The following is a 72,089-nucleotide window of genomic DNA, read 5'->3' as shown; positions in this document are numbered from 1 at the left end:
CTCTTGGGTGACGAACGGGAATGCTTCCTCTTCCGGGAGCTTTTCCTCTACCAAATGCCGGAGCAGGTACAGGCTGCCCTAGCCAGATCCGACATTACAGACTGCGCCGAGCTTGCGGCTGAAGCCGATAAGATTTTCACTGTAACCCAGCAGTGCTGCATGGCCACGAGGCACCCATCCCCCACAGATGCGGTTCCAGCCCCTCCTGTAGCGGGCTGGTGCTCCTACCGCGCCCGTTTTGGCGCGAAAGCACAACGCTGCCGCTCCCCCTGCAGTTTTTCGCCCAAATAAAAAACAAAGCTCCTGCAGCTTTCCTGGCGAAGGAGGACCGGGTCTAACGCGCGCTCTGCGGTTGCGATGGCCGCCGGATCTACGGGGAAACTTCTTTATATCACCGATTCCCTATCGGGTCGACGTTTCCTTTGTGACACCGGGGCGCAGTGTAGCATTCTACCTGCGTCGAAGCTCGATATGCAGGCTGGGAACCACGGTTTTTCCCTCGTAGCAGCTAATGGTGCAGCAATTCGAAGTTTCCGAAAGCGACGGGTCCAAGTCTGTTTCGGCGGTCAGCGCTTCTGTTGGGAATTCGTCACGGCCACAGTCTCACAGGCCATCCTAGGGGCGGATTTTCTGTGTGCCAACAGCCTCCTTGTCGATGTCCGGCACCACCGGTTGATCAACGCGGCCACCTTCCACTCGATTCCGTGCTACCACGGTACCACCATGACACGCTCTATTGCCTGCGCTTTCCCTCCTCCGGATGACTTCACTCGGCTCCTCGGAGAGTTTCCGGAGCTGACAAGGCCCACTTTCTCCTCCTCGGCCACGAAGCATGGTGTTGAACATCATATCACCACTACTGGCTCCCCGGTTTATGCACGGGCTAGAAGGCTCGAACCCGGCAAGCTCGCGGCTGCAAAAGCGAAGTTCGACACGATGGAGCGGCTTGGGATCGTTCGCCGATCCAATAGTCCCTGGTCTTCGCCTCTTCACATTGTTCCGAAACCAGGCGGCGGCTGGCGGCCGGGCATGCGGTGATTACCAACGCCTGAACGATGCCACCACTCCTGATCGGTACCCGATTCCGCATATTCAGGATTTCTCGGCCCATTTGGCGGGAAATTCTATCTTTTCTAAAGTCGACCTCGTCCGGAGGTATCACCAGGTTCCCGTGCACCCACAAGACGTCCCGAAAACCGCAGTCATCACCCCTTTCGGCCTCTTTGAGTTCCTGCGGATGCCGTTTGGCTTGAAGAACGCGGCACAGGCGTTCCAGCGCTTAATGGACTCCATGCTCCGAGACCTAAGCTTCATCTTCGTCTACCTTGACGACATTCTCATCGCCAGTGCTAGCAAGGAAGAGCACACCTCCCATTTGCGTACCCTCTTTACGCGCCTCAGCCAGCACGGTTTAATCATCAACCCAGCCAAGTGCCAGTTCGGCCTGCAGCAGATCGATTTCTTGGGGCACCGCATAACATCGGACGGCGCTGTCCCCTTAATGACGAAGGTGGAAGCGGTTACCTCTTTCCCACGCCCGTCAACCGTCAAGGCCCTGCAAGAGTTCCTGGGGATGGTCAACTTCTATCACCGTTTTGTCCCTAAGGCGGCTCAGCTTATGCAACCCTTGTACGGGGCCCTCAAGGGCAAGTCCGGTAAGGATCCAATCAGCTGGACAGCCGAGATGGACCAGGCGTTCGTCAACACCAAGAGCGCTTTGGCCAACACAACCATGCTGGCGCACCCACTTCCAGGTGCCACCATCGCCCTTACCACGGACGCATCAGACTACGCCATCGGCGCAGTGCAAGTGCAGTGGGTCAACGGCACGTGGCAACCGCTGGTGTTTTTCAGCCGTCAACTACGGAAAAATGAAAAAAAATACAGCACCTTCGATCGGGAGTTACTGGCCCTTTTCCTAGCCATTCGCCATTTCCGGTTCTTATTGGAAGGACGTCCCTTCATGGCTTTTGTCGACCACAAGCCTCTAACGTTCACCATGGCCAAGACCGCCGAACTGTGGTCCGCTCGTCAACAACGTCACTTGACGTTTATTTCCGAATTTACCACAGACATTCAACATGTGTCTGGTAAGGACAACCTGGTGGCGGATTGCCTCTCCCGTGCGACGGTCCACGCGGTTCACCTGGGGATCGACTACGCCCTCATGGCTGCAGATCAGGCCTCGGACTCTGAGGTCCAATCATACAGAACCGTCCCCTCTAGTTTCCAAGCGACCAACGTCACTTTCCAGGCCACAGGCGCCACGCTCCTTTGCGACGTCTCCATGGGCATTACCCGACCTATCGTGCCGGTCGCCTGGCGCCGGAAGGTGTTTGATGCCATACACGGGTTGTCGCACCCTGGGATGAAGGCTTCACAATGGCTTATGTCGGTGAAGTTCGTCTGGAAAGGTATGCACCTCGATGTCCGTGACTGGGCTAATACCAGCGTAGTCTGCCAGAAGGCCAAGGTCCAGCGTCATGTTAAAGCTCCAGTGGCTATGTTCGCTGTTCCGGAGCGTTGTTTCGACCACGTGCATGTGGACCTTGTCGGGCCGCTTCCGCCTTCTCAGGGTTATACTCATCTCCTCACCATGGTGGACCGCACCACTAGGTGGCCAGAGGCAATTCCTTTGGTTTCCACCACTTCGGCAGACATCGCTAGAGCTTTCATCTCCTGTTGGGTTGCCCGTTTCGGGGTACCGGCAGACATCTCTTCCGACCGTGGGCCACAATTTTCCTCGGAGCTTTGGAACGCTGTAGCTCAGGGGCTCGGCACCAAACTTCATCGCACCACCGCCTATCATCCACAGGTGAACGGCCTTTGCGAGCGATTCCACAGGTCGCTTAAAGCCGCCCTTCGGGCCAGTCTTCAAGGTGCAGGATGGGTGGACAGACTTCCATGGGTCCTTTTGGGTCTTCGTACGGCGCCCAAAGAAGACCTGCAATCGTCCTCAGCTGAACTCGTCTATGGCCAGCCTCTCCGAGTACCAGGAGATTTCCTCCCTTCTCCCACAGAGCCATGGTCCACCTCCCAACAACTCGTTAGCCACCAGGAAGCGGCCAGATGCTTCGCTCCGGTGCCTACATCAAATCACGGCTTACAGAACTCCCACGTGCCAGCGGAACTGAAGAATGCGGAGTATGTATTCATCCGCCACGACGCTCACCAGGATCTGCTCAAGCCCCCTTACACTGGTCCTTTCCACGTCATCGAACCAGGATACAAATCCTTTTCAGTCGACATCGGAGGAAAGCCAGATCACATTTTGGTGGACCGATTGAAGCCGGCTCACCTGGACCTGGCCCGCCCAGTCGTTGTCGCTCAACCGCCGAAATGTGGCCGACTGCCCGCAGCCGCCGTGCCAGATCAACCAAAGCCGCCCCCCAACTCGACCACGCTCGCCGCGCCTGCTCAACCACAATCGCCTGCCAGCTCGACCACCGGTCATCAACTTCCTCTGCCAGGTTATCGAAGTCGATCAGACAGACTTGTCAGACCTCCCCCTCGTCTCACTTTTTCTGTTAAAGACGATTCTGGGGGGGCGCATGTGGCGGAGCCACCAAAGGACTCAGAGCGGTTGTACATAATTCCTTTAACAGCAATGTAGTTACTGCCTGTGTCTGTACCTTTAATTACACTGTTTAACTGTACTATGTCTAGTTACCTTTACAGCGCGGTTTCAACGTGATGACGTCATGCCGTTAGTCATGTGATTCCCCAATGGCGGGAAGAACGTGATAATGTCATGACGTCAGCTTTCAGACCAGAGGATTAGTCCTCGTGGAGCCTTCAATCAGAACAGACCTGTATTCGATGTATTCCAGCAGTTTCCAGTTTAAACCTGTTTTGTTCCATTAAAGTTTGTTATTTTGATTGCCTGAGTTGAACTCAGTCTTTTCGTTAGGAACCTCCATTCCTACAATATAATACTTAAGTAGTTAAAAGCAAAAAATGTTAAGAACTCTCACATTAGTACAATTTTAAGTCAGGGCTGGGCAGGAAGCTCAGTCTGTGCTACAAGTATGTTATAAAGTAAATCACACTGCCATTTCTAATTAAAATCACTTCTTTCGGTGGGAGCAAAGCCTTTGAGAAAGTTCCACATAAAATGATAAAATTAAACTAAATTCTGTGGGGATTCAGGGCAAACGGTGGGAATGGATAAGAAGCTGGTTGAAGGGCAGAAAACAGGTCCTCCTCACTAGGTGAGTTATGTGAGAGTAGAGGCAGCGGGTGCTGAGTGTGTGGCCCAGGGATCTGTATTAGCACCACCACTGTGTCTAATTATCAAATACCTGGATTCAGAAACCTGGTGCAAAGTGGTCACATTAGGAGCTGGGCAGCCAATTCCTCCCACTTAACTTGTGGCTAATGTGTTCATTTTATTTGGAGACTAATTTTTTTTAACCGGCATTGATATCTTATATATATAAATCGGTACATCTGTCCTTCTGTCATCGCGTGTGCGTCTGGCGGGCTATGCGCTCGAAAGTTACAGGGCGTACCTACGCGCGCGTTACCTCCAAAGAAAGCTTACGCTTCCGAGACGGTTTTAAGCGTATTTACGTTTCGGCCGGGCTAAAATCGCGCCCACGGTATCCCAAAAACCTTCAACATTCCGCTCATTAGCATCTCATTATCCGCTCATTAGCGACAGAGTGACCTCGAGGTCGACCAATCGTACGGCGGCTTGCTGCCGCGTGCGGCCGGGCCCTCCTACGGTCGAGTGACGATTGACCAATCCTACGCTTTGGTGACCTGACGGTCGACCAATCGGTGCGTGTGTGGGCGGGCCTTATCGTTCTGAACCGAGGTGAGTCGCCGCCATCTTGCTTCCATTCTTTTTCCTGCTTTCTGCGTCTTTCTTTTCAAATATACATTTCCACCAAAATAAAATTGAATTTATTAAATTGTTTTTAAAAAAATCACTCATTTGTAAATATTTTCTCTAACCTGAACATTCTTTTTCCTACCTTTCCCTGTTTTTTTCTTAGGCCTGAAAGCCTGCGCCTTTCTTGCCCAGCCACGCCCGAGCTAGGTGATTGGGCTTCTGCTAAGCTCCTCACCACCCCCCCCGTGTCACGTTACCCAGGGCAACGGCGTCAGCCACGAGGGTCAGGGTGCGCGCGCAGCAGGAGCAGGTGAGACGCGGCGTCTCTGTTCCGCGCTCGGCTCGGGCGGGGGGGGCGGGGCTCTCGACAGTGCTCTCGGCCTTGGTGAGTGTTCCGCGCTCGGCTCGGGCGGGGGGGCGTGGCTCTCGACAGTGCTCTCGGCCTTGGTGAGTGTTCCGCGCTCGGCTCGGCTCGGGCGGGGGGGGGGCGGGGCTCTCGACAGTGCTCTCGGCCTTGGTGAGTGTTCCGCGCTCGGCTCGGGCGGGTGGGGGGCGGGGCTCTCGACAGTGCTCTCGGCCTCGGTGAGTGTTCCGCGCTCGGCTCGGGCGGGGCTCGGGGCTCGGACAGCGGGGCGGCTGGGGCTTGGAGAGCAGGGCTCTCGAGAGTGCGGGGCGGGGGCTCCGAGAGCGGCCCCTTCCCCCCCGCCGCCCCCCCTCCCCCTCCCCCCGCCTCCCCCTTCGCCCCCGCCCCCCCTTCCGCCGCCTCCCCTTCCCCCCCGCCCCCCCCTTCCCCCCTCCCTTCCCCCCCCGCCCTTCCCCCCCCGCCCTCCCTCCCTTCCCCCCACCCACCCTCCATTCCCCCCACCCGCTCTCTCTCTTCCCCCCAGTCGCTCTCTCTCTTCCCCCCAGTCGCTCTCTCTCTCTCTTCCAACAACAACATGCCCTCGAAAAAGCCTCGGCACCGCCGGGCACTTCAACTGGTCTATATATATAAATCGGTCCTTCTGTCTGTCCTTCTGTCTGTCTGTCATTCTGTCTGTCATCGCGTGTGCGTGTCGGGCTATGCGCTCGAAAGTTACAGGGCGTACCTACGCGTGCGTTACGTCGAAAGAAAGCTTACCTTTCCAAAACGGTTTTAAGCGTATTTACGTTTCGGCCGGGCTAAAATCGCGCCCGCGGTATCCAAAAAACCTTAACATTTCGCTTATTAGCATCTCATTATCCGCTCATTAGCGACAGAGTGACCTCGAGGTCGACCAATCGTACGCCGGGTTGCTGGCGTGTGCCGCCGACCAATCGGTGCGTGTGTGGGCGGGCCTTATCGTTCTGAACCGAGGTGAGTAGCCGCCATCTTGCTTCCATTCTTTTTCCTGCTTTCTGCGTCTTTCTTTTCAAATATACATTTCCAGCAAAAAAAAAGTTGCTTTTAAAACACAAATTGTTTTTTAAAAAAGTTAATTAATTTGTAAATCTTTTGTCTAACCTCTATAATTCTCCTACCTTTCACCGTTTTTCCAGGCCCGGGGCCTAGGCTTCTCCAACTGCCAGCAGTGCAACTCTAGACCCAGGCTCCCGGCCTAGACAGAGACAAACACTGGCAGAGGGCAGAGGGTGTGCTGCCTCAGCTCCATTCCCGGGGTCAGTAGGTGGGGAGGCTTCATAAGCAACTGGGGTAAGGTTGCAAGCCCCAAATAATAATCTGAAGATCCTGTGTTTGCAGCTGAGGAAATTTCTTCTGCAGACAGCCCCCGGTTAATGGCAGCCATGTTTGTCAAGGAGGGCAAAAAGTTTCAGTGCGATGCCATTTTGATTCAGTGTGTAACAGAGTGCATGCGCGGCCATCTTAGTACAGGAACATAGAGTGGGTGGGGCTTCTGTGCTCCAAATCTGTGTCTGTGACAGACAATCGACTGTGTAGCTGTGCAAGGTCTGTAGCTATAGCAACAGCTTTAGCTACAGAGCTTCAGGGCCACACCTGTGTTTACAAGCTGTTGCTAAGCAACAGTGTTTGTTGTTAAATACAGAGATAAGAATCTCTGTATCTCTCAACATTAACTCTGAAGAGTGGGTGCCGGATAGCACAAAGTTTCCTGTACTTTAAGTTTATCTCCCCCCTCCCTTTCCACCCCCACACCCACTCCCCCCCAGCCCCCTCCCCCCCACACCCACTTCCCCCCCAGCCCCCACCCCCCTCCAGCACCCCTTCCCCCCCTCCTCCCCCTCCCTCCCCTCCCCCCTCCCTCCCCTTCCCCCTCCTCCTTCCCCCCCTCTCTTCCCCCCCTCTTCCCCCAGTCGCTCTCTCTCTTCCCCCCAGTCGCTCTCTCTCTTCCCCCAGTCGCTCTCTCTCTCTTCCCCCCCAGTCGCTCACTCGCTCTCTCTCTCTTCCAACAACAACATGCCCTCGAAAAAGCCTCGGCACCGCCGGGCACTCCAGCTAGTCTATATATGTAAATTGGTCGATCTGTCTGTCCTTCTGTCTGTCCGTCTGTCTGTCCGTCTGTCTGTCATCGCGTGTGCGTCTGTCGGGCTATGCGCTCGAAAGTTACAGGGCGTACCTACGCGCGCGTTACCGCCAAAGAAAGCTTACGCTTCCGAGATGGTTTTAAGCGTATTTACGTTTCGGCCGGGCTAAAATCGCGCCCGCGGTATCCGAAAAACCTTAACATTCCGCTCATTAGCATCTCATTATCCGCTCATTAGCAACAGAGTGACCTCGAGCTCGACCAATCGTACGCCGGGTTGCTGGCGTGTGCCGCCGGGCCAATCGGTGCGTGTGTGGGCGGGCCTTATCGTTCTGAACCGAGGTGAGTAGCTGCCATCTTGCTTCCATTCTTTTTCCTGCTTTCTGCGTCTTTCTTTTCAAATATACATTTCCAGCAAAATAAAATTGAATTTATTAAATTGTTTTAAAATAAATCACTCATTTGTAAATACTTTATCTAACCTGAAGGTTCTTTTTCCTACCTTTCCCCGTTTTTTTCTTAGGCCTGAAAGCCTGGGCCTTTCTTGCCCAGCCAGGCCCGAGCTAGGTAATTGGGCTGCTGCTAATCTCCTCACGCCCCCCCCCCCCCCCCGGTGTCACGTTACCCGGGGCAACGGCGTCAGCCACGAGGGTCAGGGTGCGCGCGCAGCAGGAGCAGGTGAGACGCGGCGTCTCTGTTGCTCGGCTCGGGCGGGGTGCGGGGCTCTCGAGAGTGCGGATCTCGGCCTTGATGAGTGGGGCTCTCGGGAGTGCGGGGCGGGGCGGCTGGGGCTTGGAGAGCGGGGCTCTCGGCCGGGGGGGGCGGGGCTCTCGGGAGTGCGGGGCGGGGCGGCTGGGGCTTCGAGAGCGGGGCTCTCGGGAGTGCGGGGCGGCGCGGCAGGGTTACCCCGGCAACCGGTCGTGGCCGTCTCTCAGCCTCAAGCCCTCCCTTCCTCCCTCTCCCCCCCTCCTTCCCCTTTTCCCCCCCGCCTCCCTTCCCCCCCCACCCGCCCTCTCTTCCCCCCAGTCTCTCTCTCTCTTCCCCCCAGTCTCTCTCTCTCTACCCCCCAGTCGCTCTCTCTCTTCCCCCCCAGTCGCGCTCTCTCTCTCTCTCTCTCCCAACAACATGCCCTCGAAAAAGCCTCGGCACTGCCGGGCACTTCAGCTAGTATCATATATATAGAATGAAATGTTAATGAACAGGAAGGGAACTTGAATTTGAATTGACAATAAAGACATGTAGCCTGGCCCAGCCTCCTGCTGCAGAGCAGCCTCACTCCTCACCACCAACAGCCTGACGTTATTTTGTTCAGCAGTTTACAGCAAAAGGTGGAGGTGGAGAAGTTGCTGTGCAGCAGGGTGAGATCGGGACAAGGATCTAATCGCCTCCCGCTGTGAGTAGCCTGAGATACAATCACCCTCTGTGTAATGTCTGACCTCTTCAGCAGGCCCAGCGTTTGGGACCAAGATTAACAGATCCCAAGTGCCAGATTAATTGCGATTATTCTTTTTAATCGCTTAACAATCCTATCTCTTATATATAAAAAAGAACTTGTATATTCATCAACAGTGAACATCATGGGCAAATTTGCTAGTACATTATGTACAAATAAAAATATTTGAAACATCCTCAATTGTAGGTTGCTGTCCGGATTCATTGGATGGAGCAGTGACGGAGGAGGGAATTTCCTTGGTTTAGTGCTTATAATCTCTTGAGAAAGAACATGGGTCCCACTTTCTCCTCTGATCGAGTGTCTGTGCTGCCCACTATCTCGGGAGTTTCCCACTCGGTTCCTTCTCCGTATCAATGGCCTCCCCTGATCATCTACATTCCTTGGATTACTCTACATTCCCTTTCTTCAGATTGCACATCCAGTGTGTATAAATTCCAGGCTTCTCTCCGAGTACAATCATACAATCGGACAGCACAGAAGGAGGCCATTCGGCCCATCGTGCCTGTGGCAGCTCTTTGAAAGAGCTCTCCAATTAGTCCCACTCCCCCTGCTCTTTCCCCACAGTCCTGCAAATTTCTCATTTTTTAAGTATTTCTCTAATTCCCTTTTGAAAGTTACTATTGAATCTACTTCCACTGCCCTTTCAGGCAGCGCATTCCAGATCACAACAACTCGCTGCGTAAAAAAGAGTCATTTTCCCCCTGGGTTTTTTGCCAATCCTTTAAACCTATGTCCTCTGGTTACTGACCCTCCTGCCACTGGAAACAGTTTCTCTTTAATTACTCTATTGTAACCCGTCATCATATTAAAGACCTCTATTAAATCTCCAATTAACCTTCTCTGCTCCAAGGATATCAATCCCCGTTTCTCCACATAACTGAAGTCCCTCATCCCTAGTACTATTCTAGTAAATCTCTCCTCCAAGGCCTTGACATCCTTTCTGAAGTGTGGTGCCCAGAATTGGCTGAGGCCGGACCAGTGATTTATAAAGGTTTAGCATAACTTCCTTGCTTTTGTACTCTATACCTCTATTTATAAAGCCTAGAATCCCATGTGCTTTTTTACCAGCCTTCTCAATTTGTCCCGCCACCTTCAAGGATTTGTGTACATACACCGCTAGCAACGTCCCCTCTAAGCTGTGCGGCCAGGTCCCGCGCAGCCTGGGACCGGCTTTTCCAATGTGAAACTTTGAATGGGCCACACAGCCCGTTAAAGGGACCAAAATCAAATTAGGGGGAACATTGACCCCCCAGGTCTCTGTTCCTGCAACCCTTTAAAACTGTACCATTTTGTTTATATTGCGTCTCATTTTTTCTTCCAAATTCCATCACTTCACACTTCTCTGCATTAAATTCCATCTGCATGTCTACGTCCTCCCAACATTTGCTACTATCTGCCTCACTGTTTACATTTCCAAGCTTTGTGTCATCTGCAAACTTTGACATTATACCCAAGTCCAGGTCATTAATATATATATCAAAAACAGCAGTGGTCGCAATACCTTCCCCTGGGGAACACCACTGTATACTGCCCTCCACTCTGATAAACAACCACCACTCTCTGCTTTCTCTCCTTGTCAATTTTGTATCCACGCTGCCACTGGACTCATTTAGTACCTCAGCCATGCCTTCTGCTTCCACAAGATTTTTTTGTCCCTATTCGGCCCCACCTTTCCTTTCACTCTTTATACATTTATAAAATACTTTAGTGTTCCCTTTTATGTTACCCACTAATGTTTTCTCATAATCTCTCTCTGCCCTTATTTCCTTTTTCAGTTCTACTCTGCATTTTGTGTATACTAACAAGAAATAGGAGCAGGAGTCGGCCATACGGCCCCGCGAACCTGCTCCGCCATTCAATAAGATCATGGCTGATCATCGGCCTCAACTCCACTTTCCCGCCCGATCCCCATATCCCTTGATTCCTCCAGAATCCCAAAATCTATCGATCTCAGCCTTGAATATGCTCAACGACTGAGCCTCCACAGCAGAGGTAGAGAATTCTAAAGATTCACAACCTTGAGTGAAGAAATTTCTCATCTCAGTCCTAAATGGCCGACCCCTTATTGTGAGAATATGACCCCTAGTTCTGTCCTCTCAACATCTACCCTGTCAAGCCCTTTAAGAATTTTATATGTTTCAATGAGATCACCTTATGCTTCTAAACTCCAGAGAGTATCGGCCCATTCTACACAATCTCTCCTCATACAACAACCCTCTCATCCCAGGAATCAATCTAGTGAAGCTTCAGTGCACCTGCTCTAAGGCAAGTATATCCTTCCTTAGGTAAGATCAAAACACAGTACTCCAGGTGTGGTCTCACCAGGGCCCTATTTAATTGCAGCAAGATTTCTTTACTCTTATACTCAAATCCCCTTGCAATAAAGGCTAACATACCATTTGCTTCCCTAATTGCTTGCATGTTAACTTTGTGATTCATGTACAAGGACACCCAAATCCCTCTGAATATTAACATTTACTAGTCACTCACCTTTTAAAAATGATTCTGCTTTTCCATTCTTCCTACCAAAGTGGATAATTTCACATTTGCCACATTATACTCCATCGGCCAGCTTCTTGCCCACTTACTTAACCTGTCTATATCCCTTTGCAGCCTCCTCACAGCTTACTTTCCCACCATGCTTTGTATCGTCAGCAAACATATATTACACTTGGCCCCCTCATCTAGGTCATTGATCTAGATTGTAAATAGCTGAGGCCCAAGCTCTGATCCTTGCAGTACCCCACCAGTTACAGCCTGCCAATCCAAAAATGACCTGTTTATTCCTACTGTTTTAAGTCCGTTAGCCAATCCTTGATCTATGCTAATATTACCCCCCAATCCCACGAGCCCTAATTTTGTATAACCTCGTGTGGCATCTTACTGAATGCTTTTTGAAAATCCAAATATACAACATCCACTGGTTCATCCTTATCTACCCTGCTAGAGGGGGCGGGCTCCCAGCAGTGAGGTCACCTGACCATACAGGGCATGCTCGCTGCGGTACAAAGCCGAGGTTACCCAGCCATACAGGGTGGGCTGGATGGGCCAAACGGCCTCCTTCCGTGCTGTAACCATTCCAGTTAAACCCTCAGAAAACACTATTTCCTTTTCATAATACTGTTGACTCTACCTAATCATATGATTTTCTAAGTTCCTCCTTTCTTGAATAGCAGGGTTACATTTGCTACCTTTCAATCCATGGGGGACCATTCTAGAATATCAAAACCAATGCATCCACTATCTTTGCATCCACCTCTGTTAAAACCTTAGGATGTAGGCCATCAGGTCCAGCGGCTTGTCAGTTTTTTGCCCCATTAATTTCTCCAGTACTTTTTCTTTTACTAATATTACTTTAAGTTCCTCATTTTCATTCGACCCTCTGTTCCCCACAATTTCCAGTATGGTTTTTGTGTCTGCCATTGCGACTATTTGTTTAACCTCTCTGCCATTTCCTTATTCCCCATTATAATTTCTCCTGTCTCTGCTTCAAAGGGACCCACGTTTACTTCTACTAATCGCTTCCTTTTTACATACTTGTAGAAGCTCTTAATGTTTTTATATTTCTTGCTAGCTTACTCCCATTATAATTTCTCCCTCCATCAATTTCTTGGTCAGCCTCTGCTGATTTCTAAATCCCTCCCAATCCTCAGGCTTGCTACTGACTACATTATAAGCCTCTTAATCAAATACTATCCTTAACTTCTCCAGTTAGCTACGGTTGGACCACTTTTCCTGTGGAATTTAAAAAAAAAATCCCTCAAGGGAATGTATATTCATTGAGAATTATTTCTTTAAATGGTCTTCATTACTTATGTCATCTTTTAATATAATTTCCTAATCTACTTTAGCCAACTCACCCCTCATACCTATGTAATTGTCTTTGTTTATATTGAAGACCCTAGTTTTGAGCTTAACCACATCACTCAAACTCTATGAAATTCTATATGATCACTCTTCCCCTGAGGATCCTTGACTAAGATGACTAATTAACCCTGTCTTATTACACAAGATCTAAATTAGCCTGTTCCATAGTTGGTTCCTTGACCTAGTGTTCTGCTTAATTGTCTACCATATGATTCTGAGATTTATCAGAAGCCTCAGTTTGTGTTTCATTTTAATCAATTTCTTTAGTCATCCAGGGTGCTCTAGCTTTGGACACCCTTCCTTTCCCCCTTATAGGAATGTGTCGAGTCTGTACACAAACTAGCTCCTCTTTGAAGGCCTCCCATTGCTCATTTATTGTTTTTCCTGCCAATCTTTGATTCCATTCCACCTGGGCCAGATCCCTTTTCAACTCACTGAAATTAGCCCTCCTCCAGTGGAGTATCTTCACCTTTGATTGTTCCTTCTGCTATGGAAGTTCCTGTAATTACGGTAACTATAACTACTCTAAACCTAATGAGTTTGCGTCTCTACCCACTTCTTTCGATGCTTCGTACAGGTTTGGCTCAAAGTCTAATCAACAGTGACAACCATGGTTACTCCAACCTAAATTCTTTATCATTGCTCGTGGCCTCTCTAACTGCCACATCTCATCCAATACCAAAGATGCTTCCAAGAAGCTTGGTTTGCTCTTTTCCTGCAAAACACTTTTTGCCTGAACCAAGGCCCAAGTCTGTCCAAGACTTTCGATATTGCTCTTAACAAAAGGAGGTGCAAACACCTCATATACCGCGACAGAATACAAGGCTCATCTGATAGCCAATTGTTAACTCAGCTCTCACCTGCTCCCTCTATTTTAGATACTTGGCAGTCACTCTTGCTCTAAAGTTGCTGCTGTGGGCAGGTTATAGTCAATGGGCTGAAGGATGAAGTCAAAGTCCAATTTGGAGAACAATTTTTATTTGCATGACAAAACATACTCTGATAGTCCCAAATACAAAGTCCAAAATGCCAGAATTTAGTCTGAAGTCACATATGAAACACAAACATATCAACATACATCACAGGGAGGAATCACTCATGCCTTTCCCAGCAGGCCTCATGTTTGGTGCACTTTAGGAAATGGAGCTGGCACCTATGGAGCTGTAAAATGTAAAGTGCTAGTACAAAACAAAAAGTAGGGCTCAAACTTTGTAGTTCACAATAAAATTAAACACATTTATTCAGTCTGCAACTCAGATAATGAAGTAAATGGTGTGTTTATCCCAGAACAAGGCTGGAGGCACCACCAGGCGGGATTTTTCTGGGCCGAAATGATGCAGGTTGAGTAGGTGTTACTGGGCTGGGCATGGACTCTGCTGTCTTTCCCTGGGCCGCCTCTTTGTTTTCAATTTCACTGTTGTCTGAAAAAAGCACAACAGTTAAGACAGAGAATCTACAGCCTCTCGAAGCAGGAATGAGGTGATACAAATTTAAATTCATAGTTTAATTTATTAAACAAATCTATTTGAAAGTTATGATCTAACCACTGGCATGCATGTACAGTAATGCAAAACTAGACAAGACAATGCACAGCATTTAAAATAGGGCTGCCTGCAATCTAGCGTGATGGTCATTTGATAAATAGAACTGCACACACAGAATGGAGCCCCCTTTTCCCCTGTAGCATCTGCAAGGACAGCAACAGCAGCTGGATGCTCTCCGGAGCAGGCAGGCATTTCAGTCTCAGTGAAGCTTCAAACCGAATATCCCGATGAGATGACAGGCTGAGTTTACCCGTTTCCAATGGGGTGGGACATCTGCCAGTCTCTAATCCCAATTCACTGGGCCGAGGTTACCTGGCCACACAGGGCAGACTCCCTGGAGTATGGGGTTACCTGGCCACACAGGGCGAGCTCCCTGGAGTATGGGGTTACCTGGCCACACAGGGCAGGCTCCCTGCAGTACGGGGTTACCGGGCCACAGGGCGGGCTCCCTGGAGTATGGGGTTACCTGGCCACACAGGGCAGGCTCCCTGGAGTATGGGGTTACCTGGCCACACAGGGCGGGCTCCCTGGAGTATGGGGTTACCTGGCCACACAGGGCGAGCTCCCTGCAGTACGGGGTTACCTGGCCACACAGGGCAAGCTCCCTGCAGTACGGGGTTACCTGGCCACACAGGGCAGACTCCCTGGAGTATGGGGTTACCTGGCCACACAGGGCAGACTCCCTGCAGTACGAGGTTACCTGGCCACAGGGCAGGCTCCCTGCAGTACGAGGTTACTGGGCCACAGGGCAGGCTCCCTGCAGTACAGGGTTACCTGGCCACACAGGGCGAGCTCCCTGCAGTACAGGGTTACCTGGCCACACAGGGCGAGCTCCCTGCAGTACAGGGTTACCTGGCCACACAGGGCAGGCTCCCTGCAGTACGAGGTTACCTGGCCACACAGGGCAGGCTCCCTGCAGTACGAGGTTACCTGGCCACACAGGGCAGGCTCCCTGCAGTACGAGGTTACCTGGCCACAGGGCGGGCTCCCTGCAGTACGAGGTTACCTGGCCACAGGGCGGGCTCCCTGCAGTACGAGGTTACCTGGCCACAGGGCAGGCTCCCTGCAGTACGAGGTTACCTGGCCACACAGGGCGGGATCCCTGCAGTACAGGGTTACCTGTCCACACAGGGCAGGCTCCCTGCAGTACAGGGTTACCTGGCCACACAGGGTGGGCTCCCTGGAGTATGGGGTTACCTGGCCACACAGGGCAGACTCCCTGCAGTACGGGGTTACCGGGCCACAGGGCAGGCTCCCTGCAGTACAGGGTTACCTGGCCACACAGGGCGAGCTCCCTGCAGTACAGGGTTACCTGGCCACACAGGGCAAGCTCCCTGCAGTAGAGTTACCAGGCCACACAGGGCGGGCTCCCTGCAGTACAGGGTTACCTGGCCACACAGGGCGAGCTCCCTGCAGTACAGGGTTACCTGTCCACACAGGGCGGGCTCCCTGCAGTACGAGGTTACCTGGCCACACAGGGCGAGCTCCCTGCAGTATGAGGTTACCTGGCCACACAGGGCAGGCTCCCTGCAGTACGAGGTTACCTGGCCACACAGGGCGAGCTCCCTGCAGTACAGGGTTACCTGGCCACACAGGGCGAGCTCCCTGCAGTACAGGGTTACCAGGCCACACAGGGCAGGCTCCCTGCAGTACAGGGTTACCTGGCCACACAGGGCAGGCTCCCTGCAGTACGAGGTTACCTGGCCACAGGGCGGGCTCCCTGCAGTACGAGGTTACCTGGCCACAGGGCGGGCTCCCTGCAGTACGAGGTTACCTGGCCACAGGGCGGGCTCCCTGCAGTACGAGGTTACCTGGCCACACAGGGCAGGCTCCCTGCAGTACAGGGTTACCTGTCCACACAGGGCAGGCTCCCTGCAGTACAGGGTTACCTGTCCACACAGGGCAGGCTCCCTGCAGTACGAGGTTACCTGGCCACAGGGCGGGCTCCCTGCAGTACGAGGTTACCTGTCCACACAGGGCAGGCTCCCTGCAGTACAGGGTTACCTGTCCACACAGGGCGGGCTCCCTGCAGTACGAGGTTACCTGGCCACACAGGGCAGGCTCCCTGCAGTATGAGGTTACCTGGCCACACAGGGCAGGCTCCCTGCAGTACGAGGTTACCTGGCCCCACAGGGCAGGCTCCCTGCAGTACGAGGTTACCTGGCCACACAGGGCAGGCTCCCTGCAGTACGAGGTTACCTGGCCACACAGGGCGGGCTCCCTGCAGTACGAGGTTACCTGGCCACACAGGGCAGGCTCCCTGCAGTACGAGGTTACCTGGCCACACAGGGCAGGCTCCCTGCAGTACGAGGTTACCTGGCCACACAGGGCAGGCTCCCTGCAGTACGAGGTTACCTGTCCACACAGGGCAGGCTCCCTGCAGTACGAGGTTACCTGGCCACACAGGGCGGGCTCCCTGCAGTACGAGGTTACCTGGCCACACAGGGCGGGCTCCCTGCAGTACGAGGTTACCTGGCCACACAGGGCGGGCTCCCTGCAGTACGAGGTTACCTGTCCACACAGGGCAGGCTCCCTGCAGTACGAGGTTACCTGGCCACACAGGGCGGGCTCCCTGCAGTACAGGGTTACCTGGCCACACAGGGCAGGCTCCCTGCAGTACGAGGTTACCTGTCCACACAGGGCAGGCTCCCTGCAGTACGAGGTTACCTGGCCACACAGGGCGGGCTCCCTGCAGTACGAGGTTACCTGGCCACACAGGGCAGGCTCCCTGCAGTACAGGGTTACCTGTCCACACAGGGCAGGCTCCCTGCAGTACAGGGTTACCTGGCCACACAGGGCAGGCTCCCTGCAGTACAGGGTTACCTGTCCACACAGGGCGGGCTCCCTGCAGTACGAGGTTACCTGGCCACACAGGGCGGGCTCCCTGCAGTACGAGGTTACCTGGCCCCACAGGGCAGGCTCCCTGCAGTAGAGTTACCAGGCCACACAGGGCGGGCTCCCTGCAGTACGAGGTTACCTGGCCCCACAGGGCAGGCTCCCTGCAGTAGAGTTACCAGGCCACACAGGGCGGGCTCCCTGCAGTACGAGGTTACCTGGCCCCACAGGGCAGGCTCCCTGCAGTAGAGTTACCAGGCCACACAGGGCGGGCTCCCTGCAGTACGAGGTTACCTGGCCCCACAGGGCAGGCTCCCTGCAGTAGAGTTACCAGGCCACACAGGGCAGGCTCCCTGCAGTACAGGGTTACCTGGCCACACAGGGCGGGCTCCCTGCAGTAGAGTTACCAGGCCACACAGGGCAGGCTCCCTGCAGTACAGGGTTACCTGGCCACAGGGCAGGCTCCCTGCAGTACAGGGTTACCTGGCCACACAGGGCAGGCTCCCTGCAGTACGAGGTTACCTGGCCACACAGGGCAGGCTCCCTGCAGTATGAGGTTACCTGTCCACACAGGGCGGGCTCCCTGCAGTACAGGGTTACCTGGCCACACAGGGCAGGCTCCCTGCAGTACGAGGTTACCTGGCCACACAGGGCGGGCTCCCTGCAGTACGAGGTTACCTGGCCACACAGGGCAGGCTCCCTGCAGTACGAGGTTACCTGGCCACACAGGGCGGGCTCCCTGCAGTACGAGGTTACCTGGCCACACAGGGCAGGATCCCTGCAGTACGAGGTTACCTGGCCACACAGGGCGGGATCCCTGCAGTACGAGGTTACCTGGCCACACAGGGCAGGCTCCCTGCAGTACGAGGTTACCTGGCCACACAGGGCAGGCTCCCTGCAGTACGAGGTTACCTGGCCACACAGGGCAGGCTCCCTGCAGTATGAGGTTACCTGGCCACACAGGGCGGGCTCCCTGCAGTACGAGGTTACCTGGCCACACAGGGCAGGCTCCCTGCAGTACGAGGTTACCTGGCCACACAGGGCAGGCTCCCTGCAGTACGAGGTTACCTGGCCACACAGGGCGGGCTCCCTGCAGTACGAGGTTACCTGGCCACACAGGGCAGGATCCCTGCAGTACGAGGTTACCTGGCCACACAGGGCGGGCTCCCTGCAGTACGAGGTTACCTGGCCACACAGGGCAGGCTCCCTGCAGTACGAGGTTACCTGGCCACACAGGGCAGGCTCCCTGCAGTACGAGGTTACCTGGCCACACAGGGCGGGCTCCCTGCAGTACGAGGTTACCTGGCCACACAGGGCGGGCTCCCTGCAGTATGAGGTTACCTGTCCACACAAGGCGGGATCCCTGCAGTACGAGGTTACCTGGCCACACAGGGCAGGCTCCCTGCAGTACGAGGTTACCTGGCCACACAGGGCAGGCTCCCTGCAGTACAGGGTTACCTGGCCACACAGGGCAGGCTCCCTGGAGTATGGGGTTACCTGGCCACACAGGGCAGGCTCCCTGCAGTACGAGGTTACCTGGCCACACAGGGCGGGCTCCCTGCAGTACGAGGTTACCTGGCCACACAGGGCAGGCTCCCTGCAGTACGAGGTTACCTGGCCACACAGGGTGGGATCCCTGCAGTACGAGGTTACCTGGCCACACAGGGCGGGCTCCCTGCAGTACGAGGTTACCTGGCCACACAGGGCAGGCTCCCTGCAGTACGAGGTTACCTGGCCACACAGGGCGGGATCCCTGCAGTACGAGGTTACCTGGCCACAGGGCGGGCTCCCTGCAGTATGAGGTTACCTGGCCACACAGGGCGGGATCCCTGCAGTACGAGGTTACCTGGCCACACAGGGCAGGCTCCCTGCAGTACGAGGTTACCTGGCCACACAGGGTGGGATCCCTGCAGTACGAGGTTACCTGGCCACACAGGGTGGGATCCCTGCAGTACGAGGTTACCTGGCCACACAGGGCGGGATCCCTGCAGTACGAGGTTACCTGGCCACACAGGGCGGGATCCCTGCAGTACGAGGTTACCTGGCCACAGGGCGGGCTCCCTGCAGTACAGGGTTACCTGGCCACACAGGGCGGGCTCCCTGCAGTACAGGGTTACCTGGCCACAGGGCGGGCTCCCTGCAGTACAGGGTTACCTGGCCACACAGGGCGGGCTCCCTGCAGTACAGGGTTACCTGGCCACACAGGGCGGGCTCCCTGCAGTACAGGGTTACCTGGCCACACAGGGCGGGCTCCCTGCAGTACAGGGTTACCTGGCCACACAGGGTGGGCTGCCAGAGGTAAGAAGGAACTTACCGCTATAAGTAGGTAGCACAGAGTCCAGTTCGACAGAGCACTAAACTCGGAATTTGGAGAGTGAGGGAATGTGGTGCATTGAGGGCAGCAGTGCTTTTCTTGCATTTTAAAAAAGCAAGGAGCAGTCCGAGAGAGGGAGCACAAGACAGCGACATCCGTGAGTGGAGTCACTCATTATAATTAATAGTTTAAACAAGATACTAATTAGCTTCTGAAAGAGGGGAAGAGACATTTTTTAGATCGTGAATGGGCAGCTGGATGCCTGTTGCTTGCAATTCCTGCACCATGTGGGAACTGCAGGGCCCTTCATGTGTCTTGGGGGACCATGTGTGTAGGAAGTGTTTCCAGCTGCTCAAGCTCAAGGTTTCCAAGCTTGAGGGGCAGCTGGAGTCACTGCTGAGCATCTGGGAGGCTGAGAGTTTCCTGGACCGTACATTCCAGGAGGTGGCCACCCCACAGGCAGAGAGAGTTCAGGGTAGTAAATGGGTGGTCACCCAGAAGACTAGGAAGAGGCAGGAAGTGCAGGAGTCTCCAGCGTGTGTGTCACTCAAACTGGTACGCAGCACTGGAGACTGCTGGGAGTGACGACACCTTGAAGGAGTGCAGTCTAGACCATGGCACCAATAGGCACAGGACTGCACCGGGGCGGAGAGACGACAGCACAGCATAGAAATGGTCATTATAGGAGATTCCATAGTTAGGGGGGGACTGACAGGCGTTTCTGTAACCGTCACCGTGAGTCCCTCATGGTGTGTTGCCTGCCTGGTGCCAGGGTAAAGGACATCACGGAGAGGATGCAGGTGGAAGGGAGTGAGGCAGAAGTTGTGGTATACGTCAGTGCCAATGACAGAGGGTATTGAGGTCCTACTGTCAGACTTTCAGGAACTAGGGAGGAAGTTTAAAAAGTAGGACCTCAAAAGGCAGTAATCTCTGGATTACTCCCAGTGCCACATGCCAGCGAGAGTAGAAACTGAAAGATAGGATCAATGCTTGGCTTGAGGCATGGTGCAGGAGGGAGGGCTTCAGATTCTTGGGGCATTGGGACCAGTTCTGGGGCAGGAGGCACCTATTCAAAAAAGGGACAGGTTGCTCCTCAACAGGACTGGGACCAATGTCCTTGCAGGGAGGTTCACTAGTATGGTTGGGGAGGGTTTAAACAAAATAGGAATGTGTTGTATAAAGGAGGGAGAGTGTTGGATAATACTAGAGAAGGGAGTAGTACCATATTAGATAGTAGCAGACCAAGGTGGTCTACAAGGAATACAAAGTCAGGTTTGGAATGCATGTATGTAAATGCACAAAATATGGTGAATAAGGTTGGTGAGCTACAAGCACAACTAGCCGTGTGGGAATATGATGTAGTGGCAATAACGGAAACGTGGCTTAAAAATGGTGAGGACTGGGTGCTTAATATTCACAGATACAAGGTGTTCAGCAAAGATAGGGGTAGGAAAAAGGGAGGTGGGATGGCAGTTCTGATTAGGGAAGACATTGTAGTGTTGGAAAGAGAGGATGTCCTTGAGGGGGCAAGGACAGCATCCATTTGGTTAGAGTTGAGATGCAAAAAGGGTATGATCACGCTATTGGGGATATTCTATGGGCCTCCAAATAGAGAGAGATACAGGAGCAAATCTGCAGGGAAATCAAAGTTGTTCAAGAACTAGTGGTGATATTGGGGGACTTTAATTATCCAAATATCAATTGGGATTCTGTAAGAGTAAAAGGAAAGGAGGGGGAGGAATTTCTGAAATGTGTTCAGGAGAACTTCTATGACCAATATGTTCTTGGCCCAACTAGGAAGGAGGCATTGCTGGATCTAGTGCTGGGGAATGAGGTGGGCCAAGTGTCTGTGGGAGAACACAGGTAAGAGTGATCATTGTATTAGGTTTAGATTAGTAATGGAGAGCGAGGAACTTCTAAATCAGAAGAGGGCTAACTTCAATGGGATCTAGCTAGTGTAAAATAGAACCAAAGATGGACAGGAAAGACTAACTGAACAATGGATGTTCTTTAAGGAGATGTTTTGGGTACATTCCAACAAGAGAGAAAGGAAGGGGAACCAAAGCCAGGACTCCTTGGATGAGGGAGATAGAGAATATGAAACAAAATAGTTCCAGGGATTTTAGCTACAAGGTTAGGTTGGAGAAGCTTGGGTTGTTCTCCTTGGAAGCAAAGTAGGTGGAGGAGATTTGAGAGGTGTACAAGATTGACAGGTTTGGATAAGATAGACAGACAGAAAGGCTTTTCCCATTAGCTGATGGTATAAGGACAAGAGGACATAGATTTAAGGTTTTGGGCAGGAGATGCAAGGAAGGACTTTATCACGCAGCAAGTGTTAATGACCTGGAACTTGCTGCCGACGAGGGTGGTGGAAGTGGAGATGATCAATGATTGCAAAAGGAAATTGGATAGGCACTTGGAGAGAAATAAACTTGCAGGGCTACAGCAGGGGAATGGAACTGACTGGATTACTGTACAGAGAGCTGGCATGGACCACTGCATAAAGTGGCAGGAGCCCCCAAGGTGAAAATTATAGCAGTTTTTATAAAGCAGCAGGTCTCTCCAAGGCCTATTTGACAGTGGAGAAGAGGTCGCTATAGGCCCTTCTCGATCAGGAGACTTCAGGTTATTACAGACACCACCCCAGGCCTCCCGCCATCTTTCACCCGTTGGTCCCAAGGAGTGGGGGTAAGATGGGTTGAGGAAGGAAAGGCTCCAACACTTGCATGTGGGGGGATGGGGGAAAGAGGCAGGCAACAGCAGGAACACGGAGGAACATCCAGATCAGGGCAGGAGGCCTCACTGCCCATCTTTCTGGTGTTTCTGCCTCAATTCTCTGAAAATACAGTCCAATGTGTTATTGCAGATTGGATCCCAATGGACCTCCACACAGCAATGCTTTATTATACACAGAGCCCCTCCCTCCCCGACACACCACTCCGTTATGACGAGCGGGAGAGGGCAAGAACTCATTTCTCCAGCAGAAATTACCTTTGAACATAGTTTAAAGGGCCGGTCGAAAACAGATCAACAGTGAAAGATCGGCTAGGTGCATCGCATGTAATAAGTTAAATCAGGGAGGGGAAGAGAGTCATAATCTCACTCGAAATTCTTATTACGAAAAGGAGCTGGTAGTGCAGGAAGGGAACATTTACAATGCAGCACAATAGGACGATCAGCACAACAGCAAAACCAGCCGATTATTGGACTATCAGCTGGAGAAGGTTGATGCACTTTGATGAAGTGGTATGCCGGGAATGGTAGGATAGTGGTTATGTTACTGGGCTAGTAATCCAGAGACGCGAGTTCAAATCCCACCACGGCAGCTGGGGAATTTAGATTCAATTAATTAAATAAATCCGGAATAAAAAGCTAGTATCAGTAACGGTGACCATGAAACTACCGGATTGTTGTAAAAACTCATTTGGTTCACCAATGTCCTTTAGGGAAGGAAATCTGCTGTCCTTACCCGGTCTGGCCTATATGACTCCAGACCCACAGCAATGTGGTTACCTTTTAACTACCCTCTGAAATGGCCCAGCAAGCCACTCAGTTGTAAAAAACCACTACAAAAACAGTATGATGAATAAAACTGGACAGACCACCCGGCATCGACCTAGGCACCGGCTTTGGACACGACAACAGCACACCCAGCCCAGTCGACCCGGTAAAGTCCTCCTCACCCAATTTAGGCACAAGTTCCCAGATGTTGGAGAGCTGTCCCACAGACTAGTCAAGCAACAGCCTGAGTCACACTCAGAATCATACCTTTCAGCCAATGTCCCAGACTCCTCCATTACCATCCCTGGACCAGAGGAATTGGCAGTGGTAGTCAGCCAGGAGTGACCATGGGAGTTCTCATTGACTCCCGACCCCATGAAGTCTCACGGTTACAGGTCAAGCATGGGCAAGGAAACCACCTGCTGATTACCACCTACCGCCCTCCCTCAGCTAATTAATCAGTACTCCATGTTGAACACCAGTTGGAAGAAGCATGGAGGGTAGCAAGGGCACAGAATGTACTCGGAGTGGGGGACTTCAATGTCCATCAGTAGTGTTGTAGTACCACTACTGACCGAGCTGGCAGCGTCCTGAAGGACATAGCTGCCAAACTGGGCCTGCGACAGGTGGAGAGAGAGAACCAGTGAGGGAAAAACCTTTGACCTCGTCCTCACCAATCTACCTGTCGCAGATGCCTCTGTCCATGACAGTATTGATAGGAATGACCACCGCATAGTCCTTGTGGAGACAAAGTCCTGTCATGTTCTGTGGCATTACCACTCTGCTAAATGGGATAGATTCAGAACAGATCTAGCAGCTCAAAAACTGGGCATCCATGGAGGTGCTGTGGGTCATCAGCAGAATTGTATTCCACCACAATCCGTAACCTCATGGCCCAGCATATTCCTCATTACCATTAAGCCAGGGGACAAGCCTGGTTCAATGAAGAGCACAGGAGAGCCAACCTGGGGAAGCTGCAACACAGGACTCCATGCATGCTAAACAGCAGAAGCAGCATGCTACAAGACAGAGCTAAGTGATCCCCTAACCACTGGATCAGATCAAAGCTCTGCAGTCCTGCCACATCCAGTCGTGAATGGTGGACAATTAAACAACTAACAGGAGGAGGCTCCATGAATATCCCCATCCTCAATGATGGGCAGGCCCAGCACGCGAGTGCAAAAGACAAGGCTGAAGCGTTTGCAGCCATCTTCAGCCAGAAGTGCCGAGTGGATGATCCATTTCTGCCTCCTTCTGAGGTCCCCACCATCACAGAAGCCAGTCTTCAGCCAATTCGATTCACTCCACGTGAGATCAAGAAACGGCTGAGCGCACTGGATACAGCAAAGGCTCTGGGCCCTGACAACATCCCAGCTGTCGTGCTGAAGACTTGTGCTCTAGAACTAGCCACATCTCTAGCCAAGCTGTTGCAGTACAGCTACAACACTGGCATCTATCTGACAATGTGGAAAACTGCCTAGGTAGGTCCTGTCCACAAAAAGCAAGACAAATCCAATCCAGCCAATTACTGCCCCATCAGTCTACTCTCAATCATGAGCAAAGTGATGGAAGGTGTCGTTAACAGTGCTATCAAGCAGCACTTACTCACCAATAACCTCTTCACCGCTGCTGAGTTTGGGTTCCGCCAGGACCACTCGGCTCCCGACCTCATTATAGCCTTGGTCCAAACATGGGCAAAAGAATGAATTCCAGGCAAGGTGAGAGTGACTGCCCTTGACATCGAGGCAGCATTCGTCAGTGTGGCATCAAGGATCCCTAGTAAAACTGAAGTCAATGGGAATCGGGGGAAAACTCTCCACTGGCTGGAGTCATACCTAGCACAAAGGAAGATGGTTGCAGTTGTTGGAGGTCAATCATCTCAGCCCCAGGACATCGCTGCAGGAGTTCCTCAGGGCAGTGTCATTGGCCCAATCATCTTCAGCTGCTTCATTAATGACCTTCCCTCCATCATAAGGTCAGGAGTGGGGATGTTCGCTGATGACTGCACAGTGTTCAGTGCCATTCGCAACTCCTCAGATAATGAAGCAGTCCATGCCCGCATGCAACAAGACCTGGACAACATTCAGGCTTGGGCTGATATTTGCAAATAATATTCACTCCACACAAGTGCCAGTCAATGACTATCTCAACAAGCAAGAGTCTAGCCACTGCCCCATGACATTCCACAGCATAACTATTGCCAAATCCCCCACCATCAACACCCTGGGAGTCACCATTGACCAGCCACAAATACTGTGGCTACAAGAGGTCAGAGGCTGGGTATTCCACAGTGAGTGTCTTGCCTTCTGACTCCCCAAAGCCTTTCCACCATCTACACGGTACAAGTCAGGAGTGCGATGGAACACCGGAAGGAGCATCGCGAGAGCGGAGCAGTCCCGAGTGGCAACTCAAGAGGCAGTTTTTGGAAAAAGTGACCGCAGAGCAAAAAAAGTGACGTTGGCACGAGGGAAAGGAGCCGAGTGGCGAGTAGCTGGGGAGTGGTTTAAGGTTTAAGTTTATTTCTGTAGGGTTAACTGCAGCAACTCACCAAGGCTTTTTCAACATTACCTCCCAAATCTGCAACCACTACCACCTAGAAGGACAAGGGCAGCAGGCACATGGGAACATCACCTCCCAGCTCCCCTCCAAGTCACACACCATCCTGACTTGGAAACATATTGCCGATCCTTCATCAAAATCCTGGAACTCCCTCCCCAACAGCACTGTGGGAGTACCTTCACCACACAGACTGCAGCGGCAGCTCACCTTCTCAAGGGCAATTAGGGATGGGCAATAAATGCTGGCCTTGCCTGCAATGCCCACATCCCAGGAACAAAAAAAAAGTGTCATTACAGGAGAGACTAACACAGCTAAGCTCAGCCAGGCTTAGAGCACTTGACCTAACATTTACCATGCACGGTTAAACTCAACTGCTGGTACAATGTCCACAAGTAAGCACGATCTTTACTAATGGGTCTCAGCAACAGCCTAGTGTGGCATACAACAGGGGCATGGTATACAACAGGAATGTACACCAGCCTAGTGTGGCATACAACAGGGGCATGGTATAAAACAGGAATGTACACCAGCCTAGTGTGGCATACAACAGGGGCATGGCATAAAACAGGAATGTACACCAGCCTAGTGTGGCATACAACAGGGGCATGGCATAAAACAGGAATGTACACCAGCCTAGTGTGGCATACAACAGGGGCATGGTATAAAACAGGAATGTACACCAGCCTAGTGTGGCATACAACAGGGGCATGGTATACAACAGGAATGTACACCAGCCTAGTGTGGCATACAACAGGGGCATGGCATAAAACAGGAATGTACACCAGCCTAGTGTGGCATACAACAGGGGCATGGTATACAACAGGAATGTACACCAGCCTAGTGTGGCATACAACAGGGGCATGGCATAAAACAGGAATGTACACCAGCCTAGTGTGGCATACAACAGGGGCATGGTATAAAACAGGAATGTACACCAGCCTAGTGTGGCATACAACAGGGGCATGGCATAAAACAGGAATGTACACCAGCCTAGTGTGGTATGTAACAGGGGAATGGCATAGACCAGTTGGGCAGAATAGCCTGCTTGTGCTGTAAATTCTGTTTTTGTACTTTTGACAACATCCAGTCTACTCACATACCACCCCCTACTGAAGGGTCTGGGAACACCAGTCTCTACTCAGCTGTAGGTGAAGGGCAAGGCCCATGGGTACTTGATCAGAAGTTGCTGCTGGCGATAGTGAACAATCGGTTAAAGTGTCTGCATTATATTCCTGGTACCTTGAGGGAGCGTCAACCCGTTTCAAATAGACCGGTTAACACCTCCATTAAAATGGGGAGCAGAGGATGTTGTACAGAGATGTTAAGTGATTGGCCATCAGCAACAGCAGTTTCTAACCTCCAGAGGGGAAAGTTACTGGCCTCCTCGGCATTACCCCATAGGGTGAGACAGGAGTTAGTGTCTGGCGCCTTTGCTTGATGCTTTTGTAGTGTAGTTTGTGGCCAGCAAGTTTACAAGCAGTGCTACGATGTAGGGCAGCACCCACAACAGGGAAGTGAAGCGATGCAGTCTGCTCCTCAGTGGCTGCTAGCAGGGACACAGCAAGTGTTCAAGCAATTTCCGATGACAGCACTGTAAATACCATTAAGGATTTCCCCTATAAATGCCAGATATTTTTCCAAGTTGGTGGAACGATTTTTTAAAAAGATTGTCACCAGTGATTCCCCCATTGCTAAATATTATGTGCAAAAGTTACACATTGTCAGCACGTGCACTGGAAGACTGGAGTGGGTGGAGGATGGTTTAATGGCAGGCACAGGAAGCCATGCATTAGTCTGATCATTTCATGGTGTTTCCAACGGCCATGGGTAGAAAACGCAGAATCATTAAATTCTGCAATTTTCTGGATGGAGTTTTTGGTGCAAGTCATAGAAAGTCCCAGCACAGAAACCAATCATTTAGCCCATCAAGTCTGGGGTCTTGTTTCTCCCCCTACACGAGCTGTCTACACAAACTCTCTGCCTATACCTGTTAATAGTCCCTTTTAAAAGTACTCTTCAACCCTACAACAGTTTGTGGCAGAGAATTCCATTCAAACTAGCCTCATGAAGGTTTCCTAATCTCCATTATTTCTTCAGTATCTTCAATTTGTGCCCACTCCATCATCTCTGACCAATATAAACAATCGTACAATTTACCCAATCATAACCTTGAAGGTCTTCATCGGGTCATTCCTCAGTCTTCTCAGCTCCAATGAAAATGGCCTAAGCTTTCCAAGTCCCTTCATAACTAACCCCTCAACACTGCTAACAACTGTGGCCTAGCTAAGGGCTTGTACAAGGTCAATATTACTTTCTTGCTTTTGTACTTTATACCTCAGATATGAATCTAAGGATTCAAGTTTCTTTTTCTGGTCCTATCTACTTGCCTTGCCATGTTTTGCAACCAGTGTATCTGCACATCAAATGCTCTCACTCCTCTTCATTTAAAATCTCCTCACTTCCAAAATGTATTTTCTCTACATTGAACTGCATTTGCCACCCATCGGTCAATATGCTCACATATATCCCCCTGCAGTCTCATTCCGCATAATTTACCAATTTGGCACCCTCAGTAAATTTGACTATTGTCCGTATCATTTATTTACATCAAATAAGAGCATCCCCAATTGAAACATTAGCTCGGCCATCAAGGGGAACGCAAGACAAGTATCTCCAGCAGAACGAGTGTTCTTCACTTAACTCTGCACAAACATACTTAGAGTGGAGCAATCACACTGCTGGCAGCTGTGGAAAGGGAGCAATATAGAGAAGCCAACTTAAGGGGGCCTTTTACTACCTTGATCAAACCACCTAGCAAATTTATTGAAGAGCAAAACTGATGGCATCTCTAGAAACTGAATAGATTGGTCACATTTTACTATTTCATCTCAAGCCTTAAACTGGCTGCCTTTTGTTAAACATATAGCAAGAACTGCACAAGTGTACAAGTAATTGACCTGGTTAGTCAGCTTCCAGTCCAATTGGACCATCCCGCTTTCCCAATGACAACACAGATAGCAGCAAGGCTAACTTTAGACAGTGTTTTGAAGCTGGAGCAGCAAAGTCACAAGTGCAGAATTCGAAGTGGACCTGTGCAGGCCACACTGTCCACCGTCGTCACCAGTGGGAGGATGGGTACACTACGTTTGCTTCAAACCTCATTTCTGGTAGACACGTTGATGAATGGCTCAACTGAACTGGTAATATCCAACTAAGCCGAAAGCTGTATTAGGCAGCCCAGTGCAAACTACTTAAAACCATAAATCTGGTTCCAAGGCCCCACCTCTACTCCAGAAGGAGTAAAGCTTTCCCTGTCATAAATGATTCAAAATGCATACAACTAGAACCCAAGGAAATTGCAAATTAAGTTTACAAAAGCACAGCAAAACCTTTCGATTCTCAAAGTCCAGAACACACACAAGACAGGTTCAAATGTATAGTTTGTGCATGCATTTGTTACCTGACACTCCTACTTGCCAGTGGGAACTAGAAGGAGAGAGAAAGGAGGTTAGCAAAAATGGCAGCAAATCCACAATTCAGGTAATTATTCCACAAACTGCAGAAGTCTGAAGGAAATGGAAACCATCAGTTTGAGCCTGTGCAGTTGGAATCTTTCCAAAGGCCATTTACAGAATTCTAAGCTTCACCCATTGTCCAAGCAAGCTATGTACTCAATTACTCCAGGTGTTCATTTTTACCAATGCCATTCAAACTGTACAAATACAGGATATCTTTTCACAATGCAGTAGAAGCCACTATAGAACAAAGCTCATCAGCAAGACTATACAAGAGGTTAATGCAGTTTGAAAGTCTTCAGTCTTTTTCCAAAGACATCACAAACAAGGAAGTCATCAAAGGGTCACTGAAGAGTATTAAAGCACACCCTCATCAAGCAACTGCATTTCCACACATTCTTCACATGACGGTCAGAGTTTCACGTAAAGCTTTGGGCTGATGCTCTTCAGAAAAAGGCTAGTGAGATTCTGAAATCTTATGTTCAGTGTGTCGAATCTGTCCCTCATACAAGTCATGTCAGGGCATGCCATCCCCTGCCTGTATAGGAAACTTTCAGAAAGTGCACAATAATGGAAAGTTGCCTCTTCAACTTTTAACATTTCTTCTAGAATTAAAAGCAATGGCTAATCGAGCAGTAATTACTGGGAGAATTGATTCAGCAGCAGGTGCTCATTTTGAATGATGGAGAAACAAACAGCCCCTGCAATGATTCGAGGGGCAACTGTTTGGAGTGGAATGCAAGCCAAGTCGCTGGGGAGACATGGTCTGAAATGTTTGTCTCCTTGACAATGTTCAGTGTCAGATCTAAATAGCAGATAGGGTCACTGGTGTAATTAATTAGTGAAGGTTGCAACATATAGACCTGGTTGTTCAACAGTTCAACCAATTAACTTACTGCTTGGGATTGCCATAAACTCGAGCTTAGACGAGGGAAGATGCAGAGAGTTTAGATTGAACTATTTTATGCAGAAGGTGATAGCTTGGCTGTGCATGGAGGTAATGAAAAAAAATAATTGAAGAGATATTTGAGAGTAGTTGATTGAGGTGCATCACCTTTTGGGACTAGCCAGATGGATTGCATAACTTACTGGTCTTGTATTCTCTGGTGTTTTGACTTATTCAAATTTTACATATAAATTATTTTTGTCCAGACAGATTTGCATATTCCCAATACAAATGCAAAATACTGCGGATGTTGGAAATATTCAACAGATCAGGCAGTATCTGTTGAGAGAGTTAACATTTCAGGTCGATGACCTTTTGTCAGAGCTGTAGAATGCAGTTCTGACGAAAGGTCATGGACCTGAAACGTTAACTCTCTCTCCACAGATGCTGCCTGACCAGAGTATTTCCAGCATTGTTTTTATTTGCATTTTCTCTGTTCGAAGTGGTGTGAGCAGCCCAATATATACACTGGGAAGCTTTACGTCCCCACACTAATTGGATTGATTGTGAAGCATGGTTTGATTTTTGGGGAATGCTAATCAAAGTTACACAAGGCATTTTATTTACATGGTCAGTTTCCGATCGGTTGAATAATACAAATTATGTTTTTTTAAAAACCTGTTTTGGGGATTGTATTCCACAGATCTGACCATTTATAAATAGTCCACTGGTTACGTCAACTTCCATTTTCATGTATGGCATTAGAAGATTTCCCAGGGTGTTTACCAGTGTTTTAGGAGCTCATATCCCACAATGTCTTCGTTTTCTCCCATAACTGAAAATATGTGGTCTTGCATTTGACCTGATCGGAAAGACAACTATCAACCAGTCTAGAAGTGGTGCTTTTGACAGCCACAGAATAAAAACAGGCTATGTGGAAGAGGGAGTTCTTTAGAAAAGATGTTGGTCTGCAGATGTCATGAGTCCCTCTGCAAAAGATGATTGTCATGCAGGTTAAAACTGAGATTTGGACAAGATGAGACGCTGTGGATAGCTAACCCATTAGGGACGGGTAAAGCAAGAGAGTACCGATGATGGGAGACTTCAATTATCCCAATACACTGGGGAGGAAAAAATAATAAAGGGAAATGAGGGGGTTCCTGAAATGTGTACAAGAGAACTTTTTGATCAGTATTTTTCCAGCCCAACAAGCTGTGCTCAATCTAGTTCTAGGGAAGGTGGGACAAATGGAGTATGTTTCAATGGGAGAGCATTTGACAGTGATCACAAGATCATTAGGTTTAGAGTAGTTATGGAAAAGGACAAGGAATAAAAGGTAGCAATGATAAAGGAAGACAGGAAGAGGGCTAATTTCAGTGAGTTGAAAAGGGTGGATTGAAAACAGATCAGATTATACAGTAAATGAGCAATGGAAGGCCTTCGAGGAGGAGATCGATCAGGTATAAACTAGACATTCCTACGAAGGGGAAAGGAAGGGTGTTCAAAGCTAGAGCTCCCTGATGACTAAAGAAATGAAGATGAAAATGAAACAAAGACTGATCATAAATGGCAGGTTCCATATATTAGAGAATCAAGCAGAATAGAGAATAGAACCAAAAGAGGAAAGGAGGTGCAAAGAAAATGTCTGAGAATAGATTAGGTAACAAAAAGGGAATACTAAAGTATTTTATAACAGTAAAAAGGGTGGGACCAATTAGGGACCCAAAATAAATTGTGGCAGCAGAGGGCATAGCTGTGATACTAAACAAGTACTTAGCATCAATCTTCATTAAAGAGGATGCTGCATATGTCACAGTAAAGGAGGTCAGGGTAGAGAAACTGGATAGGATAAAAATAGAAGGGTTGTACTTAAAAGGTTGGCAATGCTCAAAGTAGAAAAGTCACCCGTTCCAGATGGGATGCATCCTAGGTTGCTGAGGGAAGGGTGGAAATAGCAGAGGCACGGACCACAATCCTCCTTAGGACAGGAGTGTTGCAAATGTTACACCTGTTCCAGAAAGATATAAACCAGGTAACTACAGGTCAGTCAGCTTAACATCAGTGGTGGGAAAACTTCTAGAGCCCATAATCCAGGACAAAATTAATTGTTACTTGGAAGAACATGGTTTAATAAAGGACAGCCAACAGATTTGTTAAAGGTAAATAGTGTCTGAAATTTGATTGGAGTTCTTCAATTAAATAACAGGATTGATGAAGATAGTGCAGTTGATGTATATATGGATTCAAAAGAATGATAAAATGCCACATAACATTAGCAAAAGTGAAGCCCGTGGGAATAAAGGGGCAGTGGCAGTGTGGAGACAACATTGACTAAGGGACAGAAATGAGAGTCATGGTGAATGGTTGTTTCAGGCTAGAGGGAAGTAGTGGTGTTTCCCTGGTGTTAGTATTAGGACCAATGTTTTCTGTAAGCTGCATGGCCATGCGGCGCTCCAGGCATCCTGTGTAGCCGGCTTTTCAATGCAAAAACCACATGCAGTATTTTGAATGGCCTGTGCAGTCGCTTAAAGGGGCCACAAGCACCAAAAAAAAATTACAGGGAACGTTGATTAGGACTACTGCTCTGTTGATCTATATTATGACCTTGACTTGGGAATACAGGGCATAATTTCAAAGTTTGCAGATGACAACTCAAAATGAGTAAACAGTGAGGAGAATAGTAGCAGACTTCAGAAGGACACAAGACACACTGGTGACACATGGCAGATGAAATTGAACAAAGAAATGCATATCCTCATTCTTCCTCCCAAAATGCAATATAAACTAAGGGGGGGGGGGGGGGGGTGCAGGAAGAGAGATCTGGGGTTTGTGTACATACATCTTTGAAGATGGCAGGACAAGTTGATAGCGCTGTTAAAGGATGTTCTTGCCATGGAGGGAGTGCAGCAAAGATTCAGCAGGCTGATACCTGGGATGGCAGGAATGACGTACGAGGAGAGATTGGGTCGATTGGGCTTATACTCGCTGGAGTTTAGAAGAATGAGAGGGGATTGCATTGAAGCTTATAAAATTCTAACAGGACTAGACAGACTAGATGCAGGAAGGATGTTCCCGATGGCCGGGGAGTCCAGAACCAGGGGTTGCAGTCTAAGGATAAGGTGTAAGCCATTTAGGACTGAGATGAGGAATTTCTTCAGAGAGTGGTGAACCTGTGGAATTCTCTACCACAGAAGGCAGTTGAGGCCAATTCATTAAATATATTCAAGAAGGAGTTGGATATATTTCTTAAGGCTAAAGGGATCAAGGGATATGGGGAGAAAGCAGGGACCAGGTACTGAATTTGGATGATCAGCCATGATCATTGAATGGCCTACTCCTGCTCCCATCTTCTGTGTTTCTATACAGGCTCCTTGACTTTATAAAGAGAGGCATAGGGTACAAAAGCAAAGAAGCGATGCTAAACCTTTATAAAGCACTGGTTAGCCCTCAGCTGGAGTAGTGGCCAATTCTGGGCACCACTTTAGAAAGGATGTCAAGGCCTTGTCCCAGACAAGATTTAACAAGTAAATAAAATGGTAGTGGAGAAAACAATGAGATTAAAAAAGATAGACAAAGCTCCAGGGACTGACTGTTTCCACCCCAGGGTATTAAAAGTGTGAGGAAATTGTAGATGCTCTAGTCAGGATCTTCCAAACTTTGGTTTCAGAATTGTCCTCTTGGATTGGAAATTTCCAATGTCACTCCATTATTTAAGACAGGTAGGAGAGATAAATTAGGAAATTATAGACCTATTAGTCCAATATCTGTCATGGGAAATTAATCAGAATCTGTTATTAGGGACAGTGACTAAGCACTTGGATAAGAGGGTAAAGGGCAAGTCATGTCTAACAAACCTAGTTGAATTTTGAGGTAATTAATGTGGTAGATAAGGGAGTGTCTATTTACTTCAAGTCTGCAAGCCTCTGATCATCTATTCTGAAGAGAATTGGATAGTGTGGTGTGAACCTCTTGAATCTTCAGTAGATTCTGCACGTGCAGGACTGGTTACCCCTCAGGGGGAAGAATATAGCTATGGGGCAGCTGCAGCATGGTAAGGAACAAATGTCTGCTTATAAAACAGCTGCAAAGGGATTGAGCAGGTATGGTACTAAACCCCCAAACTTCAAACACTGGGCTCAGTGCGTGGGACAGTTTAGGGCTGTACAAAGTGTCATTTCAAAACTTGCATATTCTACCTGGAGATTGGGGCCTGGACATCTAGTGCCCTCAGACACAGTTAAAGGTTGGGGGGGGGGGGGGGGTCAGGACTTCTACCCATCAATGACAAGGTAATAGATTTATTAAATTCATGCTCATCAGTTTTCACAGTAGAGGGAGAACAGTAAAATATCAGTGATAAGGGAAAGTAAAAATAAAAATCAAGGAACTTATTGGCTTCAATACAAATTAAAAAATGGCAATGGAGAAAATAATGAGACTCCAGCTAGATAAATCTCCAGGACCCGATGGCTTCTACTCCAAGAGTTAATCAATTTTCCAAGTTCTTGATTCTGGTATTGTCCCATTAGATTGGGAATTTGCTAATGTCACATGGCATGACGAGAGATACTGGGTAACTACAGGCCTGTCAGTTTAATGTCAGTTGTGGGGAATTACTAGAATGTCATTAGGGACAGAATGACTGAGCACTTGAACAAATATGAGCTGATCTGAGAGCCAGCATGGCTTTGTTAAGGGTAAGTCATGTCCGATATAACTGAATTTTGAGAGATCACTATGGATGTCATCTATATGGACTTCTAGAAGGCATTTATTAAGGTTCCACACAAGAGACTAGCAAAATGAGAGCACACAAAAATAGAGGTAGGTACTCAGATTGGCAGGTGTTCCCCAGGGACCTGTTTTGGGAACACAACTTATTCATGACTTGGATATACAACTATTCCTTCATCGAAGTTTGCAAGATGATACTAAGTTCGGAGGGGTAGCAAGTAGTGCAGATGGGAGCAGGAGGTTGCAAAGGGCCAGTCAGATTAAGTGAATGGGCAAATGGAGCTCAATGTGGGCAAGTGAAGTCATCCACTTTGACACAAGAAAGATTAATCGGAGTATTTTCTAAATGGTGAGAAACTAGGAACTGTGGAGGAGCCGAGAGAGATCTGGGAGCCCAGGTACTGAAATCAAAGCTGGTGGGCAGGTACAAAAAGCAATTAAAAGTCTAATTGAGTGTTGGCCTGTATCGCAAGGGGCTGGAATACAAGCTGGAGGCAGTTATGCTTCAATTGTAGAGCCTTGATCAGACCCCATCTGGAGCGGTGCGTTCAGTTCACCGCACCGCTCCGCACCTCAGGGGGGCTACCTTGGTCTTGGCGGGGGTATAGTGCAGATACACAAGAATGATACCGAGGGTTAAATTACAAGGACAGGTGGCAGAACCTTGGCTGGTATTCGAGTATAGAAGATCAGAGTATAGAAGGTTGAGGGGGTGATCCGATAGTGTTTAAAATAGGATGCCAATGAAATTTAGTGGCGCATGCAGTTTGTTTTTTTTGGTTGCTTGCTAACTGGGGAAAGAGATCACTGCTGCTGCCGAACTGAGCCGGGTCAGGAGAAGAAAATAAAAATCAAGTTGAATTCAGTTTTATATCGGCTTATGAAAAAGTTAATTAAAAAAATCCAAGTTAGATAAGTGAAATAGTCAATGTTTTATTTTTTTTTTTTTAAAAACCCACAGCTTTGCAGTTATTTCCACCCCTCACTGCATTCCTGAGGAGAGCGAGCGAGAGCTCTTCATCTTCTCTGGGAATGAGAGTCAGTGATCCGGGGGGGGGGGGGGGGGGGGCTCCTGTGCCAGCAAAACTCAAAACAGCCATTTTTATTAGTTTTCTTTCCCTTTCCATGGAGCTTATTATTTTTCTTCTCCTTGATTTAGTGCAGCAGCTTCCGGTTTGTTGGCAGCAGTCACCGTTACCATTACAAGGGTTTGATAGGGAAACTATTCCCTCTGGTAGGGGAAAATCAAAAAGCCAGGGGGCAGAACCCTAAAATTAGAGCCGGGCCATTCAGGAAGCACTTTTTCCACAAAGGGTAGCAGAAATCTGGAACTCTCCCAAAGGCTGTGGGTCAACTGGAGCTTTCAAGACAGTGAAAGATTTTTGTTAGGTCTGGGTATCGAGCGATACGGAGCAAAGCCGGGTAAATGGAGGTCTGGGTATCGAGCGATACGGAGCAAAGCCGGGTAAATGGGGGTCTGGGTATCGAGCGATACGGAGCAAAGCCGGGTAAATGGGGGTCTGGGTATCGAGCGATACGGAGCAAAGCCGGGTAAATGGGGGTCTGGGTATCGAGCGATACGGAGCAAAGCCGGGTAAATGGGGGTCTGGGTATCGAGCGATACGGAGCAAAGCCGGGTAAATGGGGGTCTGGGTATCGAGCGATACGGAGCAAAGCCGGGTAAATGGGGGTCTGGGTATCGAGCGATACGGAGCAAAGCCGGGTAAATGGGGGTCTGGGTATCGAGCGATACGGAGCAAAGCCGGGTAAATGGGGGTCTGGGTATCGAGCGATACGGAGCAAAGCCGGGTAAATGGAGGTCTGGGTATCGAGCGATACGGAGCAAAGCCGGGTAAATGGGGGTCTGGGTATCGAGCGATACGGAGCAAAGCCGGGTAAATGGGGGTCTGGGTATCGAGCGATACGGAGCAAAGCCGGGTAAATGGGGGTCTGGGTATCGAGCGATACGGAGCAAAGCCGGGTAAATGGAGGTCTGGGTATCGAGCGATACGGAGCAAAGCCGGGTAAATGGAGTCAAGGTGCAAATCAGCCATGATCTAATTGAATGGCAGCAGACTCGAGATGCTGAATGGCCGACTCATCTTCAAGTTCCCATGAGATACACTCCTGTCCCGGCCCAGGCAAGTTACCAGACTGTCATTTATGTACAGAATGTAGACTCTAGCTTTTACCAGAGAGCTCCATTGGGTCAAGCAGAGTTTTGCTGTAGTGCAAGGTACCAGCAGCCTGAGCTGCTGCTAAAATGGGTGCAATTTTTAAAAAGATTTTCTTCCTTCCCAAGCTGTGCAAGGCAACAGCAGCTGATTGCACAGAACTTGCATCAGGAGAAATCCATGGGACCTCATGCTGACCTTTGAATACTGGGTCCAGGTGCCCCTCACGTCCACTGTTCAAAGGACAGGAAATAGTGGTGAATGTACTTCCCTCTTGATCAAGATACAAAGAGTTAACTTTGAGGGGGAAAAATAAAGCTAGCTTCAGATAATGCTGCACAAGGCCCAACATGTTGCAGTCTCACTTCAGCGTGACCGTTCCAAGCGATAGAAATCCAAGTCACTATAAAAACCCAGTTAAATCTCACTACCTTTGGCCAATGACTAGATCCTCCTGATTAGATAGTACACATTAAAGACAGAAATTCCTGGAACATAGGAACAGGGGGTGACCATTCAGCCTCTTGTGCCATTCAATTAGATCACAGCTGATCTGTATCAACTCTATCCACCTGCCCTGGTTCCATACATAACCCTCACCCAACACAAATCTATCAATCTCTGTTTTGAGGTTTTCAATTCACCACCAGCCTCAGCCTTTGTGGGGGGGGGGGGGGGGAGAAAAGAGAAGAAAAAAAGAAAGAGAGAGTGTTCCAGGTTTCCACTACCCTTTGGGTGAAGTAATGCTTTCTGACCTCACCCCTGTATGGTCTAGCTCTAATGTTAAGGTTAAGCCCCCTTGAAATACACAGACCTGTACCAAAAAAGGCAGGCAAGGAGATTGCGTTCCAATGGAGTTGCACCCAAACCTCCATAACCCACCTTATCTCATTAGTTCCTGACTGGCCGATTTATTCCCAGTACTCTCCGATTTAAGCATTTGTCATTCTCCCTTTTCATTTTACTTCTCTCACTGCACTCCAGATTGTATCAACAGGAGGCATGTACAACAACTTGGCTTTTGTGCACCTCAAATCCTTTATGGATCAGAGATTCCTAATGTTCACTTCAAGCATCAGGAATAGTCCTACACAGCCAAGTGCATCAGAAGCAAGAGTGGGCTTAAGTTAATCAAGACAGTGGTGCACTCCAGACTGTCAGCACAGGGATTACTGTGTACATTGAGAGGTGATTCTTCTGCTGCATCTGCCCTGTTAAATCAGTGGGGCTCTGTACTGAAATTACAGAACACCAAAAGGGTCCAACATCTGACATTACTAACACATGCTGAGATTCAGCTGGAATCAGCAAGTGAGGACAGGTGTACATTAAGCTGCTAATCGATCAAAGTGCTCATACTGAAAATAACAGAGCTGTGAAGAGAATGCACGGAGAGCTGCAGGACAGGGGCAATTTTGCCTTTATAAAATGCCAGATTCTGAAAATTGATTTTCTCTTGCTACATAGTTTCAATATTCAAACCCCAGGCTATGAACAGCAAGAGAGCGATCAATAGCAAATCCCAAATGACCCTACATCTCAGTGCACAATTTTGCAGTTCATTACCAGTTAAGGTCACAGTAGGTGCTTCTATCCTCAGAGTACAAAGTGACACAGAATTGCAATGTATATTTTTCTACGCCAAGTTGCCAGGTGTGCCCATTAGACCTGGCTTACACATACAAATTAGCACCTCTAAATAGCCCTCATCTGAAATCCTGCCTGCTTTTCACACACCACATTGGTCAGATTTCTGCTGACAATTTGAAGCTACTATTCCAGTGGCAGGATAGGCTCATACAGCCACCATTAACCCAAGTAACTGAGCAACCTCATTCAATTATATTTAAATGCAGTGTCCACTTCACTGAAATGTACATAGTCAAACAGTACAATATAGTTGTACTGGGACCTGCATCACCCTGCTTGAACTTGGTTGGTGACGTCAGTTCATTTGAAGCCACTGCTCACTAGGCTCTCCCTAGTGCACCATTGTTCTAGCTTCTCAACAGTTACTAAAACAAACAAATTCAAGACCCTTTTTAAAAAAATGTGGGTGGATGAAAGTACATGTTTGAAAAGGTTATTGTACAAGGCACAATGGGAAATCAAAAGGAATGTAGGCATTAAGTTACATCATGCATGGGAATGATGGCAGTCAACTTCATGCTCAAGTAAAGGAGGACAATTCTCAAAAGGCATTTAACAATCCTGGCAAAAAGTTCATAGTGAAGCACGATAAGGTGCAGTAAGCAGGCTAGATCTTTAACTAATCTGCCACTGAATCCAGGCGCCAGATATGGATAGCACATAGTTGATAAAATACAAGCTTTGAACAGCTTCTCTTGAGCATGCAGTAACCAGCTGTACTATAAATGATCTCCAATTCTGGACACCTTAAATGAGTGCAGTTCAGAAATGCTTGAGGTGCATAATTCCCATCACTTGTGTTGAGGGAGTGAGACTGGGTAGAATAGTAGCAGACTAGAAAAGTGGGGCCCTTTTAGTCTGAAGTTGGTGAGGGTGTTGGGCTCAAACTCTCTCATACTGCTCCAGCAGCAGGAGAAGACAGCTGGTTACTGCATTGCAAACACCAGCCAGCACTCTTCCTGAACTAAAATGATCACCTGCAGAAGAGTGGCTAAAGGAGCTCCAATCAGCACCTCCCAGAGCTGGATTTAGAAAGGGATAGGCTCATAACAGCAAGTTAAAACATGGAAAGTAATGTCAAAGAGCCAAATAAAAGGTTACTGTGAACCAAGTCACAACAATATTAGAAGCTGTAAAAATCTGTCCACTTATGGGCATGTGCATTTGACTAGACTAGAGCCAGTATTCTGAAAGTACTGAAGTGGTCAGTGCTATAACCCGAAGCCAGAATAAAGCCACTTGAGAATTGAGGCTGAACAATGGAAGACCAGTTTAAAGATTCAACATGCAGGAGTCAGCATTTCCAGTCAAAGCATGCTAGTGTGCACAATATACCCAACAGATCAGCTGGGATCAATAAAGTTCAGGGAAATGAGTGGATAGCAAGTGACCTGCCAACAGCAATGTTTGTCACAGCCTCCACAGTTCTGGTATTCTATAGGAACCATTTCTTCCCCATTGGGACTCCTTCAGTGCATTTACTAACAGGCAGCATACGCAGAATACAACACAGACAAGCGAGATTCCCTGTGAAATCCACCACGTGGCGGCTGGGTGCCAACTTCTACATTCTCTTGCTGCAAAGTTCTAGTAGCTCCATTAGTCATGGGTTCAATTCTCAGGTAGTCACGAGACTAAAGCACCTTCAGTAACTGCAGTCAGCTGGAGTGCAACACTAGTTAAACCAGTACTCCCTCAATCATGCCCTGTGCATGGACATGCAAGGCCAAGATTAATCTTCAAACCAACCAATCATGACTGCAAAAGTTAATACTTTTCCTAATGGTGAAATGGGTAGCTGCAGCCACTGTCACCATCTCAATGAGAATATAAAATATTACTGTGTACAGATCAAGTCCTTTCATAGGAGTCACCTCTTCTCTCGTTGCCACCACCATCTAGATGGACTCTGCACCCCCAATAACTGATCTGTAGCTCAGCCACAGAAACTACAAGGTCCCAGGTTCACTGCCTGGTCTAATGTGAGTTGATCTCTGCTGGGATATTAGGGACTCTACTATTGGCCTCAGTGCCCAGCTGTTGGGGAAAATCAAGGTTCTGGCACCTGATTAGCCAGGCTGGAAATGCACGGGTATCACGATCTTGATCACCCCAGGAGAAATAACCTGCCAATAGTCACTCGTAAATGGCCAGCTGGGCGAGTGTCCAAAAGATGACCGACATCCATTGAACTATACCCAGCAGGGAGAATATTGAATAACTGAAAAACCCTTCAAAGCATAATCGGCAATACCTGGTTATAACTAGAGCCCATGTTTGGTATACTTTTAAACAGGAGTGCATTACATCCTCTTCTGCTACAGAAAATAGGCCCAGCCTCAAGCCAATTTCACTGATCCTATTCAATAATCCCATTCCATCCACCACCTTCAACATTCACTCCCTCCACCACCGGCGCACTGTGGCTGCAGTGTGTACCATCTACAAGATGCACTGCAGCAACTCGCCAAAGCTCCTTCAACAGCACCTTCCAAACCCGCGACCTCTACCACTTAGAAGGACAAGGGCAGCAGACGCATGGGAACATCACCACCTACAAGTGGCTCACCACCATCTTCTCAACAGCAATTAGCGACACCCACATCCCATCAATGAATTTAAAAAAAAAATAAACTTCCCTTTTTGCACAAATCCTGTTAATCTGAGTCGTCAAAATCTAGCACTTACTCTGAAAAGGTTTCCAAGCCCCTCTGTACACCAGTGGCCCTTTCAAGCCCCAGCTCCTACCCAAGGCAATTTGACTTTCCTGGGAGAGCAGCACTAATGGCTTTCAAGGGCCACTTGAGACTCGATGATTGACATCACTCCTGCAGTGGGTTTCACAAGACAGACCAGTTTTCTGCCCACATGCAAGTTTATTGACTTCTAATAAAACAATTCTTTAGGAACTGCAATGACTGGAACTGGGCTGGCATACTTTTACAATGCAAAAATGTAGACCAGTTTCACACCACAGGAGCCAGCTAATCAGACAGGAGTCACACTTGCTGTTAGGCCAAGTTAAAGCTGCCTCAAGTGCAAAGTCTCAGTTCAGAATGGTTAACAGCACTGTTAGTCCATGCACAAGCATACATCGCAGTGGGTTACAGTTGACATATGGAAGCAAGATTGGGACAGTTAGCAGAACTGCATGAGGAAACCCAGCTGACAGATACCAGGCACAGCAGTTTAAACTAAACATCAAACCCACGAAGGCTTATTCAATAAGCAAACCACAAGCTTCATTGGGCTGTTTTTAGGACAACGGTTGAGAGAAAGTGCACACAGAAAAAAAAAAATGTGGAAAACACTGAACAATCTCCAGCATGCCAGTTAATCTAGAATCTTACTTACCCGAACCTGGGCACTTTTCACCTTCCCCCATTGTTAAGCCCTAGATGAAAAAAAGCATTAAATGTCATTAGCCTAAAAAAAAGGCTATAGACCAATTTCATATTGTTAAAAATCACAATGCACAGTAACAGGAGCAACAGACAAGTACAAAGCAGATTGAACAATTTCACATTTTAGGTACAATTAAGATGCTCGATTGTGAACAAGTTGCTATGACAACAATTCATGCACGCCCCAGAGGTTCACAGAAATCACAGAAACCCCACAGTGCAGATAGAGGCCATTTCGGCCCATCGAGCCTGCACCGACACATATCCCACCCGATCCCCGTAACCCCTACACCAACACACATCCCACCCTATCCCCGTAACCCCACGCATTTAATCCCCCTAACACTAAGGGTCAATTTATCATAGCCAATCAACCTAACCCGCACATCTTTGGACTGTGGGAGGAAACCGGAGCACCCGGAGAAAACCCACACAAACACGGGGAGAATGTGCAAACTCCACAGACAGTCGCCCGAGGCCGGATTCGAACCCGGGTCCCTGGCGCTGTGAGGCAACAGTGCTAACCACTGCCACCGTGCTGCCCAAGGTTCAGTGGGACAAATTTGCCACATGGAGTCATTAGTATTAGATTACAGAGCAGGATCCCAGGTCCTTGCAGAGCAGTGTTATTCAGTTGGGGCAGCACTCGAGACATTGCAACTAACCCCACTATCCCAGGGGAGAGGATAGAAAGAGCCAGAGTTCACACTCCTGCTCGGGGCTATAAATATTTGGGTCAACCTTCCCAGCGGCCAAGCCACAGACCAGGAATACACGGTCTGTGCTGAATTAATTTTCAATAGGAGTGCTACAATTGACCACAGCACTCCAGTTAGTGAGGAGAGTCCTGCCCCTGATCAATATTTAGCCACCTCTTCAGAAAGATGCTCATGTTAGGTGAACAACATTTGGTTCGGCTGTGCTGCACTTGTGACTGTGTAAGCAGACACTCACTGCAGTCTCATTTAAATACATTTGGATGGAAACACTTTCTAGAAATAGGTCAGAATGAGAGAAAATATTGTGAACATAATTGTTAACTAGAGCACACCGTTATGGCTTAAGCTGGGGTAGGATAGAGTTGAATATTCTTGGTTAGCAACTATTCAGGAGGGACAGTCAAGTAAGAGCGAGGAGGCATGACAATGCCCATCAAAAATTCCAATATAGCACAACACAGGCATCACTGGGGGAATCAATTTGGTTAGAGCAGAGTAAAAGGAGCTGTTACTCTATTGGGAGCTGACTATACATTGCTAAACAAGGGAAGTGAGGGGAATAGAAATTGCATTTAGATAGCACCTTTCACAACCTCAGGACATCCCAAAGGGCTTTACAGCCAATTTTTGAAGTGCAATCGCTGTTGTAATGTAGGAAATTAAGAGCAGCCAATTTGCACACAGCAAGCTCCCACAAACATCAGTGTGATAATGATCAGATTGATGATCTGTTTGTAAAAAAAAAAAATGTTGATTGAGGGAATAAATACTGGCCAGGACACACGGGAGAGCTTCCCTGCTCTTTTTCAAAGTAGTGCCATGGGATCTTTTACATCCACCCAAGAGCAGACAGGGCCTTGTTAAAACATCTCATCGGAAAGACTGCACCTCTGACAGTGCAGCACTCCCTCAGTACAGCACTGGAGTATCAGTCTAGATTTCTGTGCTCCAGTCTCTGGAGTGGGACCCAAACCCACAACCTGTTGACTCAGACACTACCAACTGAGCCATGGGTGACACTTCAAGGAAAAGATAAGTAGAGGAGTGGGGTAACAGCATAGGATAGCCATAAGCATAGTACTGAAAGGAATGGTGAAAAACAGAATGCCTTGATAGCATACAATGCAAAGAGGGGGAGAAAGGACATGTATTCTACAAAAGAGTCACCTGGAAAGACAGGAGTTAATTAACAGCAGTCAACATGGATTTGTAAAAGGCAAGTAATTAGGACAAATTTAATAGTGGAGTGCATTGAGAAAGGAAATGCAATGGGTGTGTGCGGATTGTCAAAGGAAGCTTGCTGGTAAATATTAAGGCACTGGTATGAAAGGGAATGTGGCAGCAGACACACGGATAAACACAACTGCTTAACGGAGGTTTTGGACTGGAGGAATGCAAACAGTGGTGTCCCCCAGGGGTTAGCATTGGGACCATTGCTCTTAAAGAATCTGGATTTGACATGGGGTACACAATTTGCAGATTACAAAAACAGGGAGCAGTTAACAGAAAAGGATAAATAAACTTGGGACAACAGTTTAGTAGATTGGGCAGAAAGCAGATGAAATTTAGAGAAGTGTGAAGCAATACATTTTGGGAGGAAAAATAAGGGTAGATTCGAGCAGGTAATTTAGACTGACACTCCAGTGGAGTACCGCGGGACTGCTGCACGGAGGTGCCTCTCTTTCGGATGAGACGTTAAACAGTCTGCACTCAGGTGGTTGTAAAAGATCCCATGGCACTATTTGAATAAGAGTAGGGGAGTTCTCCCCGGTGTCCTGGCCAACATTTATCCCTCAAACATTAAACAGATTATCTGGTCATTTAATTGCTGTTTGTGGAACTTTGCAGTGTGCAAATTGGCTGCACTGAGTTGGAGGAAATAGTGTACTGAGAAAGGAAATGCTGTGACTTATGTAAATGGATTTTGAAAAGACAATAAAAAGTGCTGTTACAGGCTTGAAAAAATGAACGATACACGGTCTTCAAGGCAGACAGGGGCCTATGTGGCAGCGTGATAGGAGAACGTTAATGGTGTCTTGTGAGGTGTGGGGAGGGAAGAGATGGATTCAGGTATATAGAGGGCACAAGATCAACATTTTCAAACAAATAGGGAGCATGGTTTAAGAGCAATGATTGAGATTGCAGGAGGACATACAGACAGATGTGAAAAGCTCGATATAACTTAATCCACCAGTGCTAGTTTTAGACAGCACCAGCAGGTAACTCTTTCTCGAAGCGGATACAATTCCAGCTCCAGACCCAAACACTTGAGAACATGCAGCATGCTCTTACTGCCTGGGTGATGGCGATAAATCCACTCAGATACAGCCAGTGACCTCAATTATGAGCTGCAACAGCCTCAAAAGGAAGGAAGCCCAAAATAGCAAGTCTCCATCAGGTAGGAAATTAAAGTGACAGCATTGAAACATTTCGTGTCTCAGAATGGACATTATGAGATTTACCAAGAACTGTCCATACTGTATTCAATATAGCATTGTAACCGATATACCAGAGACTTTGCTCACCATCTCAACTCCTCCACTAACTGATTTATCACACTGCTTGTCCGACATCCAGTACCGGGTGAGCAGACACTTCCTCCAACCACATATTGGGAAGACCGAAGCCATTGTCTTCGGTCCGTCACAAATTCTGTTCCCTAGCCACCAACTCCATCTTTCTCCCTGGTCACTGCCAGGGTGTGAACCAGACTGTTCACAACCTTGGGAGTCCTATTTCACCAAGACAAGCTTCTAGCCACATATCCACTCCATCATCAAGACTGCCTCCATGACATCACCCTCCTGTCCCTCCCTTAGCTCATCTGCTGCTGAAACACTCAACCATGCCGCCGCTACCTCTAGACTCGACGATTCCAATGGTCTCCTGGCTGGCCTTCCACCCTCAAAGACTGTCCTGCCTGGGTCCTAACTCGCACCAAGTCCCCTGTGCTCGCTGACCTAAAGTGGCTGCCAGTTCAGCAACACCAATTTTATCATTCGCATTCTTGTGTTCAAATCCCTCCATGGCCTCACCCCTCCCAGGCTCTGTAACCTCCTCCAGCCCCACAACCCTCCAAGATCTCTGCGCTCCTCCAATTCTGGCATCTTGTGCATTCCTGATTTTCATCACTTCACCATTGGAGACCATGCCTTCAGCTGCCAAGGCCCCAAGCTCAAATGTCTCTCTCCCCCCACCTCTCTCCTTAAAACCCACCTCTTTGACCAGGCTTTTGGTCACGTGTCCTAATATCACATTGTGGCTCAGTATCAAATTTAGCTTGGAAACACTCCTGTGAAGCACCTCAGGATGTTTTACTACATTAGTGCTATATAAATGCAAGTTGTTGTTGAAGGCATCTCAGGTAAAAACAGTTTATCAAAATCCATGGCAAGCCAAAATTCTCAAACAAAACTTGCTTTCCAATTTACCAAAATGTTTGATCTTTAGTTCAGTTCTGATGAAGAGTACATAAAACATTAACCTGTCTTTTCTGTTTACAGATGCTGACAATCTATTTCCATCACTGATTGTGCAGATGTACTTTTATTCACAATATTCAGGAAGTACTTTCTATCTATCTTACGTTTCGGACATCCACCTGAAACAAAGCCCGTTCCCCCAGTGACTTTTCCTGGTATCTGTTATATTGAATCTCCTGGGTAAAATAACCTCAACAACTCATTAAGCCCCCTTCCCTGGCTGATTATAGCACATCAATTGAAATCATACCACTTGGTCCAATGTTTCAGGCAGCATACCAACTTTCTCCAGATAAATTGTTCACTACAGGAAGTGCTCAAATACTAGGTGACAAGTTGAGGAAAAAAGGATGTGTGTGTAAATAAATTCTCTTACATTTCCATAGCATCTCATCACATCACAAATCACTTCACAAAGGAAGTACAATTACTGTTGTACAGGTGAATGCACTCAGCAAGGTTCCACAAACAGCAATGAGATGACGAGCAGTTGATCGGTTTTTGGCAGTACTAGTTGAAGGACCAGGAGAATTAGCTGCTCTATTTCAATTAGTGCTGTAGGACCACAACATCTACAGGGCTTCTGTTCAACACCTCTTGTGCTCAAATTCTGGAGTGGGGCTTGAATCCAGAGAGCCATGGTGAAATGCCTTTCTGGAGAAGGGATTAAGGACATGGTGAGAAGTGGGTGATATTCAAATCCAGCAAAAGGAGCATGCTCATCAGGTCTAAATGCTCGACCCAGCCAATATTGGAAACACACCCATATAGAACTGCATCTTATTACAATGGTCCCCACAATTCTTCCAGAACCAAAAAAGGAATCTCCCACATTTTTCCACTTAGATCAAAATTAAAATTAAGCCCATTACTGGTCATTGCTCAGTTCTGATCAATTTATTCTGCATTGTTCTGGGAAGATTCAGAATCTGAAGCGTTGTGTTGGCTAAATTACAGCTGAACATCACACCATGGGACCGCACTCGTGTCCCACAGACACTGCACTAGCTTACAACTAATGGGAAGTGGCAAGTTAAGAAAAGGCTCGAGACCAGTCCAATCAACCAGGGATAACTTCAGCCCAACATGTACTACGAGATGCCCAGATACTCTGTAGCAAAACTCAAGTTTAAGTTACAAATCCAGCTGAATGTTGCCTGAATAGTTTACCAGAGTGTTGGGGGGTGTTTTCACAGTGTCAAAGATGCCACTTGTCTTGCCACCAGGAGGGTTTCTCCGTTGCTTTGGATCTGGTGATTCAGTGGTAGCTGCTCCAAAGATACCGCTGCTCTTTCCACCTAGAAATGGCAGAAAAATAAGAACTGGACAGCATAACACAGGCATCATCCAGCACGAGGCATTTCCATACCAGTCAGCCATACCTTCAGATTCCAACTCTATAAACAAATGGTGCGAAGGGAAAACATTTGCTTAATGGGTGATCAACTGTACACTTGAGTAATAGCAAAGGAGGTAATATTTGGCTAGGCAACAAGGCACTTAAAACTAGTCCTTGCAGTTCCATTTAGTCTCTGGTCAGCCTCAGTGGCACTGCAACAGTTGTCAGTGTCCCACAAGACATAGCTAATAGGAATGACAGTGTTGATAGCAATCAAAGGCAAGAATGTACAACAACCTGAAGCTAATCTCCTGCTAGCAGCCAGTGCACACTCCAGGGTAGGAATGCAGTAGTATCAGAGTTTTGATGCCCATCCATTAATTCAACTAAATCTACCTGGAAATGCATGCACATAAAAGCTGCCTTTTCAAGTGTCCAAAATGTTCTAAAGTTACATAGGAAGAACATAGGAACATGAGGAGGCCATTCAGCCCCTTGAGCCTATTCTACCATTCAATTAGATCATGGTTGATCTGTATCTCAACTCCATTATAAAGGCCAGAGGATATGAAATCAGGACAAGTAGCAGAATGGATAGCAAGCTGGCTACAAAATTAAAAATGGATTAGGGGGTTAAGGGTAGCTAGTCAGATTGGCAAAAGGTGGGAAGTGGTGTTCCACAAGGATCAGTGCTCGGACCAGTTCACTAGTTACATAAACGGTTTGGACTCTGGAATCGGAAGTACAATTTCATAATTTGCAGATGACACCCAATTGGGTGTCTAGTTAATAGAGGAGGATCATGACAAAATACAAGACGACATTAATAAACTTGCAGAATGGGTGTACAATTGGTAAATGAATTTCAATATAGACAAGTGTGAGGTGGTGCGTTTTAGCAGGAAGAATAGGGGCCACATACTGCTTCGAAAAGAGTGTAAATGGGGTAGAGGAGCAAAGGGATCTAGAGGTACAGATACACAAATTAGTAATGTTAATAAGGCCATAGAAAGCAAACAAAGCACTGGGATTAATTTCTAGAGGGATAGAATTGAAAAGCAGAGAAGTTATGTTAAACTTGCATAGAACATTGGTGAGACCACACTCGAGGACGGTGAACAGTTTTGGTCTCCATATTACAAAGGACAAAGGCACTGGAGACGGTGAAAAAAGATTTACAAGGGTGATACCAGAACTGGGAGGATATACCCATCAGGAAAGATTGAACAGGCTGAGGTTTTTTTTTGGGGGGGGGGGGGGGGGGGGCAGTGAAAGCAGAGGAAGACAACTAAAACTAGGGGTCATAAATACACGGTAGTCACTAATAAATCCAATAGGGAATTCAGAAGGAACTTCTTTACCCAGAGAGCAATTAGGATAGGGAACTTGTTACCACAACCAGTAATTGAGACAAATGGCCGGTCTGTGCTGTACATTATATGTAATTAATTTACCCACCCTGGTTCCATAGCCCATTGCTCCCATCTACACTCCTTACTGTGCCTCCTAACTTGGTGTCATCAGCAAACGTGGCAATACGGCTCTCTATTCCTTCATCCAAGTCATTTATAAATAGTGAAAAGCTGAGGCCCCAGTACAGATCCCTGGGGGACACCACTCCTCACATCCTGCCAACTGGAGTACACACCCATTATTCCTACACCGTCTCCTAACCAATTCCCTACCCAGGTCAAAACATTGCCTCCAATTCCACATGCTTCCACTTTTGTTAACAGTCTCGTGTGGAACCTTATCAAATGCCTTCTGGAAGTTGATAAACAACATCCCACTCCCTTATCTACCACATTAGTGACCTTCTCAAAAATTCCAACTAGGGTACAGGAAACTCCTGTTTAAACAGCACCTAAATATCCGGAATTCTCTATTAACCGGCAAAATTCATACTCCAAAAACACCTCAATAACCGGAAATGTTGCCGAGTCCGAGTCTCCTGCGGTGGCCGAGTTAGTCAGTGGGGGTAGTTCTCCAAACTGCCACTACTCGGCTTCTTGGCGCGGTCGGAAGTCCAAACACCTCAATAACAGGAGTCTGACTGTTAAAAATAGCCTCGGTAGATAACCCTCTCCATCATCCGAAATTTTTAATCAACCGGCACCATCCCGGTCCCGTCAGTGCCGGATACCAGAGTTTCCTGTAGTTAGGCTTGATTTGCCATTTACAAATCCATGCTGACTCATGTTGACCAAGGGCTCAGGTCACTATCCCAACTGACAGATTCCAATTCTGTTGGCATTCAACATTAATGAACTGAACTTGCATTTAGAACCTCTCCAATCAGGTTTTCACCCCTTCCACAGCACTGAAACAGTCACAAAGGACATCTCGTGACTAGCCATGGTGCACAATACCTCCATCCTTCTTGACCTGTCTGCAGCCTTTGCCAAAGTTGACCACACCATTCTCCAACACCTCTCTTCTGTTGTCCAGTTAATCAGGGTGCCCTCGCCTAGTTCCACTCTTGCCTATCCAGCAATAGCCAGAGAATCTCCTGCAGTGGCTTCTCTTCCCACTACGTAGTGTTCCAAGGATCTATCCGAGCTCCCCATTTACATGCTAGCCTTTGGCTCAACACGCCACATGTACACAGATGACCCCCAGCTCCTACCTCACCACCACCTCTCCCTCAATGCGATCACGCTGCTTGTTCAACATCCAGTCCTGCATGAGCAGAAATTTCCTCCAATTTAACAGTGGGAAGACCAAAGTCATTGTCTTCAGTCCCCACCACAAACTCCATACCCTCCCTTGCTATGCTGAACTAGACTGTTTGCATCCTACTTGGGGGGCCCCCCGGCCCCCCCCCCCCACCCCACCCCAAGATCAGCTTCCGACCCCATATCCTCAGTCACAAAGACCACCTACTTCCAACTCTAATCCACCCCTACTGCTGAAACCCTTAACCATGCTTGTTACCTCTAGACTTAACTATTCCACTACTCTTGGTCAGCCGCACCTCTTCTACCCCCCATAAATTTTAAGCTCATCCAAAACTCTGCTGCCTGTATCCTAGCAGTAAACCCCACTCACTCATCAACCGCGCTCTCAGCCCGACACTGGCTCCTGACACAACACCACGATCTTAAAATTCTCACCCTCTTGTCCAAATCCCTCCATAGCCTGCATTCCTCCAACCCTGACCTCCTGTGCATCCGCCGCTTCCTTTGTCCCACCATTTGCGGCCGTCTAGGCCCCACGCTCTGGAATTTCCTCCCTAAACCTTTCTGCCTCTCACCTTTAAAAGTTACCTTTTTGATCAAGTCTTTGGTCACCTGTCCTAATGTCTGCTCCTTTGGCTCAATGTCAACTTTTGACCAATTACTCTATGAAGCACCTTGGTACATTTGACTACATTAAAAGTGCTCTACGAATGCAAGTTGGTGTTATTTAAGCACCCTTCACCGAGGGAAATATTGCAGCCAATTTGCACAAGACTCCATAAACGACCAGAGAATCTGTTTTACTGATGTTGAATGAGGGATTAATGTAGGCCAGGATATCAGGAGACCTCCCCAGCTCTTCAAAGTGACTCGATCTTTTACATCCACCCGAGAGCAGACTGGACATCAGCTATACAAAAGACAGCACTGTTAACAGTGCAGCACTCCCTCAGCACTGACTGCTTGAAGACTCATTTAGCTTGGACCAGATGTTTTAAACTAGAGAATACCATGAGCCTTCAGGAACAGATTCTCTGGAGGCAAAAGTACATTTGGTCCATAGACTCAAGTTTAGATTTCACAAAAGAATATTGGCGCAAGGTGCAGATATGCCTTGTGGAATTAGATATTAGTCGATACAAGGAGCTAGTTTAATCTTGGATTCAGAAGCCCATGACTTGTCTTGAGGTACAGCACAACCCCATAGTTATTCCAACAGACTTAGTTTCACCTCCCAGCATACAGAATTCCTCAAACCCTTACCGATCTGCATTGTCTGTTAGAACAGACTATTACCGTTACACAAAATGTCTGTTCTGAACATAAATCGAAGTGTGAATTCTATTGCATGGCACACAATCCACTCAAACTCTGGAGTGACATTCTACACAAAGGTCTGCTCGGAGACTGCAAGTCTTTGATGGCATAAAATACCAAAAGTGGAGAACTAAAACACAATTCAGTATAATGCCCGCCAACAGCAGGCACCATTTTCAACAGGCTATAATGAGGGATTGTAGGGAACATGCGAGGCAGAAATTCAACTCAAGTCAGGCCTGTTTACTCAACCAGCCATCACACATTGCACTGTACCTGGAGGGTTGCTTCTTCTAGCCACAGGCTGGCTGTCAACTGGCGGTCCAAAGATATTCGATGCCGTCTTGTTTGACCGAGAATGCACTGGTTTGACATTTTCCTCCACCCCAAATGAGATGCTGGATCCGCCACCGGGAGGCTGCAACACTCTGCTTATAAAATAAAATATTTAAACTTCCATAAATCTCAAATATCCACAACATCGAAACAGCCCTCGAAGAGGGCTACTGAAGAGCATTATTCAGCTAATCACCAGGAAAAGGTTACACATACAGCATCATGGAAAGCAAATGGTACGTTAGCTTTTATTACAAAAGGGATTGGAGCACAAGTGTAAAGAAATCTTACTGCACAGAAGGCAGCCATTCACCCCGTGCTGACTCAGCTAGTCCCACTCTCCTGCCCGTTCCCCATAGCCCTGCAAAGTTTTCTCTTTCAAATACTTATCCAGCTCCCTTTTGAAAGACAAGATCGAGTCTTCCTCCACCACCCTTCAGGCAGTGTATTCCAGATCCTAACCACTCGCTGCATAAAAAGTTTGGTTCTTTCGCCAATCACTTAAATCTGTGTCCTCTGGTTCTCTACCCTTCCGCCAATGGGAACAGTTCCTCTAGCCACTCTGTTCAGACCCTTCATGATTTTGAACACCTCCATCAAATCTCCTCTCAATCCTCTCTGCTCCAAGGAGAACAACCCCAGCTTCTCCAGTCTATCAATGTAACTGAAGTCCCTCATTCCTGGAATCATTCTCAAATTGTTTCTGCATCTTCTCGAAGGCCTTCACATCCTTCCTAAAATGCAGTGCCCAGAATTGGACACAGTACTCCAGTTGGGGCCAGACCAGTGTTTTATACAGGATCATCATAATTTCCACACTTTTGTACTCGATACCTCTATGAAGCCCAGGATCCCATAAGCCTTTTTAACTGCTTTCTCAACCTGCCCTGCCACCTTCAACGATTTGTGCACACATACCCCCAGGTCTCTGTGCACCCCTTTAGGATTGTACCATTTAGTTTATTTGTCCTCTCCTCATTCTTTCTACCAAAATGCATCACTTCACACTTTTCTGCGTTACATTTCATCTGCCACATATCTGCCCATTTCACCGGCCTGTTTGTCTTCCTGAAGTCTATCACTCTCCTCCTCACTGTTCACTATACTTCCAAGTTTTGTCTCGTCTGCAAATGTTGAAATTGTGCCCTGTGCACCCACATCCAAGTCATTAATATACATCAAGAAAGCAGTGGTCCTAGAACCGACCCCTGGGGAACACCACTGTATACCTTCCTCCAGTCTGAAAAACAACCGCTCACCACTGTTTCCTTAGCCAATTCCATATCCATGCTGCCACTGTCCCTTTTATTCCATGGGCTTCAACTTTGCTGGCGAGCCCATTATGTGGCACTTTGACAAATGCCTTTTGGAAATCCATGTACACCACATCAACCACATTACCCTCATCAACCCTGTTACCTCATCAAAAAACTCGATCAAGTTGGTTAAACACGATTTGCCTTTAACAAATCTGTGCTGGCTTTCCTTAATTAATTCCCCCCCCTCCAAGTGACTTAATTTTGTCACAGAAAATGCTGTAAACACTCAGATCAGGCAGCATTGTGGACCTAATTTTGTCCCTGATTACTGTTTCTAAAAGCTTCCCCACTACTGAGGTTAAACTGACTGGCCTGTAGTTGCTGGGTTTATCTTTACACCCTTTTTTGAGGATTGGAATATTATGGCCAGTACCTCCACAATTTCCACCCTCAATATCCTAGGATGCATCCCATCCACTCCTGGTGATTCAAGTACAGCCTGCCTTTCTAATACTACTTCTTTCTCAATTCTTATCCCATCCAGTATCTCCTCTACCCCCTCCTTCACTATGTCTATGGCAGCATCCTCTTATTTGGTGAAAACAGATGCAAAGTACTCATTTAGTACCTCAGCCATACCCTCTGCCTCCATGCATAGGTCTCCTTTTTGGTCCCTAATCGGCCCCACCCCTCCTCTTACTACCCTTTTACTATTTATAAGCCTATAGAAGACTTTTGAATTACCTATTATGTTGGCTGCCAATCTATTCTCGTGCCCCTCTTTCACTTCCTGACCTTTCTGTATATAATCTCATTCTCAGATGTATTTGCAACCTGACATCCGTCATACACGCTCTTTGCGCTTCAACATATTGGCTATCTGTTTCGTCATCCAAGGAACTGACTTTAGTTGCCCTGTCTTCCCCCCCACCCCCTCCCCTAGTGGGAATGTACCTCGACTGTACCCAAACTATTTCCTCTTTAAAGGCAGCCCATTGTTCCACTACAGTTTTGCCTGCCAATCTTTGATTCCAGTTTACCCAGGCCAGATCCATTCTCATCCAACTGAAATTGGCCTTCCCCCAGTTAAACATTCTCTTACTCTAGATTGCTCCCTGTCCTTTTCCAAAGCTAATCTACACATTATGACACTATGATCACAGTTCCCTAAATGTTCTCCTACTGTCACTTGCTCCACTTGAGCTACCTCATCCCCAGAACCAGCAATGCCTCCTTCCTCATTGGGCCAGAAACACTGATCAAGAAAGTTCTCCTGAACACTTCAGAAATTCTTCCCCCTCTCTGCCTTTTACACTATTATCCCAGTCTATATTAGGATAATTGAAGTCCCCCATTATCACTACTCTAGTTCTTGCACCACTAATTTCTCTGCAAATTTGCCCCTCCATATCTTTCCCACAAGTTGGTAGCCTATAGAATACACCTAGTGTCATGCACCTTTATTATTTATTAACTCTAGCCATATAGATTCTGTCCTTGACCCCTCCAGGACATCCTCCCTCTCCAGCACCAACCTTCTCTCTAACCATTACTGCCACACCACCTCCCATCTTTCCTTCCCTAAACACCTTATAACCAGGAATATTTAATACCCAATCCTGCCCTTTTTTGAGCCAGGTCTCCATCATTGCCACATCATATCCCCATGTGTCTATTTCTGCCTGCAGCTCACTTACCTTGTTTACTACGCTTCGTGCAGTCACATACATACACTGTAAACCCATCCGAGACCATCTTGTATTCTTAGTTGGACCCCACCCAATACCTTACTGTTTTATTTCAGTGCTCGCTGCCTCTTCCAATCCTCCAAGCACTGCATGTCCCCTTTCTAATTACATCCTGGTATCCAGCCCCCTGCCAAATTAATTTTACAAGTTACAACATTGAAGCAGGCCAGTCGGTCCAACCAGTTGTGTCAGCATTTACCCTCCACATGAGCAAATAGTTCGAAATCACAATTACCCATCCTGATCCCACATTCCTTCATCCACCTGTCCAATCTAATAACATAACAAATAGGAGCAGGAGTAGGCCAATCGGCCCCTCGAGCCTGCTCCGCCATTCAATAAGATCATATCTGATCCTAACCGCCAACCCACTATCACAGAACCATCTCCTGAATCTAAGAATTAGACACATGAAATAGGAGCAGGATCAGGCTACATGGCCCCTGGGCCCGCTCCGCTACCCACAGGGCCATGACCGATCCGAACCTAGACTCATGTCCAAATTCCTGCCCGCAACCCTTAATTCCCTTTACTTCTAGGAAACTGTCTATTTCTGTTTTAAATTTATGTAATGATGTAGCTTCTACAGTTTTTTGGGGCAGCATATTCCATGGACCTACCACCCTCTGAGTGAAGTAGTTCCTCCTCATCTCAGTTTAGAACGAGCAGCCCCTTATTCTAAGACTATGCCCCCTAGTTCTAGTTTCACCCATCATCGGGAACATCCTCCCCGCATCCACCCGATCCAACCCCTTCACAATCTTATGTTTCAATAAGATCGCCTCTCATTCTTCTGAACTCCAATGAGTAGAGTCCCAATCTACTCAACCTCTCCTCATATGTCCATCCCCTCATCCCCGGGATTAACCGAGTGAACCTTCTTTGTACTGACTCGAGAGCAAGTACGTCCTTTCTTAAGTATGGACACCAAAACTGTACGCAGTATTCCAGGTGCGGTCTCACCAATACCTTGTACAACTGAAGCAATGCCTCCCTATTTTTATATTCTATCCCCCTAGCAATGAAAGCCAACATTCCATTGGCCTTCTTAATCACTTGCTGCACCTGCATACTAACCTTTTGAGTTTCGTGCACCAGGACCCCCAGATCCCTTTGTACTTCAGTACTTTCCAGTTTCTTGCCATTAAGATAATAACTTGCTCTACGATTTTTCCTGCCAAAGTGCATAACCTCACACTTTCCAGTATTGTATTCCATCTGCCAAATCTCTGCCCACTTATTTAGCCTGTCTATGTCCCCTTGCAGGTTTTTTATGTCCTCCTCACTCACTACTTTCCCTCCCATCTTAGTATCATCTGCAAACTTTGATATGTTACACTCGGTCCCCTCCTCCAAATTGTTAATATAGATTGTAAAGAGTTGGGGACCCAGCACTGACCCCTGCGGAACACCACTAGTTACTGATTGCCAGTCTGAGAATGAACCATTTATCCCAACTCTCTGCCTTCTGTTAGATAGCCAATCCTCTATCCATGCCAGAATATTACCCCCAATCCTGTGATTTTTATCTTAAGCAATAATCTTGTGTGGCACCTTGTCAAATGCCTTTTGGAAGTCTAAATACACTATATCCACTGGTTCCCCTTTATCCACCCTATATGTTACTTCCTCAAAGAACTCCAGCAAATTTGTCAAACATGACTTCCCCTTCATAAAACCATGCTGACTTTGTCCTATTAAATTATGATTATCCAAATGTCCTGTTACTGTCTCCTTAATAATGGACTCCAAAATTTTACCTACCACAGATGTTAGGCTAACCGGTCTATAGTTTCCAGCCTTCTGTCTGCTGCCCTTTTTAAATAAAGGGTGGTACATTAGCAGTTTCCCAGTCTGCTGGGACCATTGCCGAGTCCAGGGAGTTTTGGAAGATTATTACCAATGCATCCACAATCCCTACCGCCACTTCCCTCAAGACCCTAGGATGTAAGCCATCAGGTCCAGGTGATTTATCCGCCTTGAGTCCCATTATTTTACCGAGTACCACTTCCTTAGTGATTTTGATCGTGTTTAGCTCCTCCCCCCCCCTTTAGCCCCCTGTTTGTCCAGTGTTGGGATATTCTTAGTGTCCTCTACTGTAAAGACTGATGTAAAATATTCAGGGTTTTTGTCATCGCCATATTTCCCACCATTAATTTCCCAGTCTCATCCTCTAAGGGACCAACATTTACTTTAGCCACCCTTTCTCTTTTTATATAACTATAAAAACTCTTACTATCTGTTTTTATATATAATCTTGAATGAACGCAAATTCCACTAACAAGACAGTATGAACAAAAAGTCAGCCACCTAAAACATTTATCGTTTCTCTCCCCACAGATGCTGCCTGACCTGCTCAGTATTCCCAGCATTGTGTGTTTTTATTACAGTATGAACATGCTGTTCAATAGGAACAGTACCTCAAAAGTAGTGTCAATTCTCTCTCCCTACACAGCTTCAGAAAGGCTGGGCAGTACAGCTGTCCACCACAAAGCTTCTGAAACAATCCATTCCCAACACATCAGCCCACAAGTACAGGGAAGCTCACTTAAATGGAAATAAATTTGGAAACAATGAGAATTTAACCAAATGCAGTGTCAGAATAAAGATCAGAAAAGCCACCTGAATCAATCTAGCCCTAGACCCTTTAAACTTCAGATAATACAGCAAGACCCCACCTTTGTCATCTCATTCTCTATACCAAATCACAAGGAAACTTCTAGCAGATTGAAGGATTAGTATACTGTAAGCATTTTAAACAGGAGCACATTTAAAGTGCTGGCGAACAGACATTATTGAATGAAACAGCAGATGGCAAATGCACAACCACTCCCTCCACTTAGCAGCATCCAAGTTTAAGTTACTGAACCAGAGGCTGTGTTAAATCAGAACAATGAATTAATGCCAAAGGAGCTGTGCAAAATGTGCGTTCTGCCATGCATATGCACCATGTTCAAACAAGCAAATCTGGATTGTAAACCCTCATTAAAGACAGACTAACTGAGCTCCCCAGTGCACATTACCCACTGGTATAGCACCAAGCCAGACAAAAGGTCTGCACCCAAACACAGGCAGTCTCCTCTCTACACATGCAGACAATTTGTACGTCAGCTAAAAGATCATGGGTACAGCCGGATCTGGGAGTACGCAACTGGCTTTATCTAAACTCATCTTCCCCTCCAAAAAAGCTGGGGTGGTGGGGAGAACGCAATCCAGGGTTCCTGCCCCTGATCAGTGACACCCTTCCTTAAAAAGGCAATTGCTGAACAAACATGACTGGAAATAGCATAGCTGAAGACCACCGGTTTCCTACAATAGAGAGTGAATGGAAGACCCACCCATGTTTCTGGAACAGGATCATTTAACAGGGACCAATATCATTTCAGGCACTGCTACAGCATTGAATATTGCTGACTCAGTCATCTCAAAACCACCACACTCTTAACACATTCACCAACTATGACAGGAGCAACCACCAGCAGCAGAGCTTTGGAAAAATTCTGAATAAAAGATGGACGGCAATTTGCGTTCAAGATGTGTACAGACTGCTCGAGATGAACGCCATTCTGTCAGAATCATTCAGCTCTCTTTACATTCATACTGACCCCTTAGAACACAAAGAACATACTGAATATCTTCCAAAAAGGCTTAAACAAAGGGCTCATTTTTTCCAATTAAGGTTATTGCCACAACTGCTCCAGCACAGTTTAAAGATGTACCCATGTTCCAAAGTAGCTGTTAATGGACTGAGTCCATTATTAGTGACTCATCCATTAACCCCACTGCTCACAGTTGGCTGTAACAGATTAAGCCACACGCACTGCGTCTGCCTCAAAGAATCAGGTTAGAATTAGCTTTATTAAAAAAATGCAGCACAGCACCCGAGTGGGGAACAGCCAGGGTTCAAGGGGCAGCACCCCAGAGAGGAGGGGGGAGGGGGGAGGGGGGGGGGGGGGGGGAGAAAAGGAGAGAAACAGCCAGGGTTCAAGGGGCAGCACCCCAGAGTGAGGGGGAACAGCCCAGGTTCAAGGGGCAGCGCCCCAAAGTGAGGGGGGAACAGCCAGGGTTCGAGGGGCAGTTCCCCAGAATAGGGGGACAGCCAGGGTTCAAGGGGCAGCGCCCCAGAGGGGGGACAGCCAGGGTTCAACGCCCCAGAGGGGGGACAGCCAGGGTTCAAGGGGCAGCGCCCCCGAGGGGGGACAGCCAGGGTTCAAGGGGCAGCGCCCCAGAGTGCAATTGATGGAGTGGGCGGGATATCCCACACACAGCGGGCGGCTCCGGACCCCTCCCTGCGCAGACACCGGGCGATAGCCGGCCCAGACCCGCCCACAACCCGGGGGGATAGACAGACCACTGCAACCGCCGGCCCTTCGTCTCTGCGCCTCACACCGGGCCGGGGGGGGGGGGGTGGCGAGGGAGGTCCGGGCCGGGGGGGGGGGGGGGGGAATGGAGGGAACCGGCCGGGGGGATGGAGGGAACCGGCCGGGGGGAGGGACGGGAGGGGAGGGTCGGTCCGGGCCAGGGGCAGGGTCCGGGCCGGGGCCCGGTACCTTTCCCCGCCCCTCCCTCCTGAGCAGCACAAAGCCGGTGTCCAGGGTTGGAGCGGCCGACCGCCACAGGGCTACCTGGAGCTGCTGCGGCCCGTGGAGTCGAGGCCCTGGTATATGGTGGTGGTGGTCATGTCGAGCGCCGGTCGCTGCTTCCCTTCTCTCCCAGTCCGCTATAAGCTCGCGCTCCTCCGTCTCTTGCCAGCAACTGCCCGCTCGCCGCCGCTTCTTTATAAACCGCCCTCGCCAGGCCCCGCCCCTGCTGCTCTCCCATTGGTGCAAACCCCAGGCTGTCCCGCCACTCGCTACCTCACTGGCGTGAAAAACACACGGTGGGCGGGCTTTCAAACAAAACCAGCCGCTGTATTGGCTGCGGCTCCTGTCAGTCATTGCCGGGGAGAGGGGCGGGCTGCCCGTGCCGCGGGGGTGACGTAATCAACAGGCTTTTGTCTGACTTCAGGTGACGTAATGCAACAGCCAAGGCAAGTCTTCACTGCACCGGCAGGGGGCTCCCATCACTGCCCCATCAAACACTCCCAGGGCAGGTAGAGCACGGGTAAGATGCAGATTAAAGCTCACTTTACTCTGTCCCATCAAACACTCCCAGGGCAGGTACAGCACGGGTTAAATACAGAGTAAAGCTTCTGTTACACTGTCCCATCAAACACTCCCAGGGCAGGTACAGCATGAGTTAGATACAGATTAAATCTCCCTTTACACTTTCCCAACAAACACTCCGAGAGCAGGGACAGTGGGTAACATACAGAGTAAATATCCATCCACACTTTCCCATCAAACATTCCCAGAGCAGGTACAGCTCAGTTAGATACAGAGTAAAGCACCCTCTACACTGCCCTATCAAACACTCCCGGGGCAGGTACAGCATGGGTTAGATGCAGCGTAAAGTTCCCTCTACACTGTCCAAATAAACATTCCCAGGGCAGTGTCTGGGGGTCAGATAAAAGTTTTGTAAGATTTCGCAAAATTTTGGAAATTTCTGTAGCCCCTGAAGATTATTTGATTAAAAGAAAACCTGGTTGGAATGTACCTTAAAAACCCAGGGCATCAAAAATGGCTGTCAGGCCTCGTGGCAGAAGACAAAGGCAGCCTGTCTGAACATCTGCCATCACTGACTGAAGTACTTGAGGTACTTAAAACTGTCAATCAACTGCGGTTTAGGAAGTTCAACAGAGGAACAAAAGGATTGTTTGTTTACACGAGCTCTCTACAATGTTGACTCAAGGGCTTAAGTACTTAAAGCTGTCAATCAGTTGTGGGTGGGCGGTGACCACAAGACAATGGATTGTTTACAAAGCACTTGAGTGCTGTTGACTGAACACTTAAGGATTTGTTTGTCCAGCACTTGAGACATTTTAAACTGAGCACAAACCAGTTAAACGAATGGGAAACACATTCAAACCCATTACAGTCAATGGGGACAGATCGGTCCCTTTTGTATAGCCCAGATACATCCAGATTTGGTCGCGAAGATAACAGCTCCCAATGGGGTATAAAGATAGCCCCTCAGGAAGCCATTCTCTCTCTCTCTGCCGCCTTGCCTCCGATGCCCTGCTTACAAGAGGAACAGCTCAACAGCCCGCCCAAAGAAGTGGAATTCCAGCAGTTACTTTTGAATTACTGGGGTATCTCTACTTCGGGGCGGTGAAGAATCTAAGACAGACCGCAGGGGCACGGAGCAGGCGTTCACTGGTGAGCTTAAGCTTTCTGGCCCATTACAAGGCAACCTAGATAGGTGTTAGGGGTGGGAATTAAAGGGGAATTTTGCCAAATTGTAATTTTAGTCAATTTTCCCTCGATGTGTCTGTTTCTCCTCCCCGTTAAGTAAAAGTGTGCTGTATTAAGCAAAGGTGTGCTGTATTAAGTAAAAGTGTGCTGTATTAAGTAAAAGTGTGCTGTATTCATCATTATTTTCAATTTATTCTTTATTTAAATAAATCCTGGTCTTCTTTGCACCCAACCACGAGTCTCGTTTTGTCTACATCGCTACTGAAATAAGTCCGGCGGTCAGAACCAGAAAGGGGAGCGATTTGAAACCGCAAGGGGCCTGGAGCAGCTCAGATACTTCTGCCTGGCCAGAGACAAACCCCAGGGGCAACCAAAATCACACCCCAACTACCCCCCCCCTTTTGCTACAGCTCCCTCTACAATGTCTCATGAAACACTCCCCGGCCAGCTACAGCACAGGGTCAGATACAAAGTAAAGCTCCCTCTACACTGTCCCATCAAACACCCCCAGGGCAAGTACAGCACGGGTTAGATACATAATAAAGCTCCCTCTACACTGTCCCATCAAACACTCCCAGGGCAGGTACAGCATGGGCTAGATACAGCGTAAAGCTCCCTCTACAATTGTAAGGAGTGGTGTGTGTGGTCAGCTTCACCTCTGACTCCCTGAGCGGTTCGAATCGCTCCCATTCCTTTGGTTCTAGACTTTGGACTTATTTGGGGGTTGTAATGAAATTGCAACAGACAACTGGGTTGGTCAAAAGAATTGAGATCTTTATTTTGAGACAGGAAAATATACAATACAATAAAACTTATACTCTAAAAGGGTGGGGAACACTCAGAATATGCGAGGGAGAATTACAATAGACAAAAAAATGCCTTACCCTCCCAACCCCACTATCCTAACTAAGTTGAAATCCAGAGGACCAGGAAATGCTCGCCAAACAACTTTCTTGACAGATTGTAGAGGTTCGCGATTTCGGGGTTCTCCTTAGTTGTGGCGGTTGGGGCCTGCCGTACCCCGGAAGTGGTAGAAGACTGCACCTGCGTTGGGTCTTCAGTTTGGGTTTGTCCGCTGATGCGGTTAGCTGCATAGTTGGATGTATCGGGTAAGACTCAAATGTCTTTGGTTAGGTAAAGTGTTTAGGGTCTTTTGTGTCAAATCTTACCCAGGGGTAAGCCAGACTAGCCTGTAGAGTGGAAACAAGTTTTGATTTTCGAATTTTTGGTGGTTGATTTCTTGTTGGTCGTGGTGGCCCAATATTACCTGGTTGGTGGTAATACTGTATATTGGTAGTTGTTGGTTTCTTGAAGCTTTTGGATGCCGCGACTTTCCTTTTCCTTCTTCTTTCTTCAAGTCTCTGATTCTCCGACTAAGTACGGTAATGATGATATCTTTTTCTGAACCGTACTTTCTCTCCTGTACTGAACTCGTGTTCTGACTGTGTGCTCCGATGATGAACGCACTGTTGGATGACTGAACTGCTTCTGATGACGAACTGTTTCACTGAACAAGCAGACCTCAATGATACTGGTTTGAGGCCTGGCTTATCTGACCGCCAAATCTCTGGTTCCTTTGTAAAATTTGGCTGGCTCGTTATTTTTAATATGTTTTAAAACTTTAACGAGCTTCGGGGATGGCCCATTTAACTTTAATGAGCTTTGGGGATGGTCCATCTATTCTTAATTGACCTTTAACTGGTTTTGGGATTGCCTTGAAACCAGTTTAAAAATGTAAAACGTTTTGGAAATCTCTCTGATTGTTTTTGAACTGCTGTTTGATTGTTGTTTCCTGCTGGGCCATGTTCTCTTTTGTTTTGCTGTGGGCATGTACTGTTTTATTCATGTACTTTGGTGGCTCTGCGAGTTTCGGCGGGAACAGGTTTTATTGTCTTTATGTAAAGGCTGGGGTGGCCCAGAACATTCCCAGACGGCCCAATACTCAAACTGTGTGTTTCGGGGGCTCCTCCCACCTCCCCTTTGTCACAGGTTTTTCCACAAGCCTGAACATGTCTTTTAAAACTAGCCAAATCTTCCAGGGGTTTTGATTTTTAAATCCCTTTGGCCCAATATTTCCATCAAACAGTCCAATATCTCTTCTTTTTTACTTTGGGGGAAATTGTGTAATTTTGTGAGCCTTACACCCCCCCCTGTGATACTTTATTACTACAGTATCATGCAGTTGTGAGCAAAATTTTCTGATCCTCGGGAGCCAACCTTCCCCTGTGTTACCTAAACTAATACCCAAACAAAACATTCTCTCCCGTTCCCTTTAGGTGTAGTGTTTATCAGAATACACAAGGTAAAAAAACTTTTATTACATTCACATCCAAGCACGGAGGGGGTCCAACACCCCTGCACCACTTGGAAAAATCACATAGACATAGGAAGAATAAATTGACACACACACACTCATCAAACTTTATTTTTAATCACGGTTAAGGTTTGTTTTATACCTGGTCATAGACTTTATTTTTGTTTCTGTCCCATGCTCCCTCATGTTGAGAGTGGAGCATCTGGTCCCTTCCTTTGCACTTTGTACACAACAGGTAGAAAACTACGCCCAGCTGGCAAACCACTAAAATGTCTGAAGCCATTCGAATCCAAGAAGGGACCTCTATATTTTCAAAAATGTCCCACCAGGGTGGAACTACAATATCCAAGATCTTGGCCCCTATCTCAACTGTCTTCTGCTCTAATGTATAGAAATGTTTCTGTGAGATGACCACTGTTTTTAATAGGGCGGTAAGATGTTTGGGTAGAGGGGGAATTTCATAGCCGAAATGTGTTACGTAACTTTGCAGGTTGGTGATGTTTTCCCTGACAGTGAGGTGAACAGAACTTCTGCCTCGGGTTTAAAACAAAAACTGCTGTCACTCACCAGATGTGCTGTCCATGCCGGTAGTGGGGCGCACTTGTGGTGACACAATGGCCCCGATTTTCCCCCAGCTGTCGGGCGGGTTTTCAGGCAGGCGGGGGCCGAAAATCGCAGAAATAGGGGGTCGCGACCCCCCCACCCGATTCCCCGCCCCGCCCGACTTTCGCCCCTGTGTTTCAGCGCGACCCGAATCAGTCCCGCCCGCAGCAGGCGGGAATGGTCGGCGGGAGCCTAATGATCAATTATTAGCATGTTTAATCCTATTTTCAGGGTCCTTTGCAATTTTCAGCCTTTCCCCACGTAAAACGCGCCTGGTGGGAATGCCGCTGATGAAACCTGGCGTGAACAGGGTTGGCTTGCTTGCTTTCAGCTGCAGGTCAATCAGGACTGAAGAGATTTAATCAGACAGCATTTGCAGGCTGCAGGACCTTGTTGCTGAAGGCTTGGGGCAACTTGTTGAAGGCTTAGGCACAGCTGTGGAAGGTTGGAGCCTCACACACTTCTCCAGTGTGAGCTCCTGGGAAGGCCCCCTCACCACCCTAACTCAGCGCCTCCTCAACGGAGGCATCTGCCAGAAGCATGGGAGGCCTTTTGTTCCTTCCCTTCCTGGCATTAGAGGATCTCCAACAGCAGAGGAGGCTGGAGCAACAGCAACAACAGCAGCACCAGCAGGAGCGGCAGGCTGGGGCAGCACAGGCCAGAAGGGGCCAGCGCATGGAAGGTCATCGGCGCAGGAGATACCCCCCAAACAGGGTCTACAGACACAGGGTCAGCTATCTCAACATGACTGAGCAGCAGTGCCAGAGGCGGCTCCGACTTTCGCGAGAGGTTGTGACTGACATCTGCGCAATGCTGCAGAAAGACCTGGAGCCCAGAGCACCAGGTCCACACTACTTACCAGTGGCCATCAAAGTCACCACCACACTCAACTTTTATGCCTCAGGCTCCTTCCAGGGATCAGCAGCAGACATCAGCGGCATCTCCCAGGCGGCCGCACACACTTGCATCAAACAGGTCACCGATGCCCTCTTTGCCCTCGCGCACAATCACATCCATTTCACCAGGGATCGCCCAAGTGTGAGGGCGCGAGCGCTTGGATTAGCTCAGCTGGCAGACTTTCCAAGGGTGCAGGGTGTCATTGACTGCACACATGTGGCCCTTAGGGCACCCCACCGCAATCCAGGAGTTTTTGTCAACCGCAAGGGCTTCCACTCCCTTAACGTTCAGCTGGTGTGTGACCACAAGAAGGTGATTTTACATGTTTGTGCCAAGTACCCTGGCAGCTACCATGACTCCTTCATACTGTGCCAGTCTGCTGTGCCTCCGCTATTCAGTCCGCCAAACGAACTTCAGGGATGGCTACTTGGAGACACGGGATATCCCCTGCACTCTTGGCTAATGACGCCATTGAGGAGACCAGCCAACGAAGCTGAGGAGCGCTACAACTCCAGCCACATTACCACCAGATGCATTATCGAGCAAACCATCGGATTGCTGAAGATGCGCTTCAGATGCCTCAATAGATCAGGTGGAGCCCTACAGTACTCATCAGCCAGGGTCTCCAAAATCGTCGTGGTATGCTGTGTGCTTCACAACATGGCACAGCGTCGTGGCTTGCCGATTCCGCAGGACCAAGAGACCCCTCACAGAGCCGCCTCGGATGAGGATGATGCTGAGGATGATGCTGAGGAGGAGGAGGAGGAGGAGAAGGAGGAGGACGGAAACGAGCATCCTGCAGAGGCCCGCCAACCAGCGGCACCAGTGCGCGAGAACATTGCTGGGCGGAATGCAAGGAATGCACTCATCCTGGGCAGATTTGCGTAGCCTGGTACATCAAACACTGCAGCCTCACTGCTTCTTAACTGACCATGGACAGTGGCCCATGCCGGCCCATTCCTACCTATTTGACCAGCTTGCTGACATCTGCAAGTTATCCTAAGGCCTCTATGTGATATCCCCATTCGCCAAATGACAGACGCCAAAACTGCAGCAGTTGCCACCAGATTTTTTATGTACAGGAAACTGATGGCATTAAAACTATTTACAAGACTTTTCACCCAAATGACTACCCTTGTGATTAGTGGTGCTTTATTTTTCTCTTACGCGTGCTCCTACGTAGTGGTACCCCTGTGGCTTCAGCAGATGTGGAGGCCCCTTGCTCACTTTCCTGCCGCGCCTGTCTCGACACCTTTGGCGGGCGTCCTCTGGGGTGGCGAGCCTGTGAGGGCTCACCAGCAATCTGCTGCTCCTGCGGCTGTGCAGGGCTTGAGACTCCTATCTCACTGGGGTGTGGACTCCGGTGGGGCTCTGACCGAGGGCTCTGAAGTGACATGGAAGTGTGAGTGCGTGGAGAGGAGCCCCCACTTCCTTGAGGTGTGCCAACAACCTCCCTTTCATGGGTCAGCTCCCCCTCAGCGCCTGCAAGTGGCTGGAGAGCACCTTGCTGCACATCAGGGGGGCCATGGGGACTCGTCTCAGCACTGGAAGTCCTGCTCAGAGGGACTTCCATGAAGGTCTGGTTTCAGTGCTCAATAGATGCCCATCGCTCCTCAAGAGATGCCATTCTATTCAGAGCACTCACCATGTTTTCGATACCCTGGCGACTAAGCTCCTCCATGGCCGCAGCCCTCCTCTCCTCGGCTGCAGCCCTCCTCTCCTCGGCGGTTGCCAGCCTTACCACGGAGGTAGCCAACCTTTCCATGGTGATGCTTTCATGCGCCATTGACTCCAATAAGGCTCTGCTCATGCTCGCCATGGACTCCTCCATTCGCTCCACACTCGCAGCGACCCTGGAGACAAAACCTGCCAGTGCATGGAGATCCATCACCTCCTCTCTTGTGGATGGACCCAGAGGCATAGGATCGACATGCAGCTGAGCTGAGCTGGCAGAGGCCTGCGCCCTCTGACGAGGACTCTCCACTGCTGTCCCTGTCTCCACACTCTGCTGATGCTCACTTGTGAGCTGTGATACACCAGGTGACAACATTACCCTATGTCCCGAAGGTCCCACCGAGGTGTGAGTGTCTGCGCTGGTGCTGGGTGCGCTTACTTCTGCTGACGCTGCGCCCTCAGAGGCTGGAGCTTCCTCTGAGGAGTCTGGCTGCAAAGCCTCTTCCTCCTCGGCAGTGGCGACGGGGGCTCCGGATGGTCCTGTGGGGGAGTAAAGGAAAGAGTTAGAGATGTGATGCCAAGGCTACTTGCACATTGGATTTGGCAGATGCTCATAAGTCCAAATGATGTGGCTTCAGAATCATATCAGCAACTCATGCTATGTCAATGAGCGAGATGGGGAACTATTCTGTCACCAGCTTGCGGGCTTGCTCCTGTCTCTCCTGGCCCAGCATCCACAGACATGTCAGCCCCAGCAATCTCCATCACTGCTTCCTCCCAGGGGCTCAGGTGGGCGACTGAGGGTGGTCCTCCTCCAGTCCTCGCACGCTCTCGTCTATTGTGAGCTCTCTTTTCCTGCAATGAGAGAGACAAGTGGAGTTTGAGTGAGAGTGCAGGAGTGAGTGTAGAGATTGCATAGCATAGATACTTAGAAGGAGACAAAGATGTTGTGAGGCTGCAAGACCAAGGGCCCTCCCTATGTGTTGTCAGTTGTGTTCCAAGCATCAGAGTGAGAGGCAGTGTGAGGGCTGCATGGTGGAATAGTTATGTGAATGTGAGCATAGAGAGATACGGAATGGGTAAGGGTGCATGGATGTGACTGTGAAGTGGGATGTGGAGGAAGAGATTGCTGAAGCTAAGTGCTGTTGGGGAAAGGCAATGGGGATCAGGTTGAGGGTGATGGAAACTTCGTACTTACTTTCCCTGTGCGGTGAAGGTCATGGAAGCGCTTCCTGCACTGCATCCAGGTGCGACGGGTGACTCCCAGAGAGTTGACCTCTGCAGCCACCTCCATCCAGGCAGCCCTGGTCTCTTTGGGAGGCCTCTTCCTCCCTGAGCTAGGGAAGAGGACCTCCCTGTGGGCCCTAACCCCGTCCACCAATGCCTGCAATGAGGTCTCGTCAAATTTGGCGGCAGCTCGTCCTCTGCCGCTGGCAGCAGCTGGTGCAGGCTCCTCTGCCATTCTGTACGACTGGTTGGGAAGCCTGCAGAGGTTGAGAAGCTTGCTGGACACTTTAAAAGCACCACAAATGATGACATCATAATGTGGGGCTTTCTGACTGGAATTGGACACTTAGCAAGGGTGCCCACACACTGGAACTTAATTGGCCAATTGAGGGAAAATTGCGTGCAGCTGGCTGACCCATTTAGATTCGGGTCGGAACCCAACATTCGGGGAACCCGACAATTCCCCGCACCTTCGGGAAAATCGGGGCCAATATGTCCCAACCCCTATGAATGCTACCTGTGGGGAAACATGGCCTTGTGCCATTACCTCCATGGTACAGTTCACAGGTTGTGCGCCAACAGCTTTAAACCCGCACTGTGGTCTCGAATAGGCATTCAAGTGCTGGGGACACAGTATTATGTGTGCTCCCCGGCTCCGACACCCGGAGAGGTCAGTACCTGTCATAGCATGCTCCCACTTTATGACATAAGGTGGGACCTCTGCGAAACGGACGTGTGCACCCCCTTGAATTATCCCAATGTTCTCCACCCTGTATACCAGTGCGGGTCGGGCTGTCCCACCCATGACTGGCATCCTCACTACTATCCCCATGATAGTGTGATTGGAACGTCCACAATCCACTGGGACAGGGTAGGCTTCAGAGGCTAGGCAGAGCTGACACGGGCTCAGCGAATTACTAAATGGGTGGAGGGCTGCGAGGTGCTTGTTGCTAATCCAGGAGGGGACTAAACCTTGTTTTAAATCCTCCAGGTTGCTGCGGCCCTCGCCCAGCAACCATGCCCCGTATAGCACGCACACCTCATTCTGTGCAGCCTGATCCGAAGCATTCCTGTCCTCCCATATGAGTGCATAACTGTTTTGGCGTGTCTCTCCAGCTCAGCTACTATCTCTTTTAAATGGACCTTCATAGCCTGGTCCTCGTGTAGCTCTGAGCTGACCATTGTGTTCTCCTCTGTTAGGATTTTTCTTAACTGGGTCTTTAAACCATTTATCTGGGTTTGTAACTCTATATTGTCTAGGCTGTTTATCACTGAGGATCCTGTACTATAAGCTGTAAAAATATCATTCCAGGTCCCCTTCTTTGTCTCCCTGCGCCCATATTATGCTCAGGGTGTAAACTGTACAGTTTTGCTTTGTCTACACTGGCAAAGTCGAATTCATAAAACTTTCTAAACATTTCCTTCAGCAGGCTTGGTACAACTGTTCTGTCTCCTTAGGGCACCACTCAGGTAAGTGTACCTCGGTCAGGTTCAGGATCACTGAGGCCACTGCATAGTGTACCCCCTGGTACAGCAGCTTATCTGTTGGTACTAGGACTAAACCATTTCCTGGTCCCTTGGTGGTGGTAGGACGCCACTGGACGATAGTCCGTGATGTCGTGGTCATGGGCAGGGGCTTTCTAGGGGTGGGTCACAAGTTCAGTGGCATTCACTGGGACCGGGGAGTGTGGGACCGCGCACGCATGCAGGCTAGAACCCCACCCCATCCCCTCCCCGGCATCTTGCCATTGTCTGTGGAAAATGATGGATATTCCTGCGGAGCAGACTTTCCCTGACCCCCACATACAAATGTAAACTCCCTGTTCCGGTTCCCACCATTTGTCCCAGCACACACTCACTCCCCCTCGATCCCTGTGATCATATGGTGGGTATTGTTCCCCAATCGTTCCCAATCGACTGTCCGGTCCCCTATGTCCCGGCTCAGCTTTCTGAGCCACCACCACCTATCCAAGGGAACCTGTCCCTTACATGTCAAACACACACGTTTCCCCTCGGTGACACTGACCCTTGTGGCCACGACCTGTACCCTGGGGCACGGGATGGAGGCCTCCCCGTACGTGAACCCAGTCTGGCTGGAGTATTGAGTCAAGTTAGACCCCAGCCACCCTGGCCACCTTCCCTCATGGAAGTAAATGGCGAGCTCCTCCACACCCCGTTCGCCCTCCCCTGCGGTAACGATCGGTGCTCTCTCTCCCGAGCACCCATAGATGTGGGAGTCCTCCACGTCTCCTCGGTCACTGATGCTCACCCCTACCAGGGCGAGCAGGAGCAGAACCTTCCTCATCCCGATTTCCTCTCTGTAGGGACACACAAACAAAATAGCCCTATCCCAAGAAGGTTCTCTGGCCTGACACAGTTACCGAAATTTTCAAAACTTAAACTTATCATAAACTAAAATTAAACTACTAAATATTCCAAACTTCCAAACTGTAAAACACACTTAAAATACTTCAGAAAGCTATATACACCCGCCGCTCGTCTCCGGACGGCCAGGCTAATTCCTGATAGGCCTGTACCTTTTGTGGAATCTGGGCCGCTTGTATGCCTGGGTGTAAGGTGACCTGTGCCACCGGACTCGGAGATGCCTCCTTAAAACACCTGGGAGTTTCCCTGACTCCCAGTTAACCGGGGGAGTGTGCCCTCCTGTGCTGCAGCACACTACCCCTTTCTGTGTGGCTGCCGAGTCCCTATCCTGTCCTGTGCGTTCCGCGCAGCCTGATGCCGCAGGCTGGGGACCCTTCTCTCTCTCTCTGCCCAACGCTACCTCTCCTGTGAGTCCCTCACCTTTGGAGGCGGCAGGCTGGGGATCTGTGTCATTAGACTGGTCCCTGACCTTGGTTTTTCCCTTTCTGTTAAGGGCTCTCCTGGGGCTGGACCATTTAAATTGATACTTGGGTGACCACGGTAGTTTAGGCTGTGGTATGCGAGGAGACCTTCTTAAGGCTCCGGCTACTGGGGGTGTACCTGAGTCCCACATAATTGGTGGGAGGGCCTCTCCAGTCACACACGTCACTGTCCCCACCTTTGCGGTCTGTGATTCTGTCACAGCTGCAGGCTGATGTTCTCTAACTTTAACACGGTTCGCCCTTGCTGGCCATTCCCCACTCTCAGTTTTGAACAGCTTGCATTGATTAACGTGGAACCACTTTGTGTGGCGGGGCACCTTGATGGCATAGACCATGGGGCTTGCCTTATCCACAATGCTGTGCAGCCCCATATACAATGGTTCGAAACTTCCCAACCAGGCAAAGTTCCTCACCATGACCTGATCCCCTATCTCCCACTCGTGGTGCCTGTTGGGTTCTAGCAGCAGTCGGTTACTCCGGTGCTGCTGTTCTCCCATGTTGCTAGCAGCCTGCCAGTGAACCTGTTTAAGGTGTTCAAACAGATTCCTGACGAAGCTGTCCCGGTTCACCTCTCTGAGCTGATCCTCCGTGAGCACCGGGGCTAGCACATGGGTGGGGGTCCGCATAACCCTGCCAGTCATCAGCTCGTGTGGGGAATACCCCGTGCTTTTTGACTGGTTGGCTCGGATCCCCATTAGGACCAACGGGAGGACTTTTACCCACTTCTTGGGTGAGCCTCCCGTCTCCTTACGCAGCCTTTCTTTGATGGTGCGGTTTAAACGCTCTACAGGACCCGGTGACTGCGGCTTGTAGGCGACGTGCCATTTCCCTTCAATGCCGAGTACCATGAGGGTCTCTTGCATGACCTGTCCGGTGAAGTGACTCCCTTGGTCAGACTCCACATACTGTGGGAGTCCCCATCGTGAGAACACTTCCCTGACCAGGATCTTACCCAACGCGGTAGCTGTTCGGCAGGGAACAGCTTCCACCCTCTTTGAGAACACATCCACCAGGACTAGGCAGTACTTGCAGCCTCCCTGGGCGGTGGGTAGGGGCCCGATGTAATCGATCTGGATCGACTGCCATGGTCCCGCTACCCTCCTGGTGTGTCCCAAAGATACCTTCCTTTTCTGGGGGTCAGGGTTATTGGCAGCACACACCAGACAGCTGGCACAGAACTCGCGGACATGTTCCCTCAGTCCTGGACACCATCCTGCCTGTTCCACCCGCTGCCAGGTGGCCTCAGGCCCGGGATGCCCCGCTCCTGGACCCTCATGGGCCAGTTGGAGGAATTCCCTTTGGTGCTGCTGCGGCACTACCCACTGCTCCCCCCTGAACAGCAGGCCTTCCTTGGCGGTGATGGCTGCTGTACCGTACGGGCCTTCTATTTTTGTGAGCACGTTCAAGACGGCTCTGAGGATGGGATCCCGTACCTGGGCCTGCTTTAGGTCCGGGACCAAGGCTACCCCTTGTGTGCCTCCCTTGTCCCGGATTGCGGCTACCAAACCTGTCTGGTAGGGGTCCCAAAACTCTCCTTCTCTAGCTCCCTGCTTGGCCAATTCATCTGCCCTTTGATTACCCTCCCTCTTGGGGGCTGGTAA

General features: G+C 48.8%; 1 protein-coding gene across 2 annotated transcripts; it reads right to left on the bottom strand.

The window, feature by feature from the left end:
* Positions 1-13,580: 13,580 nt before the first annotated feature.
* On the bottom strand, positions 13,581-59,393 carry LOC147102560 (jupiter microtubule associated homolog 1-like). Of its 2 annotated transcripts, none has more exons than XM_085963209.1 (5): positions 59,239-59,393; positions 51,547-51,698; positions 47,107-47,234; positions 41,686-41,725; positions 13,581-14,040 (listed from the first exon to the last, which is right to left on the bottom strand). In XM_085963209.1, exons 1-5 carry the CDS (start codon positions 59,292-59,294, stop codon positions 13,898-13,900), a joined length of 519 nt encoding a protein of 172 aa, XP_085819335.1. In that variant the 5' UTR covers positions 59,295-59,393; the 3' UTR covers positions 13,581-13,897. The 2 variants fall into 2 exon arrangements, with proteins under 2 accessions (XP_085819335.1, XP_085819334.1); XM_085963208.1 differs by having other exon boundaries at positions 51,547-51,701; positions 59,239-59,386.
* Positions 59,394-72,089: the final 12,696 nt, after the last annotated feature.

This window comes from Somniosus microcephalus, chromosome 21 (assembly GCF_052327205.1).
Source record: "Somniosus microcephalus isolate GS21.2 chromosome 21, FLI_Smic_1.0, whole genome shotgun sequence".
Taxonomy (NCBI): domain Eukaryota; kingdom Metazoa; phylum Chordata; class Chondrichthyes; order Squaliformes; family Somniosidae; genus Somniosus; species Somniosus microcephalus.
The sequence above is the reverse complement of the archived record's forward strand: the minus strand, read 5'-3'. Positions and strand labels throughout refer to the sequence as shown.

Coding starts and splice junctions, on each gene's coding strand:
- LOC147102560 (XM_085963208.1), bottom strand. CDS start 59,294: ATGACCACCACCACCATATACCAGGGCCTCGACTCCACGGGCCGCAGC. Junction 41,726..47,106: donor AAACACCCCCCAACACTCTG/GTAAACTATTCA, acceptor TTTTTCATCTAG/GGCTTAACAATGGGGGAAGG. Junction 14,041..41,685: donor TGAAAAGTGCCCAGGTTCGG/GTAAGTAAGATT, acceptor TGCTTTTTTCAG/ACAACAGTGAAATTGAAAAC.